The sequence below is a fragment of the Hemicordylus capensis genome, chromosome 1, assembly GCF_027244095.1.
Source record: "Hemicordylus capensis ecotype Gifberg chromosome 1, rHemCap1.1.pri, whole genome shotgun sequence".
Lineage (NCBI taxonomy): Eukaryota > Metazoa > Chordata > Lepidosauria > Squamata > Cordylidae > Hemicordylus > Hemicordylus capensis.
Window position 1 is genome coordinate 62405698 of NC_069657.1, and position 72089 is coordinate 62477786.

A 72089-nucleotide genomic window follows, 5' to 3' on the forward strand; every position below is an offset into this window, starting at 1 on the left:
ATAAAAAAAAAAATGCACCAAAACATTGTGTTTCATTGTTGTCATCATCACTCTTCTACTTGTGTAGGTGGGAGGGGGACCAAACCTCGCTGTTCCACTGACAGAATGTTGTTTTGAACCCTTCCTACTTTACCTGCTTTTATGGCTGGTTGCCACAGATGTAGCTGTGTCTGTTGCTTGTGGATAACAAATGCTTGGAGGAGGGAGGGGAGGGCACATTTGATGCTGTTGTTGGCTCTAGTCTGCTGCATCTGTGATATCACACTTGCTTGCTTGCTGCTGGCTGCTTCTGTTACCCTGCATTGGGAGGTGTGTGTGTGAGGCAGTGCATTTCATTGTTGTTGTTTCACACTGTTGTGTGTAGATCAATTAAATTTCGGTAGGGGTGGTGGGACACCGTGGATGTGTGTGACCTTTGGAAACCTTGTTCTTTGCAAAGCTCTACTGTTCTTGTTGATTTGTGCTGCATCCACCCTATGGGACAATGGGGACAGACAGTGCCCATTTCTGCCTGTGGGTGCCACCTAGGAGTGCCACAGTGGGGCAGGTGGTAGTGCCCCAATGGGTGCCTGCTACCATCCAGGTTTCAGAGTGATTGGGCAAAGGGTTGATGTTTAAAGAATTTAGTTTGTGTGTCTTTGGGGCAGATTTGGGGCAGAAAAGGGGCTTAGGGGGCAGAAGGATGGGTCAGATGGTAATGCCCCAAAGGGTGCCTGCTGCCACCCAGATTCCAAAGGAATTGGGCACAGGGATGATTTTAAAAGAGTTTCTGAAGTTTACGTGTCTTTGGGGCAGATTTGGGGCATAAAAGGGGCTTCGGGGTCAGAAGAGTGGTTCAGGTGTAGTGCCCCAATGGGTGCCTGCTACCACCCAGATTCTAAAGGAACTGGGCAAAGGGTTGATTTTTAAAGAATTCCTGAAGTTTGTGCATCTTTAAGCTTTTTCCCCATAGGGAATAATGGGGATTTCAGAAGCCCCATAACTCCACTTGGGGGGCAACAGGGTGGCCCAGGGTGGCACCACAGTATGGTGGTGTAGTGCCATAGGGTGCCACCCACCCGCAGACCCACAAGCCCATGGGGTAATGGGTTTTGTTGTTTCTTAGGTGTCCTGAGAGTAGATTCTCTGGTAGCAAATGAGAGTGGATTCATTCTTTGTCATCTTATTTGCTCATTTCCCTGGGTGCCTACTACCCACCCCAGTTTTGTGCCCGGTTTGAGTCCCCATTATACCCTATGTAGAACCTTTTAGAACCAGTTCGAACTGGGTTGGAATTTGAACCGAACCAGGGAGATTTTCAAGCAAAACCAAAAACAAACCTACCCACTCTGGTTTGAAGCTGGTTTGAATTTGAACCAAACATGCCAAGCTGGCTTTGTGCACATCCCTAGCTAAAATTGAGTGGGTGGGTTCAAAGAATCCAGACCCCCCAGCTCCTGAGGGCCACCCCAGTGCCACCTCTCCCTATTTTCTTCATTATCTCCCTGATAATGATAAGCACAGGCCCCCTCTCCCCTAGCTACACCCCTGAAATCAAATGATGCTAATGTTGCAACCATGGGCCAAACTTGACAAGATACCAGAGGTACATGGTCAGATATTCTGTTTCTTTACATTTTTGTAAATAATAATTTTTTTAAAAGGCAAAAGATTAGGATTAGAACTACAGTGCAAGGGGAGGCGGATGTAACCTTCCATAGCATTTTGTTGATCAAAATCCTCCTTGCCTGCTGAACCTACTGTTTGTTCCATTAAGGAAACATTATGAGCCTGAATTTTCCCTCATTGGGCAAATAGTAGCTTTGGAAGAGGGGGTTCATCTGGAAAATGACATGGAAAACGGGCTAATACTCCACTCGCAATTCCATGCTCTCAGTTTGAATCATACCCCTCATGGCTGCTTTTTGAAAAACAGCAGTCACAGTCACAGATTTTCAACCTCCTGCTCATTTTGGCCTGTTCTCTTATACGAAGAGCATGGCGTGTGCACAAAATTAGATTAACCAAAAGAAGAGCAAAGACTGAAAGTACAAATACTCAAAAGTTCAAATACCAATATTGAAATACAGGTAGAGGAAGAGATCCGGGCCAATGGTAAAGCCAGAATGCTATGGCAAAACATTTCTCTATATTGAGAAGGTACTAATGAGACCACCTTTATTGCTAGGAGACATCTATTTACTGAAGTACTGCTTAATGAGGTGCTATATTTAGAGCTAAAAGCCATAGGAGTGCAAATTGGAACATGATATGGTATTAAATGCAGATTGCACAAGCTACTAGAGGTACTGACTAGAATGGATTACACAGTCAAGTTGCTCGGCATGCACTCTTCTTTCGATACCAGTCCCATTTGAAATCAGTGAGACAAGCTTCCTAATGAAGGTAGCTGTTTTCAGTGATAGCTTCTCTGACCTGATTTATATACTGTATATCTTTATATGTATGTTGTCTCCAACCTGTAGTGAATTTGGGCTGAAAAAGCAAGAGAAAATGTGGGTACATGGAGGCTAAGTTGTATGTGAGCACATTATATGAGACTGTAGAATAGAGCTGCATACCTTCAGCTCCCATCATCCTCAGCCACAGTGGTCAATAGTCAGCAATTATGGGAATTGTAATCCAGCATCTTCAGGGACTTTTACACACAGCAGGCTTTACTGCACATTTACTGGGAGGCTTTACTGCGAACTCGAAGTTGTCCCCAAAACCCGACACGAATAGTGGATTTTTTTTACCCCCGATATAAATTGGGCTACACTCTACCCGAATTGAACTGCTCCCTGATAATCCCAGGGACTTCAGCATAAATCTGGCCGATATGCGAACGCACCCCCTCCATTCTGGAGGAGATGTGATTAAAAGGACTTTAAATGCCCCGTCTTAAAAACTTTCAGGCAGGCCAAAGTTGTGCAGCCGTGCTGTAGAACATGTTTAATGCTCACATGGCACAGAAGTTAAAGTGGGCATCTAAACATACAATTTCCTTTCTTTCTTTCTTTCTTTCTTTCTTTCTTTCTTTCTTTCTTTACTATCTATCTATCGATCGATCGATCTATTCATCTATCTATCAAATTTTTACACCACCCCAAACTTTTGTCTCTGGGTGGTTAACAATAGTATAAAACAAGTTAAAAACATTTACAAAAACTTAAAACAATTTAACAATTTAAAAATAAACCAGAGATTAAAACCTTAAAAATTTAGGAAGCTGAGAAAGCTTGGGCGAAAAGATGGGTTTACACATGTTTTCTGAAAACTGCCAGAGATGGGGAGGACCGTATCTCAGCAGGGAGCGCATTCCACAATCTAGGGGCAGCTGCCAAGAAGGCCCCTCTATGTGTAGCCACCAAACGAGTTGGCGGTAACTGGAGATGGACCTCCTCAGATGACCTCAATGGGTGGTGGGGCTCGTAGTGAAGAAGATGCTCTTCTTTGGTAAAGAGTAAATGTGTAAGCACCTTAATTCTTCTCTCCAACTGAATGATCTTTCTAAAAATTGTAAAATCCTTATACCAGTGTTGCAGAGTTGCTGAGGCATGAGATAATAGCTGGCTTAAGGTCACCTAGTGAGTTCATACAGCTGAGTTGAGATCCAAATAAAGAACTGCCTACCTCATGGCTCACATGTCAGCCACTAAAATGGCACCAGCTCCCATGCTTAAAGGCTTGCCCATTTGAAAATGCTCTTGCCTCCACTACCTACACAAGCTATTGAAAACCGCCACAAAGGAGAATCCGTCCCATAGATTATTCTCACAGAACACTCATATTGTTAGGATTACAGGGGCGTAACGATAGGGGGGCAGGGGGGGCACGAGCCCTGGGCACCACTCTGGCAGGTCACGTGGGGGGGCGCCAAAAAGTGCCCCCGCCCACCAATCCCCTTTCCCGAAAAAAAAAATTTTTTTACACAGCAGCATTCGAGTCCGCAAAGAGCAGTCCGCTCCGCACAGTCCGTGGTGGCGCCCCCTCTCCCGGACCCCCGGTCCCGGCGCCACCCCCCCATTGCTCGGCTCCAGCGCCCGGCGCGGGCCCCCTAAAGTTTGCAGTGTGCCAGTGCCTGCCTGCTCAGTGCTTAGTGCTTGCTGCTTTGGCGTCTCCGGACCTCTTCGTCTACTCTCGTCTTCTTCGTCACTCTCAGTCACATGATCAGCAGCACTACTCCGAGTCTGCTCACTCCCCGCCCCGCCGCCAGTCGCGCGCATGCGTGTTCTCCTCCCAGCTCGCCTGCACGTGGCGTGGACTTTGTGTGCGTCGGCGATGGCAGGGGAATCGGACTCTGAGCGTTTGTGTTGCCTGGGGGCTGTGAGGCTGGTGGGAGCAGGAGGCAGCGGCGGTGAGCCGCCCCACAAGGCAGCTTGGCGGCGGCGGGCCCTGGCAGAGAGGGAGCAGCTGAAAATGGCGGGGAGCCCAGTGGGCGGGGCAGCAAAAGTGAGAAAAGTAAGGCAGTGGTATGGGGAGGGGGGGGAGGAGGCGGCGGCAAAAGCAGCCCCACGAGGGAGCTCGGCGGAGGGAGGCTCTGGCAGTCGAAAATGGCAGGGAGCCTGGTGGGGAGCAAAAGCGTTGCCAGAGGACGGGGACTGCCTTTTGGTATGAGAAGCACATTGATTTAAAGCACAGCAGAGTGCGGGGGGGGGGGGGGGGAGAACCTTTTCCCGCACAAGCTGCAGTTGGAGTGTGTAATGTATGCGCCTCTCTATCCCACCCCTGCAACAGCAAGAGCGAGCCAGCTTTAAAGGGCAGCTGGGCGGGAGAAGTTCCTGGAGAAGGCTGATTCCATTCCTAAAGATATTGCTTTCGCTTTCTTCTCTGCACAGGAATCTCGCCGTCCACGATCCTTCCCCTAAAGCCCCCGCCACCCCCCACCCTGTATTTTGTATGGTTCTTCTAGAGCTGTGTGTCCCTCAAAAACAACCCCACCCTTTCCCTGCCACCTCCTTTCCCAGGGCTGGGGTTTTTGTTTAATTCAAGCACTTGGATTCCACAAGTCACGGCAGCTCTCCCTCCCTTCTCAGATAGCTACAGGAGATATGTGGGTGGGAAGGAGGCTGAATTGTGCCTATATTGGGGGCAGGAAGGAAAATCTGCAGCGAAAATCAAACCCTGAGCAATCAAGGGATAGCGCCATTTCCTCCCCCAAGAATCGTGCTGCTTGTCTTCCCTTTTGTATGCCTCCCACCTCCTCCTCTTCTTTACCAGCAACTAAAGAGCACTGGCCCCCTCTCCAGGTAGCTCATCAAAAAATGGGGGGGGGGCAAGAGATTGTCCATCGCTGCCTCCCTGGGACGCCACACACGTTCCTTATCCAGATTGCAAAGTCTTGTTAAGCAGCACCGGGAGGGAGTAGTAAGAACATAAGATAGCTTTTTGCAAAGGGGTCTCACCTTCAGACTCTACCCCGTTTATTTATCCTATAATAAAGATAACTTAATTGCCAGAGAGCTGGTCCTTCTTTGAGCAAACTTTAAAAGTTTTTAAAAACACAAGAGAGTGAGAGCAAAATATATAAAAGCAGTGTACTTTTAAGAGAAAAAAGAAAGCCGGAAGTAGCTCGAAAGCGGCAAGAAAAGTCTCTCACACAGTTTAGTGGATCGATGATCGAAGGGAGCTTGGAAGGAGATTATTATGGTATTGTGTTTTTGGGCAAGGTCATGTATATGCTCATTTGGTATCTAGTGCTGTTGGGAGGGAATTAGTGATTGTTGTTTTTCAAGGAACTACCAAATTTAAGGGGAGCTCCTTTACTCTCCTCTAGATAGAACTACTGGTGCGTTGGCAACTTCGTTAGCTTTACATTACCATGCCTGTGGAAAGTGTCCAAAGATTAGGCTGCAATCCTAAACACATTTACTACAGAGTAAGGCTCAGTGGGACTTACTTCTGAGTAAACATGCTTAGGATTGCACTGTGAATGATTTGTGCATTTCCTCCTTTTGTGGGTAGTGGTGCAAGTGCATAACTATTGTGTTGATATTTTTTTGGTAGGATGCTTTACCATGTGTGTGTAAAGATCAAAAAAGTACAAAAGTGGATGTGTGTCAGTGCCAGCAGGTACAAAATGAAGCATTTGCTAAATTCATTTAATGGGATGGTGAGGATGTGTGTTAGCAATTGCTAACTTAAATGTCACACTCCTTGGTAATGCCACAACTTCACAATGAATGTTCACTTGCAATCCTTTTCCTGCTTCTAATCATTCTTCCTATATTAAGCATGTTAGTGTAATTTAGATTAAAAGAGGCTGTGCCTCCTGCCAAAAGATTGTCATTTGGATACTTCTGTTGCACGGAAGGTGCTAATGCACCTCATCATAATCACATTCATTTGCAGTGCACCAAGTATTTTTAATTAATATAAATCCACCTTCCTGTCAGGCTTGCACAAGAGGCTAAACATATTCTTAATATTATTTGTCAAATGGCCCTTTTAATGTGATGGCTGCTGGGGTCCAATATGATCTGCACACATTGGAATCAAACATCCACTATTGTGTGCCAAAATTGCTAATAGGTTCAGATTTCTCAAAGTACAGAATTTCTGAGAACCTTTTAATTTATACAGTCAGAGTTTTGTTCCCCACCCCCTTTCTCTATGTGAAAATAACGCCAAAGGAGAACCCACAGTCAAGAGCTAATTACTCTTAGCGTACTTCCTAGAGTAGTGTGAATGATAGAGCTTCTGCAACTCTGTGTGAGTAAGTGTGTGTGCGTGTGTGTGTAATAGGTCAACAAGGAGTGACTTTAATTTCTTCTGGGCTTCTCTGGTGTCTGTTGTTGTTAAACAAGTGGAAACTGGTATGAATAATATAGTTGATGGGAACAAAAATCAGACAATGAAACAAAACATAGAGAGATTGTCTTTTAAAGAGCTGCCAGGTACATGGGAGTTAAGACTTTTGATCTCTGTTCACTGTGCGGACCATTGTTCCAATTCATGAGCTGAAATGGGCAAGGCAGTCCACATCTCTTAGAGTGAGACAAGATGTCAGTGCTTAAAAAAGGCGGGGGGGGCGCAATTTCAGTGTTTGCCCTGGGCGCCGTTTTCCCTAGTTACGCCTCTGTAGGATTATTCTTATTTTTAGCTCTCATTCTTCTTGTAGTCTATACCATTGCTTCTTGCCCTACCCCCACCAGATAATATGAATGGTCTCTTCCCTTCTTTCTTTTCCAAATTATTTTATGTAGCTTGGAAATGTTACTATGCACATTTCCTCAGTCCTCAGATACTATTTCTTTATACCCAAAGTCATTCTTTTAATGGCCTTTCATTAGATTTTTTGTTCTAGATTCTTCATTATACTCAGAGGCAGCTCCCTAATAGGCAAACTAAGATGACGGCCTCAGACCCTGATTGTGGAACCCTACTTCACCCCACAGGAATCACCCCACTGCCTGCTGCTGGCTCCTGCCACTACCCCATCTCCTTTCCATCCCTCTTCCCTGCTCATTCAATGCCAGTCCTACCTTAACCCCAGGCTGGAGCCTGCTGATGCTAACCCTCTTCTCTCTTCACTTCCTCCTTCCCCTTCCAGAACATGCTCTACTCTACTCACCCCCTGGTGCCACCCCCTTCTCTTTCCCCTTGCCCTTCCCCTCCCACTCTGCTTGCTTCACCCCCTGGTGCCGCCCCCCCCCCCTTCTCTCTTTCTTTCATCAGTGCTTCCTCCCAGGGCACACTCTGCCTGCCCACCACACCCAACTTTTCCCACCTGTCCCTCTGTCCTCAACACTGCTCCTGCAGCAGAGACAGTCAAGAAAACAAGCCTGCCTGTTGCTCATGCCCACCCACCCCACCGCACTACACTTGTCCACTGCCTGCTCCCCTCCTTTCAAGCACCCCACAGAAGGATGGAGCAGTCTCAGTGGCAGAGGGGTAGGTGGACAAAGCTGGATGTGGTGGGGAGGCAGATCACACCCCGAGAGGGGGACCCTGGTGAGGAAGAGGTTGTCGAGGGGGGAGCTCCAGGAGCATTGATTCTTGGCACCTTTTATCCTAGTGACTACTAGAGGCATTAGGATTAGTGACTGTAAGAAAGGGTCTTCCTATTTATTTCACTCTTGCGCTCTCTCTCTCTCTCTCTCGCTCTCTGATCTGGCTTTCTCTGTTTGATATTCTCGGGGCCTCTCTGCTCCACTTTTCTTGCTCTCTGCTCTGCTGCAGACTCCATTAGCCATGTGGCTGCTCTCTCTCTCCCTCTCCCCTCCATAGTATGAAGATAGAAAGTGCAGGCACACGGGCTTTTCTATTGAAGAATCTAACTTCCCCAATAAAGCTTACTTGCTTTTGGAGTTTAAACAGCTGTCTCGAGCTATTCTTTAACAGAGTCAACTTTTACTGCTTGCGCTGGCACTGTTATAATTGGGGTTAGTCAAGCCCCTTCCCTCCAACATAAGAGTGAAGAGGGGGTAGCACCAGGTGATGCAAGCAGAGCACACTCTGAGAGGGGGTTGGAAATCAGAGAAGAGGGATGGCCTGAGGGTCAAGGCAAGCAGAGCTAGGAGCACCCTTGCCGCTACTACCTGGTGTGCCACCACCTTGGCAGCATGGTCCAAAATGTTGAGCACCTACAGTGAGGGGAAATAAGTATTTGATCCCCTGCTGATTTTGTCCGTTTGCCCTCTGACACAGAAATGACCAGGCTATAATTGGAATGGTAGGTTTATTGTAGCTGTGAGAGACAGAATAACAACAAACAAACCCTCAAAAGCCCAGTGCCCAAAAGTCAGCGATGGATTTGCATTGTAGTGAGGGAAATAAGTATTCGATCCCCTATCAACCAGCAAGATTTCAGGCTCCCAGGTGTCTTTTCACTATATGCAGGTAATGAGCTGAGATGAGGAACACCCTCTGTAAGGGAGTGCTCCTAATCCCAGCTTGTTACAGTACCTGTATAAAAGACACCTGTCCATAGAAGCAAGCAATCACTCAGCTTCCATTGTTACTCTTCAAAATCTGAGCTTTTATATGGTGTCCCTCAGGTCTCCATACTGTCTCCAATGTTGTTTAATATCTACATGAAACCGTTGGGAGAGATCATCTGGAGATTTGGTGCTGGGTGTTATCAATATGCTGATGACACCCAAATCTATTTCTCCATGTCAACATCATCAGGAGAAGGCATAACCTCCCTAAATGCCTGCCTCGAGGCAGTAATGGGCTAGATGAGGGATAACCAACTGAGGCTGAATCCAGATAAGATGGAGGTACTTATTGTGTGGGGTCAGAACTCAGGAGACGATTTGGATCAGGTACACAGTATGGGGTTGCTTCTGGATCTGAACCTCTCTCTGGTGTCCCAGGTTGAGGTGGTAGCCAGAGTTGCTTTTTATCAGCTTCGGCTGATTTGCCAGCTGTGTCTGTTTTTTGAGATGAATGGCCTCAAAATGGTAGTACATATGTTGGTAACCTCTAGGCTGGATTACTGCGATGTGCTCTATGTGGGGTTGCCTTTGTACATAGTATGGAAACTACCATTGGTCCAAATTGTACCAGGCAGGTTGGTCTCTGGGTCATCTAGGAGAGACTATATCACTGCTGTGTTGAAAGAACTACACTGGCTGCCTTCATTTCCGGGCAAAATAAAAGGTGTGGTTATTACTTATAAAGCCTTAAACAGCTTAGGCACTGGGTATTTAAGAGAATGGATTCTTCACCATGAGCCCCACAGCCTGTTAAGATCATATGGAGAGGTTTGTCTGTGGTTGCTGCCAACTGATTTGGCGGCTACTCGGAAACTGGCCTTCTCCATTGCTGCCCCTGGACTTTGGAATGCACTCCCTGTTGCAATAAAATCCTCCCCATCTCTCACAACTTTTAAAAAGGTACTGAAGATACATTTATTCACCCAGGCCTTTGATTAGATTAATGTTTTTACATTTTTAGTGGTAGTTTTTAATGTTAAATTTATCTTATTGTTTAATTTATTTAGTTTTTATTTTAGTTGTTTTGTTTTATCTTGCTGTAAACTGTCCTGAGCCATTTTTCGAAGGGCGTAATATCAATCAATCAATCAATCAATCAATCAAGTAAGTAAATAAATAAATAAATAAAATAGATAAATAAGTAAGAATCTACTGGACCAGTTCTATTCACATGCTTGCAAACACTGCAGAGGAGTGGAGATAGGCCACATATTATTCCTTTAATGGGAAGGAAGGATTCAATCCGGACCAAGACAGTTTAGCTGACACTCTTTCTGAATTGCCTTAACAGCTTGCATGCATGGATGTCAGGGAGCTTTAGATAATGAGGCAGATCCAGTAATATCTGCCAGATAATGTGACCAAAAAGAGAGAGAAAAGGTTCGTGCATTGTAATGAAAGGAAATGACATTGCAGTAATTTTTCCAGCTACCTAGCCGGTTTCCCCAAGCCCAAGGAACAGTGTGTGAGCAGCTGGTTTTGTGATTCCACTTTCCCCCTTAGTTTTGCTTTTTGAAAAGCCTAGATTAAACTCATTACAGCAGAGAAACAAACATAGGAAGGCATTGATTGTAGCCCAACTTCAGATATTCACTGTGTTCTGCCTTGATCCCAGCTCAGACAGCACCCCTGGAGTTAGACAGCAAATGATGTCTCTGGCAATAGATAACCAGTAATTACTTTTCCTGAAACCACATTAATGTTCTAAATAATGCAGCAGTTTCTGTGTTAAAGTTTCATGAGGCTGATTGTAATTATTCTTCTGTATGTGACAGTCTGGGCTGCTTTAGTGTATTATCACTTAAAACGAGGCCTACACCAGTTCTAAAAATAGCTTCAGCTGTGCCTAGTCCCTTTTTCTTTTCACTTTTAATTTGGCACAAAAAGGATAGAAATATGGACATTGAATACATTGTAACACTAAATACATAGCCTAGTAAATGCTATTAAAAGTCTGCAAGTCTGCAAACCAGCACAGCTTATTTAATTCAGTTCATCCTCTGCCAACAAAAATATGTGCACCATTTTTTAAAAATAACACAATGTTGTCTAATAATAATAATAATATAATAAATAATATAGCAGCAGCAGTAGTAAAAACAACAGAAATGTTGGAGATACAATAACCAATATGGAGATATTTACTCGATGTGTCTATGTTTAGAACAGGTGCAGAAAATTAATTATAAACAAGTTGTTCTGGTAAGAACTAATCTGCCTACTTTCCTTTCACTATAATCTTAATTGATAATTACCATCCTCACAAGTTAGCCCACTTCAGTCTTAAACGTTCATATTTCCACCATCTTGAATTGGGGTGGATGACATTGTCACAAACTACACCATTGAGGTGTCCCTATGTGTCACTCACTATAACTGTACAAAATTTGGTTCAAATTGGTTAGGCAGTCCACAAGTTAGCTCACTTGTGCCTCAACCATTCACACATTCACCATCTCGAATTGGGGTGGATGACATCATTACATACAATGCCCTTGAGCCATCGCTATGTGTCCCTACAGCTGTAGCAAATTTGGTTCAAATCAGTTCAGCAATTCATAAGTTAGCCCATTTGCACCTCAAATGTTCATGCGTCTGCTATCTTGAATTGGCGTGGATGACGTCATCATAAATCATGCTGTTGAAGTGTCCCTATGAGTCACTCACTAAAGGTAAAGTGTGCTGTTGAGTCGGTTTCAACTCCTGGTGGCCACAGAGCTCTGTGGTTGTCTTTGTTGGAATACAGGAGGGATTTACCATTGCCTCCTCCCGCACAGTGTGAGATTATGCCTTTCAGCATCTTCCTATATCACTGTTGCCTGATATAGGTGTTTCCCGTAGTCTGGGAAACTCACTACAACTGTACTAAATTTGGTTCAAATCGGTTAAACAGTCCACAAGTTAGCCTACTTGAATCTCAAACGTTCACACACCCACCATCTTGAATCGGGGTGGATGACATAATCACAAACTCCACCACTGAGGTGTCCTGATGTGTCCCTACAGCTGTAGCAAATCTGTTCAAATCAGGCAGGCAGTTCACAAATTAGCCCACTTGCACCTCAAACATTTGCACATCTGCAACTTTGAATTGGGGTGGATGGCATCATCACAAACTATGCCATTGAGATGTCCATATGAATCATTCAGTAAAACTGTATCAGATTTGGTTCAAATTGGTTAGACAGTTCAAAAGTTAGCCCACTTGTGCCTCAAAAGTTCACACATTTACCATCTTGAATTGGGGTGGATGACATCATTACCAACTATGCCACTGAGGCATCCCTATCTGTCCCTACAGCTGTAGCAAATATGGTTCAAAATGGTTAAGGTGTTCACTTGCGCCTCAAACGGTCCTGCATCTGCCAGCTTGAATTGGGGTGGATGACATAATCACAAACTATGCCACTGAGGTGTCCCTATGTGTCCCTAAAACTGTACAATTTTGGTTCATATTGGTCCAGACATGGCAAAGGTGACACACAGACACACAGTATGTTGAGTGATCTCATAAGCTTACTTTCCTTAAGTAAGGTAGGCTAAAAATATTGAATAACTGTGTCATTCCATGTGATTCTTGCACTTACTACTCTTGGTGTTACTGTTAAGCAGTATTCAGACTACGTTAGTCATGACTATGGCCAAATTCAGATGTAACACGAAACTGGAGTTAAACGGGGCAGAGCTTAGAACTCCATTATGTCCAAATTTGTGAAACCACGGTTTCGAGCCAAAAACAAAACCACAGTTTGCCTTGCCAAACTCCAATTTGAACCCTTGGTTTGCACAAAGGTTTGCTGCCAAGACCTCTGGTTTGGTGGCTGAAATGTTACATCTGATCCTGGATGCCACCATAACCAGGGTTTTGTGCAGATTTTCAAACCGCAGTCATAGAGACGGCGGTGCAGACCCTCCTGGGAATGCAGCTGCTCCACGGCTGCAGTGCTTCTCACTGGCCCCCTCTCCAAACAGCAGCCCCACCCCTCCTGTCACCTATGCAGCTAGGGAGTTGCCTGGCAACAAGGACACCACCACGTCCAGTCCCAAGCTTGTCAGCATGTGAAGCAACACAGTCACACAGTGGCATCCCCCCTTCCCACTCTGTCCCTTGCTCCCCGCCCCCACCACCTAGCAAGCAGGAGGGAAAGGGGACGGGATGACAGGATGGGCACTAAGTGCTTTGCTCCCCGAAAATGAAGCGACAATTATGTATATTCACAAGCACAAACACTCCAGGTGGCAACATAAGCAGGGCAACATAAGCAATGCCAGGAGGGGAACAGATAGCCGGTGGGGGGAGTGTTCCCGGGGTCAGAGTTAAAAGGCAGCCCCAACCAGGGATTGTCAAGCAGCCAAATTCTATATTTTTCACAGAAAGGTTGGGGAAGTGGGGCCAAGGGCCCCACTTCCAGGCCCTCAATTATATCTATCTGTCTGTCTGTCTGTCTGTCTGTCTGTCTATCTATCTTCATGTTCCTTCCCTTCCCTTTCCTGAGTAACAGGGAGAGCCTCCCCACCCCGAAATCATGCATGTGTGGGACTATTTAGGTGCAGGGCTCTATGGAGGGTGGCAAGAAGTGCTGTCATGGCATTTAAAGGGATGTAAATGCCCTTTCATGCTGAGGGCAGGTGGACAGCTCTGAAACTGCACAATCACACCTGGCACACCCCCTACAAGAGTGTGGCCATTCACAGTTGCTCCACTGACATGCTGACACTTTGCCCACAGTCTGCCTATGGAGCTTGCTGGGATCAGCCTCAGTGGTCAAGCAGAAGGGAGGGACTCCTCTCTCTTGGAACTGGAGATTGGCGGATCATGACTGGAATTATGTCTGCGGTGTGATTTACAGTTCAAAACTGAAACCACAGGTTCGCCAACCTCCAGTTTTGTGTTACATCTGAATTCGTCTATTGTCTCATTGGCGTAATGATATGCTGCCTTCCATCACCTAACACTCTGTGCCAGGGCTACTATGGAGTCCCAAGGCAGCGTCGCTGCTTCCCAGAACAGGTGGTTGTGCTAGCAACATTTTCATTGTGTTCCTCATGATTATGGTCATGCAGCCCTCAGGTACATATTCCAGACAGAGAAAGGGGCTTTTGTGGGGAGGGGAGAGAAGTAAATATCATGTTCCCATCCCTCTCTGCTCATGATGGGCTACAAGCCAAGCATCATGCATAACTCATTTACTGGCTCCTTGCAAGGACAGAGCTCTTGCTCCACTCTCATAAGTCTATGCTATGTATCAGCATGTGAGTTGTTATTTTTCCTCCTTCATTCTCTCTGCGAGTGTAGAGCAAGTCAAAATAAACCAATTTTGCACACCCCTCCAATGTTCGCGCCTGCCTCCAATGACTGATGGTCGAATGGCTGATGGCAACTTGCTCCTTTCTCCAACATTCTAGGACAGAATGAGGCTGCTGAGCCAGCACCAAGTTTCAGTGGGCCCTGAGCAAGGAACTTGCCACAGACCCTTTTCCCCACTACAGTGAGCCCTTGTAGGGGCAGCTCACTGCCTTTCACTGCTTGAGGTGAGGTGCAAAGTAGGGGTGTGCATGGACTGCGGTCCAGGCCATGGCCTGAATTTGGACCGGTCCGTGGTCCAGCAAACAGGTCTGGTTCGGTTCGGCTGAATTGCAAACCAGTCTGGGAGTTTAAGGCAGTGCTGTGATGGTGGCGAGTGGCACCTTTAAAAGTAAAGCTGTGGATCTTTACCTGTGTGACCGCCACCTTCCTGCTGTGGTGGTGCTCCCCAGAGTAGCCTGCACACCACCATGGCACGGCTCCATCATTCACCTGTCATCCGGAGGCCTCTTCAGTCAATAACACATCTTAGGCTGGCCTTAGGTAAGGGAGAAAACAGTCTTATTTATTTAAGAGATATATACCACGGCTTTCAATCATATGACCTTATGTGCTCCTATACCAAAATAAGACACCTGAAAATGTTTTATCCCTGATGAACACTTTTGGTTAAAAAAATATATATACTGGGCAATTTGCAAACATAGATTACTATTTTCAAGCACCAGCTTTGAGGCCTCTCTCTTTCTTCGCTCCATCTGGCCATTGGCAAGCCATTGTTTCCCCAGCCTCAGAACCACAAATTTAATATAGCAATAACTGTTCTTCAGACTTAGTTTACACGATGGTGGTTAGGAGTACTTATATTATATATTCACATATATTAACATGTGAATATGTATTAACAAGGATTACTTGTTAATATATGCTCTGAGCACTTAGGAAAAGTGCTGTATAAATATAGCTATATGTATATTTTAATTTACATTTTGATTTAAGGAAACATGGATAGCTCCTTCTAGCACGATTTTATTAAGTCCTTCTATCCTCCCCCATTTAAATTTTTCATAAATGATGTTTAAACATGGCCTGCACCAGCCTCAATGGGCCTTCAGTAAAGTGCCCTTCATGGGTACCCTTGTACATTAGAACTCCTCTAAGGGTCACAGCCTACCTTTACACTGAGGGTGTAGGGTATTGTTGGCTTTTTTCCTCACTGCCATAGGCAGCAACCAAGTTTTTCATCCATGCCTCCTCTTCTCCTTCTGTGAACTCTTTCACACACATGCCTCCACAGCAAAGGAGAAGCACCAGACTCTATTGCCGCCGCCTCCATCTCCATCACTGTCTCTAACAAAACAAAACTGAACTCTGTTGCCACAGCTTCCTTATCACCTTCTCTTATTTCTCATGCTCCATTGTCACCTCCTCCAGTTTCCCCCCATCTTCAAGTGGGAGCTTTCTCTGAGTGCAGCTACTGATTTGTGGATAGGACATCTGGGCCGAGGCAAAGATGGAGCATCTCGCTTGGCTGAGAGTTCTGATCCATGCATCCGATCCATCACCGTCCATGAAGGTGGGCTGTGGACAGGCACTTCTGAGAACAAGACTGGGCCCTCTGGGGGTCCAGGGCCCTTGGAACTGCCCAGGAGTACAAACCTTTGACCCTGATCCTGTGTACAGAGATAGACTTCTTAAACGATAATATTTGGGAGAGGGACATATTTTGTTAGGGGGGAAAGGCACTGAGCCTCTTCTCACGAGTAGCAAGAAGGGCTAAAGGGTGGGCTGTGGGGAAGGCTGGTTAGACGTACCTTCCCCACAGACAAACAGTTCTTTCTCCTTGGGCAGGCATATCATCCGCTCAGACGAGCACCGGCTCCTGCTGGTAGCTCCGAGGGTCAGGGTGCCAAGACACACCACCCCACCCTCTGGAGCTCCAATAATACATGGTGCGAGCACTCTGATAATGCACCACACGGCTGACACACAACCAGGGAAACGAGGTTAAGGGAGAGTTCGCTCCCTTAACCTCATTTTTAAGGGTGGCTAGTTAGGCGGGTTTGCCGCCATGGTGCCATTGAGAACAGGCCGATCCCAGCACTTCACACACGTGTGCAAAATCAGGCTGGGCTCCCTTAGCCTGGTTTTGCACATGCATATGAATAGCCTAATTGTTTTGCAGCTACTTCCATCACAAATAAAAAGTTATCTTATGTAGATTTAACGAAGTGTTTATTCAGAAACAATGCCATTCTCTCCTTCTCCTTTCTCTCCCTTTTCCTTTCTGGCTTTACCGCCCCCTCCCCACACACACTCTTTACAGGATCCCCACTGGGACAAACTTCTAAACAACATAACAAAAAAGATTACTGGATAGCATACAACAGGCACCTCCCTATATAATGTTCCATAAATAAACTTGGGAGTATTCCTGGGAGTATACTCCAGCTTGGGCGTATTCCTGGACCCAGGCCTCACCCTGGTATCTCAGGTGGAGGCCATGGACAGGAGTGCTTTCTATCAGCTTTGGCTGATTCAACATTCTTCAAAGAGGATGACCTCAAAACAGTGGTGCATCAGCTGGTAACCTCCCGGCTCGACTACTGCAACGCGCTCTATGTGGGGCTGCCTTTGTACATAGTCCAGAAACTTCAGTTAGTTCAGAATGTGGCAGGCAGGTTGGTCTCTGGGGCAACCCGGAGAGACCATATTATGGCTGTTTTGAAACAGCTACACTGGCTGCCGATATGTTTCTGGGCAAAATATAAAGTGCTGGTCATTACCTTTAAAGCTCTGAATGGCTTAGGTCTGAGTTATCTAAGAGAGCGCCTTCTTTTACAAGATCCCCACCGCACGTTAAGATCATCCAAAGAGGTCCGTCTCCAGTTGCCACCGGTTCGTCTGGTGGCAACGCAGAGGCGGGCCTTCTCTGTAGCTGCTCCTGGACTATGGAATGCACTCCCAGAGGAAATTCGTAATTTGAGATCATTGCTGTCCTTCAGGAGAGCCCTTAAAACCTACCTATTTGGCTTGGCCTTCCAGGGTTTTAAATGATTAACTGTTTTAAATTGTTGCCCTGATTTTCAGGGCTTTTAGCTGTTTTATTGGTTTTATTGTATTTTAATAGTTTGATTTTAATTGTTAATTTGTTTTAATTGTTTTTATCATGCTGTGAACCACCCTGAGCCATTTTGGAAGGGTGGTATATAAATCTAATAAATAATTAATAAATAGTAATAAATAAATAAAGCTAGTAACCACGTTATTTCAATGGAAATGCATTTCACTGATGAAAATAGAGCCATGCCTGTGAACAATTCAGGGACATAGCCAAGCAACCTGTAGGGGTGATGTGCAAGCATGCCACAAATGGAAAGCAGGTAATAAATTGCATGCAGAGCCAATTATTCCAGATTACCAAAGCAGATGAGCAAAGCTCATATCCTTCAACATTTCACAAGTGGAAATAGGCACATCACTAGCTTTATTGTAATGATAACCATATAAATCTATTCTTATGCCAGTTTCTACTCCCACCCCCCCGCCCCAGATCACACTCAGACTGTCTAACTTCCTGTCCTGGGAAACCCATGTGGGTTCTTTCCCTGTCTTTCTTCGGGGATTTGGAAGCTCCCTTTGTTTCAGCAGGGTTTGGCTAGCTGGATATTTAATCTGGTTATTTATTCTATTTTTATCTGATTCCTTATATTTTATATTTTGTGGTTTTTGCTTTGATTATCTATTGTCTTCTGTTTTTGTCATTTCATGGGAGGTTGTTTTTGTTTGGTTGTTTATTGTCATTTAAATACATTAAATAAAATTGTATTTTATTATTGTTGTTGCTGTTATTGCTATTATTATTAATTGTTGTTATTAATTGTTATTATTCACTGTAGTGGTTGTAAGCTCTGTTGGGCACCCTTGCATTCATCCAGAAAGGCAGGGAGGCTATTCACATGACTGTGCAAAACTGGGCTAATGGAGCCCAGCCTGGTTTTGCACGCTCATGTGAACCATCACGATTGCACCCAATCCCAGTGGCTGCACAGCGGCAAACCTGCCTAACCAGCCACCTAGTTAAAGGAGGCTAAGGGCTCGAGCACTCCCTTAACCTTATTTTTTTTTAAATCATGTCTCAGCCGTGGCTGCTTGCAGCCACAGCTGGCACACTTGTGGGGAAGGGAGAATCCCGGTAATGCACCGTTCACTCGCACTGTGCATTATTGGGACTCCTGGGGGTGGGGCAATGTGCGGCAGTGCATCCTGGCACCCCAACCCCCAGAGCTGCTGGGAGAGCCACAAGCAAGTCACCGCTCATCTGGGCAGGTGATCCACCTGGCCAGGAACAGACAGATCTTCTGCAGGGAGGCAAGCAAAACCCGGTCTCTCCACAGACAGCCCACAATCTCTTCTCACTGATTGTGAGAAGAGCTCTAGAATGTAAATGTTTTTATTAGGAGCCCCTGGTGGCGCAGTGGTAAAACTGCCGCCCTGTAAGTTCGATCCTGACCAGGGGCTCAAGGTTGACTCAGCCTTCCATCCTTCCGCGGTCGGTAAAATGAGTACCCAGAATGTTGGGGGAAATATGCTAAATCATTGTAAACCGCTTAGAGAGCTCCGGCTATAAAGCGGTATATAAATGTAAGTGCTATTGCTATTGCTAAAAACATAATAGCATAATTGTTTGATTTTCATTTAATAATTTTGAAAGTTATTTTGACGTAGCTTTATAACTATACAGCCTCAAAAATGCCACCTTCTCCCTTGTAAATTTAATTTTCTGAATGCAGTGGAATTGGCACAAAAGTTCAAGTAGTCTTTATTTGGGGGTTTGAGATTTTCAACTTTTCTTTTATTCTCCTTTGCCTTGGATATGACTCATTCTCTTTAAATCATTGGCATAGAAAATCTATTTCTAGCACACCTGACGCTTTATTAGGGAAGTGTTAGATGGTAAAGCAAAGCTTCTAAAAAATAAATTGAAAAGTACATTTTAGTGATTTTTGTCCAGGTGAAGACTGGATGTTTTGCTATGACTGTGACATGTTTTCCCTAAATTGATTGTATTTTCAGAAGAGATTTCATTTATTGCAATTGTGGTGGAGCAAATGCTAAGTAAGTGTGTGTGTGCAAGTGTGTGTGTGTGTGTGTGTGGGAGGGAGGGAGGGAGGGGGATGTTATACATACACTGGCAATTGTAAGTATCTTATCTAATCCTATTTTAAGCCTGCTTTTGGATCAGAACCATAAAGCTAGGCTATTGCAGAACTGAAAATACATCAGAAGTACAGGAAGGATGAGCAAACCTGAAAACAAAGAAAAAGCACTAGAGCAGAATGTCGGAGATAAAGCATAAGATGGTACAGAAAACTCCCCCAACCAGCTTAGTTAAGGCTTCGATCTATCTATCTATCTAGCACCTATGTGCATCTCTAAGCAGAAGAAATTCTTACACATTCTTCGGTTCTTAAAGAAAACTGAAAGTATTAACCTTGTATAAAATGAAAACAGCAGTAAAAGGGAGGAATCCTTGTGTACTTGATTGGCAGCTATAGATGCCTGAGGAAGATTACGGACCACCTAAACAGCAGCAAAAATCAATAGAAATCAAATAGATTCTTTCACACATACCAGTAAAAATAACTAGTTGAAGCCCAAGGCTATGAGCATAGGAGAACTGATTATTAACAATGGAGGATTTGCGATGCCTAATTTTTAAATAATGAGGCCTACTGGAGCTCAGTTCTGCCTAAAGGTCATACTCTACCCTATAAACTTTTAATCTTCTGCCTAAAAATGTATAGTTTTGCTGGGATTGGTGCTCATGCTCAGTACCAGTCTCCTCTAAATTCCTCACAACTTGGAACTATAAGGTATTAGAAACGAGTTCTGAAGGTAAATTGTGGTGAGTTCCAGCTCACATTAATGGTAGCAGTAGAAGAAGGGCTACGTCTGCCATCACTCACAGTGTTGAAATGCAGCTTGGCTTTGAAATATTATGATGGGTTCATATTTATACTTTCCCATTGACTTTATTCAGCTTTTCTGTTAATTTTGGCTTCCACCCTTTCGTGAGCTTTGGATTTCCACAAAAAAACTACCAGAGGAAGGTGAGAAACCTATTGTAGAGATGCAAAGAGAAATGGAATTGTATCCTCACTTGGGGAAAACTGAAATTATACAGACTTTTGCAAGCTGTGACCTAGGTCTAATATTATGCAGAATTGATATCCACACAGGTTGTTCAGGTATCTCCTCAATTTTGAGCATCACTGAGTGAGAAAACAACAACACTTTCACAGACATTGTGACAGGTTTGTTGCAATAACGACTGCAATAATATTTATGAAAATGTTCTGCTGCCACTCACCAATGAGTCTGTGCATCATGTGTTACTTTAAAATTAGTCAGAGCCCCTGGTTGCCATGATGTGATAACAATATGGAGTACATTCCAGGGTTACTGCAACATTTTCTGGATTGTCCCCCTGAATCTTCTTTTGAGAGGCTCTAGTGAGGTACTATTTAGCTCTGATGGCTAAACAGTTGCAAAACCTGTGCTCACTGACCCACATACTAATCCCCGATCTGAGACAGAGGCATACTCACTGCTTCTGAGCCACTCTGCAGGCCACCAATGCTACTTTCAAAGGGAGCAGCAGTGGAAGTGTGATGACATACTCCTCAGAAGCCATGGAGCAGCCCCACTGTCAGAAGTATCACTGGAAGGCTTCAGAGTTGCTCAGAAGCAGCGAGCGCACATCTCTGGGGAGGAAAGCTGGCCTTGTGGTAGCAAGCATGAATTGCCCCTTTGCTAAGGAGAGTTTTCCTTGGTTTGTATATGGATGGGTGACCAAATGTGAGTGCTTTAAGATATTCCCATTGGAGGATGGGGCTGTAGCTCACTGTTAATCTACTTGCTGGCAGAAGGTCCCAGGATCAATCCATGGCATCTCAAAGTACAGCTGTGGGAAAGTCCTGCCTGAAACCATGTAAACCTGCTGCCAGTCTGTGTAGACCAGGGCTGCTCAGCTTAGGCCCCCCCAGCTGCTTTTGAACTACAATTCCCATAATTCCCAGCCACTGTGGCCAATAGCTAGGGGTTATGGGACTTGTAGGCCAACATCTGCAGGAGGGCCGAAGTTGAGCAGCCCTGGTGTAGACAGTACTGAGCTAGATGGACCAATGACCTGTCAAGACTTCATATGTCCCAAAAGGTCTTACATATGTCCCAAAAGGTCTTACAGTCTACACACACACACCACACTGTGCTGGGCTGTATAGTGAAAGTTGCTCTGCCCCGTAAGTCCATTCTGTAATGGATTCGTGGAATTGACCCATTTACTTCATGTATTAATGTTGACAGTTTCTTGCAAAGGTATGTTCTCTTTGCCAGGGCTGCTCAACTTCGGCCCTCCTGCAGATGTTGGCCTACAACTCCCATCATCCCTGGCTTTTGGCCACTGTGGCTGGGGATTCTGGGAGTTGTAGTCCAAAAACAGCTTGGGGGCCTAAGTTGAGCAGGCCTGTCTTAGACCCATTTGTCAATCCGTTCACTCTGGGGGGGGAGGGGGGACTGTTCAGACAAACATGGGCATGAAAAACTAATTCAACAAATTTGCTTTTTAGAGCTGTATGGACTGTGGGGGTTCCAGTGGGGGTGTTATAATCCACTTTAGTACCTGCATTTTGAGGATAATTTATCTTGTAGAAGTTTCTTAGGCTTTATTGAACTTCTACACATGCTGCCACCAGGAAAAATAACCTATAAAGCCTCCATAATACTTCAGATTCATTTCAGTCTCTCACTGTGTTGATAAATGTAGCTTTGCTTAGCATGAGTAGGGGAGTGACGGAATTCACACAGAACAGAGGTTCAAAACAAACCAACAAAGTTGTTTTCTGCAGATGTTTCTGAGGTACTGTTTAGCTCTTCAAGGCTGTAGGGTATTGTACTTGTTAGTGTTACAAGGTTACACTTTACTTTGTTGCAAAGGTACTCATTAAGCTTTAAATGAAAGTCCAAACCAGGCACTTTCTCAGAAACCCAGTCCTTATTTCAGGCTGTCTTATTCTTTGAGTCAAATAACATCTCCTGTTTGAGACTGTTCCTAACCAGACCCAAATCCCCAACTAACTCTCAACTGACTTTTCTGTCCACACCAACTCCCAGCAGCGGAAGTTAAATGAGTTCTTTGCATCTGTCTTCATGGCAAAGGATACTGAGCATATACCTATTCCTGAACCAGGCTTATCAGGGATGGCTAAAGAATTGAGTCAGATAGAAGTGACAAGAGATGATGCTCTAAATTGTCTGGAAAAACTGAAAACTAGCAAATCACCAGGGCCAGATGGCATCTACCCAAGCGTCCTCAAAGAACTCAAATGTGAAATTGCCAACCTCCTTGCTAAAATATACAACTTATCCCTGCAATCAGGCTCTGTACAGGAGGACTAGAAAGTAGCAAATGTAACACCCATTTTCAAAAAGGGATCCAGGGGCGATCCAGGAATCCAGGCCGGTTAGCTTAACGTTCATTCCAGGCAAATTGATGGAAAGCATCCTCAAGGATAAAACTGTAAAGCACATAGAAGAACAAGCCCTGCTGGGAGAGAACCAGCATGGCTTCTGCAAAGGGAAATCATGCATCACAAACCTTTTGGAGTTCTTTGAGAGTGTCAACAAGTGTGTGGATCAAGGTGATCCAAGGTACACCCGGACTTCCAAAAAGCTTTTGACAAAGTTCCTCAGCAAAGACTCCTGAGGAAATTTAGAAGTCATGGGATAAGGGGACAAGTACATGTGTGGATTGCTAACTGGTTGAAGGACAGAAAACCGAGGGTAGGTATAAATGGAGAGTTTTCACAATTGAGAGAAGTAAGAAGTGGGGTCCCCCAGGGATCTATACTGGGACTGGTGCTTTTTAATTTATTCATAAATGATCTAGAAGTAGGGGTAAGCAGTAAAGTGTCCAGATTTGCAGATGATACCAAACTCTTTCGGGTAGTGAAATCCAAAATGGATTGTGAGGAGCTCCAAAAGGATCTCCCCAAACTGGGGGAGTGGGCAAAAATGGCAAATGCGGCTCAATGTTGGCAAGTGTAAAGTGATGCCCATTGGGATGGAAAACCCCAACTTCCAACTATATGCTGATGAGATCTGAGCTGTTGGTTTGGGGATGTGCAAACATATATGAATTTTAACCGGTTTGGTTCAAACTCAAACCAAACATGACATTGAACTGGCAATACCGGGCTGAGTTCGAACCAAACAGAGCCTGGTTCTATTCAAACTGGTTTGAACTAGTTAGATCCTCCAAAACTGGGTTGTGTGGTAAGCACCCATGGGTGCCAACTACTACCCCAACCCCAAAGCAATCAGACGCTCCTATAATAAGTAATGATTTTTTAACTTTTAAAAAATTATTTTTCTCAGAGTATAATGGGGACCCAAACCAGCCCATTATTTCCTATGTGGAGTACCTAGGGGCACAAAAATGGAGTTGGTGGTAGGTACCCAGGGGTGCCTGCCACCCACTGAATGCCAAAGCAATCGGACACTCTTGTAATTATTACTGGTTTTCTGAAAATATTTTCAATTTTTGCATTATTCCCATAGGGAATAATGGGAATTTGAGGGTGCCCCATTCCCCACCTTTAGGGGGTGCCAGGGCACCCCAAAGTGGGTCTGTGACCATGGCAGGTATGGCCTCAACTCCCCCTGCCAGGCAGCCCCAGGTTTTTAGGATTTTTTTTAAAAAATAATAATAATAATTTTTTAAAATAATATTTTCCTTTAATTGCAATGCATAGCAGTCTCTCCCCATTCATATGTAGAACCACCCAGCCCGGTTTTGTGCCCCTAGGTACTCTACATAGGGAATAATGGGCTGTTTCGAGTCCCCATTATACTCTATTTAGAACCTTTTAGAGCCAGTTTGAATTTGAACCTGTTTGAGACAGTTTGAAGGTTCTAAAGGCCATTTTAGGTCCTATCCTCCATTTTGTGTCACTTGTTTTGCCTGATTGGACAGATGAGTCTGGGTCTCTGGTAGGCTCTGGAGTGGTGCCAGTCCTTGAGAACTGCCACCCTTATTGGCCAGGAGGGAGGGCAAAGGTGGGGGCTCCCAAAGGAGGGAGTATCAAATCCTCTTTAAAGCCAAGCCTCTGGCCTAGAAAAATCACTGTGGTTGTAGTCTTCCTTGGCTTCCTTCTAGCCGGTTGGTGGTGAGAATCTGCTTGGCAGACCTGGCTGTATATTTGCAAAATGCATGCCCAAAGAGAAGAACAGAGTGGGGAAAGGTTTGCATGTGTGACTTTAAGTTATCCTCCTTCACTGTTTTTGCCTTGCCCCACTTTCTTTGCAGTTTGTGTGATGCCCAGTTGGTTTTACTGCCTTGTGCTGCTGTCTTGATAGGTCTCTTGTTGGTTTGTGTGGCTATTGTATAGTCTATGCTGCTTGATTTGGTACCCTTGGCTTTGCAGTTGTGCATGGACAGCAGCAGTAAGTCAGTTTCTGTGGTGATTTTTTTGTTCTTAGCTGGATGTCTTTTTAGTTGTGTCACTGTGTGTTGGTAGTATGGCCTGTCAGGGGCACAAACCTGGGGTAGGTGGTAGGCATCCATGGGTGCCCACCAGCCACTGAACCCCCAAGCAATGGGCACTCCTGTGATTTTATGTGATTTCTCCCATAGGGAACAATGGGGGTTTGAGGTGGCCCATCTGGCCCATTTCTTCACTTTGAGGAGGTGCCTAGGCACCTCAAAGTGGGTCTGATGGCACAGCAGGTTGTGCCAGAACTGACCCCGGGCAGCCCTTAAGATGAGCTTTTCATAATATTATATACAAACCAGAGAATCCACTCTGAGACTGTGAAGAGAGGCCAGAACAACAAAAACAACAAAAACCCTGTAAAAAACTTGGGGCTGCCTGGGGGGAGTTCTGGCACAACCTGCTGTTCCCCAGACCCAATTTGGGGTGCCAAGGCACCCTCCAAAGGGGGGGATGGGGCATCCTCAAATCCCCATTATTCCCTATAGGAGAAATGCAAAAACTGAAGAAGAAAAAAACCATTCAAAAATTCATTAATAACCACAGGAGTGTCTGATTGTTTTGGGGTTTGGTAGGAGGTAGGCACCCCTGGGTGCCTACTGCCCACCCTGGTTTTGTGCCCTTAGGTGCTCCATATAGGGGATAATGGGCCAGTTCAAGTTCCCATTATACCTTGTATAGAACCTTTTAGAACTGGTTCAAATTTGAATCTAACCGGGGGGGGCGGGCGTGTTGAACAAAACCAAACCTACCCACTCTGGCTTGTATTCGCACAAAACAAGCCACACCATTTTTGTGCACATCCCTACTGTCAGTGACTGACGAGGAGAGGGATCTTGGGGTTGTGGTGGACAGCTCATTGAAAGTGTTGACTCAATGTGAGGCAGCTGTGAAAAAGGCCAATTACATGCTAAGGATAATGAGGAAGGAGGTTGAAAATAAAACTGCTAATATTATTATGCCCTTATACAAAACTATGGTGAGGCCACACTTGGAGTACTGAGTACAATTCTGGTCACAACATTCAAAGAAAAGGGACACTGTAGAACTGGAAAGGGTACAGAAAAGGGCAACCAAGATGATCAGGGGCCTAGAGCACCTTTCTTATTAGGCAAGGCTACAACACCTGGGACTTTTTAGTTTAGAAAAAAGACAACTGCGGGGAGATATGATAGAGGTCTATAAAATCATGCATGGAGAGAAATTCTTCTCCCTCTCACATGACACTAGAACCAGGGGTCATCCCATGAAATTGATTGCCACGAAATTTAAGATCAGCAAACAGAAGTCCTTTTGAATGCTGAACTAGATGAGCCTTGGGCCTGAACCAGCAGGGCTGTTCTTATGTTCTTATTAGTTTGATTGACCGCTCAACAAGGTTCAAAACACATTTGCATAAAAGTACAGAGCAGTACTGCCCCTCCAATGCTAGTTATCACAAGCTGTGTTTTAACTGGACTGTATTATCATCTTTCTTTCTTTTTTCAACTTATTTGGCATACATTTTCAAGCTGCTGTTCCTTAGTCATTTCTGAATGGAGTTGCACCAACTCTGAACAATTTGTGGCACTCTTCATCTAGCCACCCCATGCCAAATTTCAAATGGGTTGAACAAACGGCTTACATGGTATGGCCAAAAGAATGTTCAGCATTTAACAGGACAGGACATTGTTTTTACTCTAACTATATTGGTGCTTCCACACCTGTTTAATAAGTGCTATAGCAATATAGCACAAATACAATATATCAACCATGCACAAAAAATGTTAAATTTTAAAAAAAACATTTTTCAACTTCTTTGGGGTAGAAAGATCTTCACCAAATTTGGAGAGATGGTGGCACTTTTCACCTCATGCCAAATTTCAAGCATATAGGCAAATGGTTTATTCAGTCTTATCACAAACAGCTGCCTCCTCCATAATTGGCTGGGCAGGTAGCTGTCATTCTATCAGATTTATCAAGTCCCACCTCTGCTGTGTGTTCCTATTTGTGCCCTGACTGAATCGCCTATTAAAATAAAGACTTCAAAGACTAATATCTCTAGAAATAATAAACTTTTTTTTCATACAAAAAAGCACATATCTGCCTAAAGAGCCAATTTCTGAACAAAGTTAAAGGGACATAGAAAAAAGGAAGATACAAAGGTTACACACCTATTAAATCTGCATACTCAGTCAATTTCAGACTACTGTATCTCTGATTTCTCAGTGCACCTGCACCAGTTTAGATGGTGTTGCTTGTCATCTAGTTATTCTGTCCCAAATTTCAGACAGATTTGATAGACGGTTTGGATTTTAGAAATAACAGAGTGTTCAGCCTTATAATGATAGCTCTTGGTTTTTACTCTGCACCTTAACTATACAGGCACTCCTGCACTTGTCTAATGGAGATACTTATGAAAGTACAGCTTTAACATATCAAGAACTACATATTTTCTGAAGAATGAAACTTAAATAGGATTTTAAAGAATCTTCTGGCACTGAACAAATACACACTTCTTATAAGTATGACTCCATCTCCTATCCCCTTTCTTTGTCACATTTTGAATATGTAGCAAACAGCATTCCTGAAAATAGGAGCATTAGTTTGTTCGCTCCTTGACATTTCTGCAAACACAAGTAGCCATTTTGTGGCCATTGTGAGATAATCATCTCTCCAAATGGTGCTGATTAATGGAATGCAAGCTTTTTATACAGCCATCAGGGTGCTAATAACCACAGGGAGTCACTGGCAGCATTTTAATATTCCTTGCTGAATCCTATAGAGAGATAGCTAGAAAACACACACACGTATGTCAGATTAAATATATGTTTAGATGGCAGTTTAAGCTGATAGTTTGACATAGCATATATATGTGGCTCACTGAATGAGGTCTGACAAATGCAGAATTCCAATGTTGGGAGGCCTAGTGGAATATATTTTGTCACTGAGCTGGTCCAATAAGAGAGTGGCTGAAAGAGATCTAGTTTTTCCAGGAAATTTCTATGCTGCATTGTACACACATCTACTTATGCCTGGAACTTTGAAACCATTGTGGCTCATTGCTTAATCTAAACACTGGACTGTTTCAATTTTTAAAAGCCAGTACTTGGGTTTGTAATATATTTACATATTCAAGACACTTTATTTTTAATATAAATTAAAAATTTACATTAGGTAATTTAATGTAATTACCTTGCACAAGGTTGAATGTGTCCTCTTTAATAGTTACATTATTTTAAATAATTACCCATTTAAATTACACTATCTAACCAAGATGTGAATAATAAGGATTCTTCTGTGTTTCTTTTATATGATCATTAAAAATAATTTTATGCCATTTACTCAGTCTCAGTTTCTGCTGCAATAGTAATACATATAAATAATCATGCTGAAATGTCCTTTTTCTTCTTTAAATGGTGACAGACCTTTTACTATAGTGATATAATCAAACCCAGCTCTGAACAAGGTCATAACAATGAGACAACTAAGAGAGGGCTGTGATAGCCTGGAAAAAAAAGAGATTATGTCTCACACTGTGCTCATTAATTCTAGTCAAGAACCTGATAATTCCACTTAATACTCTGAAACAGGGTGTTCTTCTCAATAGAATTGCGAACCTGGGTGTTGAAATTAATAGCAAAGGTGTTGCCATGGATTTTCACTGTACTTTGGCTAACTGGTTTTCATTTAATTCAAGCATCTTGTCAATTGTCCCCATTTGAAATTTGCTACAGTATCTCATCATGGTTTGATTCCATGCTGCCTTACATTCACATGTGTCCATGGTATCCATTGCTTGCTACAATCAGTGGGAAGCACCTCATTTAAATAACATGTTGTATTCTCATACATAAGCACCCCAATTCTGTGACCCACAGAGAGAGGCAGGCTTTTGTTCATACAGTAGGTCCCCTTCTGGATTGGGAACCACACACAAATATTGATTTCTGTGGAACCTATGCTTCCTGGGGCTTGTTCTCTCCATCCAGCCCCTCAAGCAATATATGCAGATTAGCTTCTGCATTCAGGTGTATGTGCAGTGCTGAGCAAATAAAAATATTTTATCCCATTCTTCTTTCAAGCAGGGGCGTAGCTATAATTGAGCGAAAGGGTTCAAAGAACACGGGCCCCCAGCTCCTGAGGCCCTCCAGCTCCATCCCTCCCTAATTTCTTCATTATCTCCCTCACTCTGGGGGCCACCAGAGAGAGGGATGAACACGGGCCCCCTCTCCCCTAGCTACGCCCCTGCAAAGTATACCTGGAGGCTATTCACATGGTCCACCAAAATCGGGCTAGGGGAGCTTAGCCTGATTTTGGTGGACCGTGAGAACCACCGGGCTCGCAGGCGAGCCCAGTGTCCTCCATGCGGTTAACCCACCAAACTACCGCTCCCTTACACCGGGTTTGAGGAGCGAGCACTCTGCAAACCCATTTTTTTTATCGTTAGTTGCTGTGGTGCGGCTCTGCAGCACGGCAACTCATGAGGAGAGCCCGACCAGGAGGCTTAAAAGCAGCCTTCTGGCTCGGGGGTCTCTCCAGCATGCCCTGCGCGCTCACACAGGGTATGCTGGAGATTCTGGGGGCCACGTGGCCCCAGATGTAACAGAGCCAGCAATCATGTGGGTGGCCGGTTCGGCCACCCAGAGCAGACTGACTGCTTGTCTGCGGGGAGAGCGGGCTTCACTGCTCTCCCCACAAACCCCATCCAGGCTCTTCTTACTAATCGTGAGAAGAACCTCATGGTCTTCCCCATTACAACCACCCTGTAAAGTAGGTGAAGTTAAGAGAGAGTAACTGGCCCAAAGTCTCCCAGTGAACCACTCTGTGAATTATGCTACAGACCTTCACAGTAAGTTCTAAGAATTACTTATACCAAGTTCCCCTGGTACATCAACATGCTTTCTTCAGTGTTCGCAAAGAGGGCGATTTACACAACTGTGGGAGCTTCTTTCAATTTGTATATACATTTATTTTCTTGCAAGGTCTGAACGTGTGCATGGCATAATCATGGCAGATGTGTGTGAGAGCTGCAGATTGCCAACTTGCATACTATGAGCTGTGTGCGAAAATCAACACAACTTACCATGTGTAGGCCAGCAATGTATATTCAGTGTGGCAAATTCATATAATCAGTTTGCCAAGCATTCAGCACTTGCAGAAAAAGCACAAAACATGATTGTGTGAATTGGACTCAAATCTGTTTAAGTGTACAGTTGATCTTTCAGAAATACAACACTCCTGCAATTGTACTGCATTCTGGTTTATCCAGAGTGGGCTAGGACCAAGAGGACCCATTGAAAGCAGCACTGAGATATGAAGAAGATGCTAGTCTATACAACTGAATTAGTGAGTGGGCTTATGCTCTTATAAGTGTACATAAGAGCAGGCACAATCCATTTATTCAAACTGTAAAACTGGAGGCAAGTTAAAGCAATGGTTCAGTTTCCCTACATAGTACAATCTCATTCATTTAGATGGTGTGGGAAAAAGAAATGGGTGGCCTGAGTATATCAATGACACTTCAGAGCTATCTAAGTGATACTTTCATGAACATGGCCAACTCAGTGAATCAGATGGATTAATAACAAAAGGAAATCATATTGTTATGCCGCGAACAATAAGGTTTACCAACATTATTCACCAAGGCCATCAGGGCTTAACCAAATGCCATGAGCATGCCAAGCAGACAGTATAGTGGTCCGGTATCAGAAATGACATAAAGACTAAGATCTCATCTTGTGATTATTGCAGAAGGAACAGATCAACTCAACGAAAAGAACCTTTAATTACCACACTCTTGCCTACTAGACCTTGGAAGAGACTTGCATGTGTGACCTGTGCGAATTTCAAAGCCAACACTACTTGGTGGTCATAGACTATGTTTCCAGAGATACATTCCTTGTCCAGTACCGCATGTCATAGCGTCATTACACAACTGAAGAATCCCTTTGCTCATTTTGGCATCCCAGAATAACTCATAACAGGCAATGCACCTCAGTTTACAGCTGTGGAATTCAATCTCTTTTACATGTCATTTCACTTTAGCCATGTTACTTCAAGTCCTCACGACCCTTGGGCAAATGGGAAAGCAAAGAGGGCAGTACAGACTGCTAAGAAAATTTTGCACCAGGATGAGCCACATCTTGCTCTCCTGAGCTACAGATCCACACCATTGATAGCTACTGGATATAGCCCAGCAGAACTGTTAATGGGCAGACATATCAGAACATGGGTTCCAACCTTAGAGAAAAATCTGGCTCCAAAGTGACCCGATCTGCACAAAGTTTTATCTTCAGATTGCAAAGCCAAGGACAGCTATGGCTGTTTCTACAATAGGCGACATTCAGTACAATCACTACCAAACTTAGAGCCTGGAAACAGATTCTATATAAAACATGATGGAGAAAGGTCACAGCAGAGTCCTGCTACAGTGGTAGGGAGGAGAGAAACACCCAGATCATATTCGGTCAAGATGGATAGAGGAACATTCAACAGAAATCGCAGACATATCCTTGTCACGCCTGAGAATGTACAACCTTCAGATGAGGAAACAGCACCTGCAACCCCTAGTTCCTCTCTAGAGACTGTGTTGGGGCCAGCCACCAAAAATGACAATGATACCAGTACTCAGCTAACTACTTGTTCTGGTTGAATAATCTAGAAACCCTTGAGGTTTTGAGATGAGTGAACAGACCTAAAAATTGCCAATTGTTTAGATGTGCTGTTTTAATAAAAACTAGCTGACCTGGCGTAGAGCATCTGCACCCCTAATTCTCCCTGTCTCTCCCACCCATCCCTTCAGCCATTCCCCCCCCCCCCGACTTCAGCCCCAGTTTGTTCTCTCCGCCCGGCTGGCCTGGCCACCACTTCTTCTCGCCGGCCACTCACCTTCCTCTCCCCTTCCCCTCACTTATGAAATCTTGCGAGAGCTGCCACGCATGGGATTAGCAACAGGTATGCCTTAGAGAAATAGAGATCATTGTGGGTTTAAGAAAGGGAGGAAGATGTGTGGAAATGTTGTTGTAATATGTCCAGCCAGTAGGTGGCACTAGCTTTTGCTAGTGGTGATCTTAATTGGGAGCAGAGTCCCTTCCTTCTGGTAAAAGAGTCTTCGCCTATAATGGCTGCCTTCCCCTGAGCTCTCATGACAGATGCATTTCAAGAGATCACTTTTATTACATCAGGTAAAGTCTGAAATTGTGGCATTTAAAAATTAAAACTATTGCTTGTCTGGTCATTGATATTAACATGGTTGTGACACTTTAAGATTAATGAACACTATATGCTTTCCATTGGCACCAGAAGATTAAAAGAATGGTATGGTATTATAAATGTTTCTATTTTGTTGGTTTGTAAGTATGAGGATCGGTTTAATGTGAGTGATGGGGAATTTGGAAAAGAATGAAAAAATATTCGTCAAGGAACTATAATCATTTATTCCTCTACTTCAAAAAGCTTTTTCAATGTGTTCTCAATTTCTTCTTTTACACAAAGCATAAGCTATAGTCCAATTTCAAATGGCTCATCATATTAATACCTCCTGAACTACCTTTTAGATCTGTTTGTTTCTACTTTGCTTTTATACTGATTCTGTGTATAGGTCTTGGTGGTGTTTTAAATTATATAAGCCCCTCTGAGAGTCTTTGGACTGAAGAGTGAGCTATTAAAACTTTGTAATGAATAGGTAAGACATATCAAAATACAAAGCAAAATGTAGTTATTGAGCTAATCATGAACATACTGGTACAAAGAGAGAAGAGGCTCTACTAAAAAAAAATATTCCAGACATGCAAATCGGGTGGAAAGGTTGGGAAAGTGATTGGTGAAAAATACTGGTGATGTCACAAAGCACCCAGTTCTGACTGCAAAGCCTGATGCATTGGCATGTCTCTTGCACTAGATCCCATGGCTGAAGGTGAAAAAAGAAAGTTGCTCTGAAGGACCAATCAGTGCAAAATGTGAATACCACATCAGAAAGGTAGTATATGAGGTTAACTATAGTATTCCTGGCATGAGCAAGTGGAAAACAGACCGTAAAGCACCAGGCAACAAAGCAAAGCAGTCAGGACAAGTACGCAAGTCAGATCCATCTGTGCCATTTCCTGGTAATTCAATTAGTACTGTACTAGAGATGCCCATGCCCCCCACCATCCTTTTTAGAGCCCTGTTCATTTTAGGGCTCCATTTATTTTCATCTTGGGCCCATACAGTGATATATTTTCATAACCCTATTCATTTTCAGGGGTCAGAGGGGAAAAGACAAATTCTTTCTAGTATGTTTTAATTAAAATCAGCATACATCTTATAGTCAAAATACCATATACTAATTATAGCATACAGTTTGTTGTAGGGGAGAATTTGAATCAACCCCTTGCAGGGAAACCCATTTTGATAAGAACAAGTGCTCAACGAGGAGATCTGGAGACAATTGTTTAAGGGCTAAAACTAGTAAAGGTTTATTTAAAGATAGAAAGCCTGCACCCCGTACTAGCTACCTTATGGGGAAGGAAGAAGAACAAAGTGGGAGTGTCCTAAGAATATCAGTCTCCCAATCAGAAGACACTTAGAACAGAGATACCATATTTACCCGAATACAAGACTATGCTGAATTCAAGACAAGCCCTTTAAAAATGGAGGTTAAATGCAGATTATACCCTTATTTTCTCAAAAGGAAGAAGACTCTGCATTTAAGATGACCCTCTACTCTTGGATTCATACAGTACAAGCAGGGGCGTAACTAGGTTGGAGTGGGCCCTGAGACAAGATTCTTAAATGGGCCCCCCCGCCGAGAAATGTTTTATTATTATTAATAATAATAATAATAATAATAATAATAATAATAATAATTCGATTTCTATATCACCCTTCCAAAATGGCTCAGGGCGGTTTACAAAGAGAAAAGGGTGCCTCTTTGCCCAGTAAGCAGGGGGCTTTTATTCTCACATTTCTGTCCTCATTCAAAACATACAAAAAACAGATGTACAACATTGAGCAAATGAGAAGAGAAGAATTATATGGGAGTAAAACCTTTTTTTAAAGGAGTCAGGAAGCGCATCTTTGGAGGCTCAAATGGATACCTTTCAGGCACAACTATTTCCAAGTCAAAAATTCCTTTTTCATATGGTGTATTTGCAAAACCAAGGATTTGAGCTTGAAGTTCATCTAAGCGACTTCCAGTCTGCCAGCAAGTAATACTCGGTGGTGGCTCTGTGGACAGCAGATGCAGCTCCCTTTTCAATCGTGAAGCTCTCTGCATTGTGCTCCGTTTTTGAAGTAGAGCTCTAAGAGCGGAGCCGAATGTGCTCAGGGGCGTAGCAAGGTTGGAGTGGGCCCTGAGAAGAGATTTTAAAATCCCCCCCCCCAAATCCAGGGCCTCCACACACCCCAGGCTTCCAAAGATCTAAGTCTGATATTTCAAAATAAGTATGCTGCCAAGAAATACATTTCACTGAATACACACACACACACTTCACAATATATAGTGATATACATTGAATACTATATATTTGTGCTACTTCTAATGCCTAGAACACACTAGAAACACTAATTATTAAAATGGGCCCCTTGCTGCAGATTAGCAAAGGAGACTTTCAACCATGCAGGGTGAGCCTATGTCTGTTTTCTCAGAATTCTGAACAAATTCAGTAAAGTTTGATTCCAGGAGGTTTTTCACAAGAGGCTTTTAAAGCCCTTTAACACACATCTCCTCTGGAATGGAGGTGCTGCATTCCCATGTTGGCCATATTGACCCTAAGGGGAAAAAATATGAAAGCACAACACGTGTCACAGTTCTCACTCATGTCTCAGTTCTCACTCAGACCTGGGTTGCAAAACAACTTGAACATAAGTGTATTAATCAATTAATTAATTAATTAATTAATACATAAATAAATTTGTTCCAGAAGTTTTTGTAATTTCCTGCCATGAAACAAGCCACTTATAGGGCTTTTTAGAGGGTTTTTTAAGCCAGCAAATTTCCCAATCAGTTTTAAATTAAATATTCAGAGACTTTTCAGTCTCCCCCCCCCCCATCAAAGCCCTATGGCAAGCAGATCCCTACCTGTAGGGGGTGGGGGTAACCACATAAAGGAATTCATATTCTACCTGGCAAAGGCTGAGCTGTCTGGCCTGGGAAGAGGGTCTGCAGCAGAAAACTGTAGTGGCCACTCTGACTGCCAGCCTTCTTCCTGGGGCTTGCCAGCCTACTCGAATTCAGGCTTCACTGAGGCCTACACGGAGGCCTCCCTGGAAGCCCCGCCCACCCACCAATCAGCTGAGAGGCGGGGAGAAAAGCAGCTTGCCTGCTGCTTTGATTGCCGACCAGGACGACAAGCAGGAGAGAGGGCAAACAGCGCAAGTGGCTGAAGGGTCTTGGGGCTGGGCAGGGGGCAATGGGGAGTCATGTGAGGTGTCTCTGGGGGGCCCCTCAAGGCAGTGGGGCCCCGAGACGACTGCCTCCCCCTGCCTAATGGTAGTTACGCCCCTGAGTACAAGAAATGAGAGAGAACAAGGGGCAGTCCTATACTGTCTACCTCTAATCCTAATATCCCTAGTGGATCCTATTGGTGTTGAGAGTCAATGCCTGTGGAGTCACATCTCCAGTATATGCTGATTTACACTCTTACTTGTAACTGTAGCTCTCTGCAGGAGCTCCAATGCGCATCCACCATCTAGCAGGCACCATATTTAATACATGTTCTGACCTGAAACATAGTGCCATTGCAAGGCAGTGTGGCGGCGGGGGGGAATAAGCATGTGGCCATATAGCAGCCATTTTTTAATGGTGGTGGCCTTTTTTTTTAATCCCACTGTCCTGCAACATTGCTGCACTCCAGGGCAACATTGATATTAAAGATAGCACCTGCCAGGGGTGTAGCTATAATTGAGTGGATGGGTTCAAAGAACCTGGGGGCCCCAGCTCCTGAGGGCCCCAGCCAGCTACAACCCTCCCTATTTTCTTTGTTATCTTCCTCACTCAGAGGGGCCTCCAAGGAGAAGGGCAAACACAGGCTCCCTCTCCCCTAGCTACATCCCTGGCACCTGCCAAGAATTGGCTGTGCATTTGGAGCTCCTGAAAAGAGCTGCAAATACAAGCAAGAGCTTGCTTGCTTGCTTGCTTGCTTGCTTGCTTGCTTGCTTGCTTGCTTGCTTTCAGAACCAAACACAAATGTCAACAAAGGGGGATTTTGAAAATCCCCCCACCCCACATTCATTCTATTCATTCCCCAGGGAATCCTTTTCAGAATGAATGGAACCTGATGAAGATGAGGCCCAAACATAGAGGGTTCCCTTTGTTCCAAAAATGAAAGCATACCCCTAGTCACCACCATTGCCATAGGCTTCCTCTACTTTCAACAGTATTTTGTTTACAAAGTATTTTGTTAATACTTTTGCTTCCTTGAATACACAGGATGATGCACAGATGAGGGATTCACATTTAACAAATGGAGGAGGACGACAGTGCTAGAATGTTGGCTGAGCAACCCCAGGCTATCCACGATCAGCAGACGGCAACATCTCAAGAAGGACATACTCATTCCTCAAGCAGTCAGAGAACACCAAACACAAACCCAGCCATGGATGCCTCATTGCTGCCCCAGGTCCCCACAGGCGAAAATCCCATGGGTGAGAGAGCAAGATGGTCTGCAAGAGGGGAGCCAGCAATACATCTTTCCCAATCCACTCAAGATTCAACACATGCAACTTGCCAATATATTGTTGCCCTCCTTGCACAGATAACTGAACATCGTAAGTAACAGATGTTTTAAGTATGTACAGCCCCTTGTCCGCTACCATTTTGATGATTTTCAGTCTGATTTCATTTGCAAACACACATCACATAGCTTTTTAAAAAGTTAGAACATTTTTCCATTAGGCCATGTTCTCAGGCCTTGCACATTCAAAGTTAAAGAGCTAACTATGTTGGGGTTTGTGATTATTTAGCAAAGTGCCAAAGAAGCTACCACTCCAATTACAAAGTGCAGAGTTTAGTTGTTGCAGCTATTTAAGGAACACGCATGGAGATCACTGTAGAGTCTAAACTAAATTGATGTATTGGTGAAGTACATTTGAGATAGGAGAGACCTATCCTATGAGCTACACAATGGAGCTCTTCTCATGATCAGTGAGAAGAGCTCCTCTGAGGTCTACAGGGAGAGAGGGTTTGCCCAAACCTCCCTGCAGATGATCACTCACCCTTCGCTGAGCATCCTTAGCCCCATTTTGCATGCTTGTGTGAATAGCCTCAATGAATAGGTAGGGGGGAGAAAGAGATGTTTCAATTTTCTGTCTAGGAGGAAAGGAAGAGGACTGAGTCGCTACAGGAAGTACCTTAGAAGTCAAAGCAGGGATCATAGAGGCAAGCAGGGACGAGTAAGGAGACCCTCACTAACTGCCTCTACTCCCAGTGCCCCTCATGGTCATTAGGATAGTTGGTGCAAAAGGTCAATGTACTGGATCTCCATCTCCAACAAACTACAATCCACGAGCTGGGCAGGCTCCCACAGAGCATGACATAAGAACCTGTGCTTTACCATCAATCACAGTCCTGCCACAGCGGTTAGCTAGGATTAAACTACAATTGGCAACTATTATTAGATCGTTGTTGCTCTTGTAGATTAACCCTAGCTAACCCCTAGGGCAGGACTATGATCGGTGCTAAAGCATGGGTTTCCACATCACACTCTGAGAAAGCTCGCCACTTGTAGTTGACCCTTTATTAACTATGATGGCACGGGTCGTGAAAACATGGCCTAATTATATTTATGGTCGATAGGTTTCCCTTGATGTGTTTCAATGTACACAATGTACAATGTTGCTTCCCATTCACTTTTATCTGAAACATATCATGGGGTTATATATATACTAACTAATCTCAGACGGGAATTACACCGGATAACTAGAGAAAGAGTATTGAACAAACTGGCCCTTGCATGCAAGGCTGGCCCAAGGTACTGTAGTACCTGAAGTGATGCATCAAATGCCACCTTGCCTCATGACCCTGGTGGGGGCCAGTTCCCTTTCAAAGCTGACCTTTGCAAACTTTGAAATTGGTTCAGGGGCGGGGAGAAGGGGAGGTTGTTGGCAGCCTCATGCTTCTTGAAAGCTTTGCAAGGAGTGTGTGGAGAGGTGCTCTTTGCAGAACAAGCAAGCTTAGATTGGTCCCAAAGGGCTGCTCTGATGGCAGCAGCAGCAGAGACATCTTGCCACCCTGCTGGCACCACATTAGCTTGCTGCCTGAGGCAACCGCCTCACCTAGCCTCATGAAAAGCCTGCCCTTGCTTATTTATTTAACATATTTTTATACCGCCCAAACTCGCGTCTCTGCGCAGTTTACAACAGTAAGGTTAAACAAACATTAGTTAAAATAGAATAAATGACAGAAAAGTTAAAACTAAAACAAAATAAATGCTTGCATTGACTATCTACGGTTGCCCAGCTAGCCTTTGTACTTTATGGCGTGCACCTGCGAAAGAGATGTGGAATACAACAGGATGCTTCTTTCTCCTCTATGTTTTTTGCATGCACTTGCCTACAGGTGAAACTCGGAAAATTAGAATATCGTGCAAAAGTCCATTAATTTCAGTAATGCAAATTAAAAGGTGAAACTGATATATGAGACAGACGCATTACATGCAAAGCGAGATAAGTCAAGCCTTAATTTGTTATAATTGTGATGATCATGGCGTACAGCTCATGAAAACCCCAAATCCACAATCCCAGAAAACTAGAATATTACATGGAACCAAGAAGACAAGGATTAAAGAATAGAACAATATCGGACCTCTGAAAAGTATAAGCATGCATATGTATTCAGTACTTGGTTTGGGCCCCTTTTGCAGCAATTACTGCCTCAATGTGGCGTGGCATGGATGCTATCAGCCTGTGGCACTGATGAGGTATTATGGAAGACCAGGATGCTTCATTAGCGGCCTTCAGCAATTCTGCATTGTTTGGTCTCATGTCTCTCATCCTTCTCTTGGCAATGCCCCATAGATTCTCTGTGGGGTCAGTCAGGTGAGTTTGCTGGCCAATCAAGCACAGTACACTGTATACTTTTCAGAGGTCCGATATTGTTCTATTCTTCAATCCTTGTCTTCTTGGTTCCATGTAATATTCTAATTTTCTGGGATTGTGGATTTGGGGTTTTCATGAGCTGTACGCCATGATCATCACAATTATAACAAATTAAGGCTTGACTTATCTCGCTTTGCATGTAATGCGTCTGTCTCATATATCAGTTTCACCTTTTAATTTGCATTACTGAAATTAATGGACTTTTGCACGATATTCTAATTTTCCGAGTTTCACCTGTATATTATGAAATCACTGACTGACTGGAGAAACATAACTTCTTGTGCTCTGTGCTCCTACAGAAGATGGCATCTTGAGGGAACTTCGGGCAATGCGAAGAGAGATGCGTTTTATGCAAGGTGAACAACGCCGAACCAATGCCAGAGTGGTCTCTCTGGCACATAATATGGAAGCACTCAAGGAACACTGGCAATAGAGCTGAACTCATTGGTCCTTCCAATAGATACACTGTAGGTTAGTCATTCCCTCTCTCCATGGATGTTGTTCATCCATGTTTATTAAACTGTTTATCACATAAACCACAGTGCTCTGTTTTGGCAGGACACTCATAAGCCAGAAATGGGCATGTTGTGTTACTGTTATTCTATCAGCCTGTGAATGCTGCCCTGCTAGACTGAAAAAATGTCTAGTTAGGAGTAAACTGCTTGAAGTCAGAAGTGCACCATTCTTTCAGCTGATTTCATAGTTTTATGCTAAACACAGGGTGTGGCCAGTGAGGGTGGTGCTGGGGAGGGGGCAGCGAGAGGTACATGACTCTTCCCTCTTCCCCATACACCATGATCCCATTGAGAGTAAAGTGCCATTAATCATCCACCAATATTAACATCACACAATCTACAGCTGATTAACTGAAGCAACAGCTAGCCATTTATAAATTATGTAGCATTCCACATAAGAGTGGTGACTGAAGTGTATCAAGGGGAATGCATAAAGGGGTGTCTTGAGAAATTAGCTTTCTCTTTAGTGGCAGTTTGCCAGTCCGGAAGGAGAATGTGGAATACAAGTGAATCAAGTGCGACAACAAGATATTTATCTCAGAAGGAGAACCTGGTGGATCAAAGGCCCTAGGCTGCCGTTCTTTATAGGAAGATGTCCTACTGGAATCAGTTGAAATTCGTTTTGACCAAACATGCATAGGATTGGGCAGAATAAGCTTGGCCCTACAGCCAAGAGGCACATTTTTAAAGTGGTGATTCTCGTTATTGAGCAGGGGGAGAGGAACTGGCCCTACCCATCCCCAGTATGGCATCCCTCCAGTGGCTGATGCTGGTATCTATCTATCTATCAAATTTGTATACCGCCCCAAACTTTCATCTCTGGGCAGTTTACAATAACATAAAACCAGTTAAAAACATATACAAAAACTTAAAAACACTTTAACAATTTAAAAATAACCAGAGATTAAAACCCAAAAATATTAAGAAGCTGTGAAAGCTTGGGCGAAAAGATGGGTTTTCAGGTGTTTTCTGAAAATTGCCAGAGGAGGATCGTATCTCAGCAGGGAGCGCATTCCACAATCTCAGGGCAGTGACCGAGAAGGCCCGTCTCTGTGTAGCCACCAAACGAGTTGGCGGTAACTGGAGACGGACCTCCTCAGATGACCTCAATGGGCTGTGGGGCTTGTAATGAAGAAGACGCTCTCTTAAATACCCAGGGCCTAAGCCGTTTAGGGCTTTGTAAGTTATAACTAGCACTTTGTATTTTGTCCGGAAACCTACTGGCAGCCAGTGTAACTCCATCAGTAAAGGAGTAACATGATCTCTCCGAGATGACCCAGAGACCAACCTGGCTGCCGCGTTATGAACCAACTGAAGTTTCCAGACTACGTACAAAAGCAGCCTCACATAGAGTGCATTACAAAAGTCAGGTCTGGAGGTTACCAACAGATGTTGGTAACTGCCCAGAGACGTAACCGCCCAGAGACGTAAGTTTTGGGCGGTATAAAAATGTTTTAATAAATAAATAAATAAATAAATAAATAAATAAATAAAATGTACCACTGTTTCGAGGTCGTTGATCTCGAGAAACAGGTGCAGCTGGCGTATCAGTCGGAGCTGATAGAAAGCAGCCTAACCACCACCTCAACCTGAGAAACCAGGGAGAGGTGTGAATCCGGAAGTACTCCCAGACTGCAAACCTGTTCCTTTTGGGGAAGTGTGACCCCATCTCGAACAGGCATATCAAAATCGTCTCTAGAGTTCTGACCCCGCACAATAAGTACTTCCATCTTATCTGGATTCAGCTTCAGTTTATTCTCCCTCATCCAGCTCATTACTGCTTCTAGTCAGGCATTTAGGTAGGATATGCCATTTCCTGAAGAAGTTGACATGGAGAAGTAGATCTGGATGTCGTCAGCATACTGGTAACACCAAGCTCCAAATCCCCTGATGATCTCTCTCAGAGGTTTCATGTAGATGATAAAAAGCATTGGAGAAAGTATGGAGCCTTGAGGGACACCATACTTAAGCTCAGATTTTGAAGAGCAACAGTCTCCAATTGACACCATCTGGAATCTATCAGAGAGGTAGGAGCAGAACCATTGTAAAACAGTGCCTCCCACCCCCAACACCCTCAGACGTTCCAGAAGGATACTGTGGTCGATAGTATCGAAAACCGCCGAGACATCCAAAAGGACCAACAGAGTCACACTTCCTCTGTCAATTGCCAATTGGAGATCATCCATCAGGCCGACCAAGGCAGTCTCCACCTCATAGCCCGCCCCAAAACCAGTTTGAAATGGGTCTAGATAATCAGTTTCCTCCAAGACCGCCTGCAGCTGAGAGGCCACCACCTTCTCAATTACCTTGCCCAGCCATGGGAGATTGGAAACAGGCCTATAATTGCTCAACTCTGCAGGATCTAATGCAGGCTTCTTTAGAAGAGGTCTAATGATTGCTTCCTTAAGACAAGGAGGCATCCTTATGATTTCCACCAGGCTGTCTACAACAACCTCCCTACTAGATCAAACAAGCCATGTTGGACAAGGGTCAAGAGAACAGTGGTAGGCCTCACTGCTCCAAGCAGCTTGTCCACATCCTCAGGAGTCACAGACTGAAACTGATCCAGTCGAATCACTTAAGAGGAGTTGTTGGGCACCTCCAGCTCAGATATCAGGTCAGCCCAAATCAGAGAGATTTTATCTGCGAAAAACTCTTTAAACACATCACAGCAGGTAACTGATGACTCCAAATTCTGGTTCAAGGGAGAGGGGCAGATACTAGTACCCTCACAACCCTGAACAACTCTGCTGGATGTCAACTCACAGAGGCAATATGGGCAGAAAATAACCGCCTCTTTGCTATACGTATTGCCTGAGCATAGATCTTTAGATGTGCTCTATGTTGCAATCTGTCAGATTCGAGTCGAGTCTTTCTCCACCTGCACTCCAGTCGTCTACCTTGCCACTTCAACTCCCGTAGATCTTCTGTATACCAAGGGGCCAAATTTGAAGCAGGTCGGAGGGGACGCTTGGGAGAAATCGTGTCTACTGCCCTAGTGAGCAAGTTCCAATTCTCAACCAGGGCATCAACAGGATCACTGGCAAAGCCAACACTGAATCCCTCCAAGGCTTCTTGGAATCTTACTGGATCCAATAACTTCTTCGGGCAGACCATTCTAATGGGCCCTTCGCCCCTGCGGAGGTGGGAAGTGGTTGTAAGTCCAACCTTAACCAGATAGTGGTCCATCCATGACAATGGGGAAACCACAGGAGTCCCCACCCACAGAACACCACCCTGATCAAAGTAAAATACCAAATAAAGTGTGTGACCAGCAACAAAAGTGTCGGTCTAGAGACCACTTGGGATAGGCCCATAGTTGTCATGGCCGCTATGAACTCCTGAGCTACCCCGGACAGATTGGTCCTGAAATGAACATTGAAGTCCCCCAGCACCAGAAGTCAGGGAGACTCCAATGTAAGTTCCGCGACCAAGTCTATGAGCTCATTAAGTGATTCCACGGGCAGCGGGGCGATCGGTACACCAACAGAAGTCCCAATCTATCCCTGGTCCCCAAACTCACACACATTCAATATGGTCCAACACCCTAAGAGGGACCCTGGTGCGGGAGACGTTATCCTTATAGACCACAGCCATTCCACCTCCCCGTCCACGTCCCCTCACCTGCTCCTCTACAGAATATCCTGGAGGGAGAAGCTGGGACCAAACTGGACCACTAGCCTCCCCCAACCAAGTCTCGATAATATATACCAGGTCAGCCCCTTCATCCATGATCAAATCATGGATGAATTCAGATTTATTTTGGCCCGACCTTGCATTACAGAGGAGCAGGGAAAGGCTATGTGGGTTGTTGGCAATGCTCCCCGAGGTCAAAGAGCTGGCAGGACAGCCGGAAGGGGAGACAGCTATTAAATTTCTGACTACCCTTCCCCTGGAACGGCCTGCTGACCTGCCAACTTTACTTCTTCTATTCGCCACCACCACCGGGATAGCTACCCCATAGTCAACGAAGGCACCCTCTGTTTCTTTTTTAGATTGTGAACCCTTTGAGGACAGGGAGCAATTATTTATTTATTTATTTATTTATTTATTTATTTATTTATTTATTTATTTATTTAAATGTAAACTGCTTTGGGAACTTTTGTTGAAAAGCGGTATATAAATATTCATCAAATTCATTTTTATATATAGCTATGATAGATGGACTCATAGGCTCCAGCTGTCCCTGGCTGCCAAGGTCAATCATTATTTATTGGAATCTGTTTCTGGTTAGTAACCATCCCCATTCTGTCCCTATTTTTATCGCTTGAGTGATTGCAAGCACACATGGCCATTTTAATTTCTTGTTGGGTTCGATGGATAACTAAGCTAGTACAAGATCTAGAGGGCCACTGCATGTTTTTGCAGTCTGGCCGGGAAACTCTGCGCACCAGCCCTGTGGGGGAGGACACAGAAATCAAGATGTCCCAAGCAGGGGGGAAAGAGGAAGTAGCCCAGGCAAACAATGATCTAGGACAGAGGTCAGAACTAGATGTCAGTTCCAAAGCAACCACCCAGAATCCAGAACTCTTGAAACTCCAAATGGAACTCTGAAAGATCAGTCTAGACAGACAGCAAGCTCTGGAACTTTTACAAAACTGGAGTTGTAAGCCCAAAGGGCCGCGAGAGAGCTGCAAGTAAAAAAGCTGGAGAGGGCTGAGAGAGAGAGAGAAAGAGAGAGATGGAATTCAAAACGTTGGAGGGGATACGGGGGGGGGCAGGCAGGCAGCTTCAGATAAAAAGGATGGAACTCGCCCAAGGGGCTGAAATGGCCCAGATAAATAAACAGCATACAGAACCCGCTACCTCAGCCAACTCTGCTACTTCAACTACTCCAGGGGAAAAACTCAAATTCCGAGAGCTCAAGGAAGGTAAAGATCTGGACATGTTATTACTGACAAAAGTGCCCTCCCAATTTGCTGTTTGCCCCACAAGGGAAGCTGCTATTGGTGCTAATGGAAACTTCCTCTCCAAGACTAATAGCAAATGTTTGTGGACAGTTTTTTTCAGGATTGTGGTGAAGGGGAAGAGGGTTAAAAAGTCCTTCCATGCACATCGTGGTCCCAGTTCTGACTGAGGGTCCTGTGGGCATTATTTATGTTTGGAAAAAAGGAGGGCCAAACTATGCATTTAGCTAATAATTAATGGCATAGTTTACATAATTCGGCCCCATGCATAATTCGGTCCCATCTCATTGTCCTACATATGCCTCCTTTCATGAATTTTTCCCTTCACCAAGCAGGGTCTGTCTTAGTTTACATTTTGAATGGAAGACTACATGTGTAACCACTGCAAGTTATTCCCCTTAGGGGATGGGGTTGCTCTGAGAAGAGCACCTGCATGCTTGCCTGCAGAAGGTTCCAAGTTCCATCCCTGGCATCTCCAAGTTATGGCTGAGAGAGACACCTGCCTGCAGACTTGGAGAAGTTGTTGCCAGTCCATATAGTAATGTTGTGCACAAAATGAATTTTGCATTTTGTTTCAAGCTTGAAATGAAATGCTAATGGTTGAAATGTTTTCTTGAAACAGTGGTCGACCCAGCTGTTTTGATAAAACCAAACTCGAAATGTGCCATGAGTGTTTTTGCCATAGGGAACGATGGGGAAACTTGAAACACTCTATTGTTTCCCATGAGTAGCTCCTAGGGACACCAAAATGGGTTAGGTGGTAGGGCATGATGGATGCACCTACCACCCAACCCACAAAAGAATTGGGTAGGCAGACAATTTTAACATTTTTAATCTTTCCCCTAAACTCCATATGAACAAGCTGCACACAGAGTGCATACACACAAGTTTTGCATTACAATTTGCAATGCATTTTGCAACCCTGGCCTAAAACAACACTGAAGAAGTGCACAGTAAAAGAGAATCTGTCCCTCCAAACACAGAACACACATTTCAAACACAATCCAAAAAAGGCCAAAAGATAATCACTGACCCAGAGTCCACTGCCATCCACAGTTCTTGCACTGCGGTAACATCACTGGCACAAGTAATCACACACAATTATGACTCCTTACTTCCTAGCATTGCAACAGCTGCCACAGCAGCACCCTCAGCTGCAAGTATAGCCATAAGCTCAACTAGAGCAACTTCAGCCACATTTTGACTGAGTACACCTTGCAATGCAGATTGCAGAGCAAACCAGAGCAATGAATGAAGCACAAGTTAGTCTCAAGGCCAGATATCGAGCTCATCACAGCAATCACCAAGAAATATCACACACACACACACACACACACACACACACACACACAGAGCTGCCACTATCCATTTCTCACCACAACACTATCTCACAACCAAAGCAAACCACAACTAAAGGAAAACAGGCACCCAAATTCTGCCTTTGTCAGTCTGAGATCCAACAAAACCAGATAGTTATAGCAACAATAGCATGGCATATTATATTCGATACTGAAAAAACCACAACATCAAACCTTCTTTCCTTCCATTCTGATTTATCCTCTTCAAGAGAGGCACATTATAAGTGCTTTTTCAGCCTCCAAATCTCTACACATTTTGAAACTCCTTGCTTTTGGGTCCCCACTCCCTCCTACTTCCCCCCAGCCAATGGGGCACAGTGACCCATGACAACACTTGATTTGTATAATAACAAGCCAGCCAAGAAGCATGGAAATCACAAGCCAATCAGAATCCAGTGCCAGAAAACCAACCAGCAAGGGAAAAACTGGTCTCCAAAATGGCACTCATGATGTCAAAAAGTTTCAACTCAAAACAGCTTGGTTTCGAGCTTGAAACAGTTTCGAGCTTGAAACAGGCCCTTTATTTAAAGGGTGTTTTTTGTTTGTTTGTTTGTTTGTTTGTTTGTTTGTCTGTCACAATACTCAGAACAGCCCATTTTGAGTCAAAATGTTTCTATGTCAAAACGTTTTGCACATCCCTATTGTGTCAACAATATTGATCTAGATGGACCAATGGTCTGACTCAGTCTAAGGTAGCTTTCTATGTTCTCATCAGCAAGCATACCAAAGCGGCAAGGTTCATTGCGATAATGGACATAATTATGTTATATCTTTTAGATGCACATAGTTAACTTTGGAAGGGAAAAGTAGATCTCTTGGGATTAAAGTCTTAAGCATCCCTCAGATTTCTGCAGTTTAGAAAACACTGGGCTAAATAGAAATTATTTTTATTACTTAATTTCCATCTCTCAACTGATTGTGGGTTCCGCATTCTGGAGGTTACTGCTTCTTATTTTGGAGTCCAGGGTTTGAGGGGTATGGTGCCAAATAAAGAACCCTGGACTCTTGGCCCTTGGACTATTTATTCCACTAATCCCAATGAAGAAAAATGGCATTGAATCTTCAGAAATAACATCTAGGGTGAGTGCATACAACCCCAGACAAAAACCAACCTTCCTCAGGCAAAGTGGGCTTTGAAGATAACCTTGCAGTACAGAGCAGGTAGATTAAGCTAAAATCAATACCATCAAATCTGCTTAAAATTCTGGCAATGAAAAATTGCTTCTTATCATTTTATCACGCAGGTTTTAATGGTTTCCTATAAAATCAATAGAACAGAGGAACATTTTCTTATTCATTTGCCCATTCTGTCTAAATGTCTTTACTGGGAATTGGAAAATAATTTTCATGGATATCTTCCATTAAGCCCACAAGGAGAAATTTATATCACCGTTAACTGTGTGGAAATGTCTCGCTGCTAACTTTATTCTATCTACCTTGCACCATGAAGTTGAGAGAAACATATTCTAGATGTCTAGTTCTGTTTTCATGTGTGATAACTTCAGCTGAGTACAAAACCTTCAGAATGAGTGCTCTTAATTGCTGTTTGGAATTGGTGATGGGCTGGATAAAAGTGAACAAGCTGAAATTAAATCTTGCAAGGCAGAGGTGCTTCAGGTCAGGAGGCCCGATGGGTTATAATAATTGAGTTAATTCCCACTGTTAGATGTGGTTGCAGTGTCCTTCAAAGAGCAGGTTTGTAGCTTGGAAGTGCTCCTGGACCAGATCTTGCTTCTAGATGCCCAGGTGCCTGTTGGGGCCGGGGCTGCTTTTACGAATACAAATACGACGAAAGTCGTATTTCCCCCACCACCATTCCCAAAATGGATAACATAGATATAAATAAATAAATAGGCTCCCTGTCTCCAAAGGGCTCACAATCTAAAAAAGAAACCTGACAGACACTAGCAACACCCACTGCAGGGATGCTGTGCTGGGGATGGATAGGACCAGTTGCTCTCCCCCTTCTAAATCAAGAGAATCACAACTTTTAGAAGGTGCCTCTCTGCTCAGTTAGCAGGGGATTCTGCCAAGCTTTGGCTGATGAGCCAGCTGCACCCATTTCTGAGTCACTAGGGTTGTCCAAGCCTTGACAAGCCTCATGTCTTGACTGCTTCATAGGGCTCCTCTTGAAGACCCTTCAGTTGGTACACAATGCAGCAACTCTTGACAAGCTAAAGACATTTTGTCCACATCACACTGCTACCAGTTTATTTCTGGGTGTAATTCAAGGTGCCTGTTTTGACCTTTAAAGACTTTTACCACTTTGGGTGAAATAACCTGAAGAACCACCTCTTCCTGTTTGAAACGGCCTGCTCTATAAGCTCTTTTAGAGATGCTATCTTGAGCGTCCCATTATCTTCTGGATCTCAGTTGGCATGAAATCATGAGCAAGTCTCTTCCATGGTACTCCCCCTCTGGAACCCCCGATATCTAATTTAGGGTGGAACCTTTCCAGACAATATTTAAATAGAATGAGATGTTTCTGTTTCAACTGGCCTTCCCAATACAATTTGGTGATTTTTATTAGTTTTTCCTCTCTGTTCCCTCCCCGCCCCCCGGTGAGGTTTTATATTTTTTTAATTGCTGCTGCTATTTTTGTATTGCATTTATTATTATTATTTCTTGTTTACACAGTCAGACAGGTGTTATTGACTGGTTTGTTTTATCCAGACATCGAGTCCTTCCCAAGGACCTGGGATGGCTGAATTTTATCATCAATACTGTTGGTTATTATAGATATCGTCGCAAAATATAGGCTGTTCCCAGTAAAGCTGCTTTTTGTAATTGGCTGATGGTGGTTTCTGTGGCCCCTATGGTGTTGAGGTGCTCTTCAAGGTCTTTTGGGACTGTACCCAGGGCGCCAATTACCACTGGGACTATTTTGGTCTTCTTCTGCCACAGCCTTTCAATTTCAATTTGTAGATCTTTGTATTTGGTGATTTTTTCTATTTCTTTTTCTTCTATTCTGCTATCCCCTGGTATTGCTATATCGGTTATTTTGACTTGTTTTTCTTTCTTCTCGACTACAGTTATATCTGGTGTATTGTGTGGCAGATGTTTGTCTGTTTGTAGTTGGAAGTCCCATAATATTTTTACATCTTCATTTTCTTCAACTTTTTCAATTTTATGGTCCCACCAGTGTTTGGCTACAGGTAGCTTGTATTTTTTGCAGATGTTCCAGTGTATCATCCCTGCTACCTTGCCATGCCTTTGTTTGTAGTCAGTCTGTGCGATCTTTTTACAACAGCTGATTAGGTGGTCCACTGTTTCATCTGCTTCTTTACAAAGGCAGCACTTGCTGTTTGTGGTGGATTTTTCAACTTTTGCTGTTATTGCATTTGTTCTTAGTGCCTGTTCTTGTGCAGCCAGTATTAAACCCTCTGTTTCTTTCTTCAGGTTGCCATTCTTAAGCCATTGCCAGGTCTTGGTGATGTCTGATTTTCCACTTATATTGTGCAAATATTGACCATGCAGGGGCTTATTTCTCCATTTTTCTGCTCGGTTCTTGACTTATTCTTTCTTGTAGGCCTGCTTTGTTTCATTGGTGTTGAATAGTTTCTCGTTCTTGACAATTTTGAGTGCATCTTCTTCACTGTCCTTTATATATTCTTCAAGGCCTCTTTTCTCCTCCTCTGCTGTTTGATGGACTTGCAACATTCCTCTTCTACCTGAGCTGCGAGGGAGGTAGAGCCTATCTACATCACTGCGGGGGTGCAGAGCATGATTGATGGTCATGATTTTCCTGGTCTTACAATCTAGCATCTCTAGCTCTGCCTGGGTCCAGTCTATTATTCCTGCAGTGTATCTGATAACAGGTATAGCCCAGGTGTTTATGGCTTGTATTGTGTTCCCGCCATTGAGTTTGGACTTGAGGATTTTTCTAACTCTCCTGATGTATTCACTTCCAATTTTTCTTTTAACTTCAGTGTGTGCAATGTTATCAGCCTGGAGAATGCCCAAGTATTTGTAAGGTTCTTTCTCTTCCAGGTTCTTGATGTTGCTTCCATTGGGCAGTTCTATTCCTTCTGTTATTCTTATTTTCCCTCTTTTCATTATTAATGCAGCACACTTGTCTAGTCCAAACTCCATTGCTATATCGCTACTGAATATACGGACAGTGTTTAGCAGTGATTCGATTTCTGACTGGGACTTTCCATACAACTTCAGATTGTCCATGTACAGCAGATGGTTGATTTTACTGGATGTTTTAGATGTTTGGTATCCGAGGCCTGTTTTGTTTAGTATTTGTGAAAGTGGGGTCATGGCGATTACAAACAATAGAGGGGATAGTGAGTCCCCTTGGAAAATACCTCTTCTAATGCTAACCTGTCCAAGTGCCTTGCCATTGATTGTTAACTGTGTACTCCACATGCTCATTGCTTTTTTAATAAATATCTGAATGTTTTTGCTGACACCAGTTGTTTCTAAACATTTTAGTATCCATGTGTGAGGCAATGAATCGAAGGCTTTCTTTTCGTCAATCCATGCAACACTTAGATTTGTTTTTCTTCTCTTGCAGTTTTCTAAAATCATTTTGTCAATCAGCAGCTGGTCTTTTGTGCCTCTGGTGTTCGGGCAATTTCCTTTCTGTTCAACTGGAAGCTGTTTGTTAGTTAATAAGTGTTGCGTGACTTCATCTGCTATTATTCCAGTTAATAATTTGAACATGGTTGGCAGGCAGGTTATCGGTCTATAATTACTTGGAACTGCACCTTTTGCTGGGTCTTTCATGATGAGATGGGTTTTCCCAGTTGTTAGCCATTGTTCAATATCACCGCCTTTCATAATGTGATTGAACTGTTTTGATAGTTGTTTATGAAGGCTTGTTAGGTGTTTAAGCCAAAAGCCATGCAGTTCATCGTCGCCTGGCGCAGTCCAATTTTTAATTTTCTTTGCTCTTTCACTTATTAATTCTCGTGTTATTATTAGATCTTTCATTTGTTGGTTACATTTTTTGACCTCTTTCATCCAGCCTGCTTTTTTATTATAATCTATTGGATTGTCCCATAATTCCCGCCAGAATTGCACTGTTTCTTCTTTATTTGGTGTTTCTAGGTTTCTTGCAGTTTCTCCTTCTATGCTTTGGTAGAAACGTCTCTGATTCGACTGGAATTGGAGATTCTGCCTGTGTTGTGTAGTTCTGGCTTCATATCTGCTAATCTTCTTTGACACTGCTGTTATTTGCTGCTTTATTATTTCCAGGACTTCTCTAATTTTCCTTGAATCTAGGTGGTATTTTTGGATCAAATACTGTTTGGTGTTTTCATTCTTCAGCTTCTTGTCTTTCATATCTTTCAATTTACTAGCATCTGATCTAAGCCTGGAGGTTTTATTTTCTAATCTAATCTTCCATTTAGGTGATGTACTGCTTTCTTTTTTTACAGGTCCACTGATCTTATATCTGAGCTCTTGTGGTGTTGTTTTTGTTGCTGCACTCTACATTAGTTGGTTTGTTTCTTGCAAATTATTGGTTGTTGTTTCTGCAAGTGCAGCATTGACATCTTTTAATGCCTGAGCAAGTTGTTTTTTGGCAACTGTTTTTAGAGCTGGAAGTCGAACCCTGGTGGTTGTTTGGTTCATGTGCTCAGTTATTTTTTGCTTTAGTTCTTGTTGCTTTTCTGTTAAACGGCATTTGGGTTTTTGAGGTGAAGGCAAAGGGGAGGTTGCCTGGTTTTGGTTTTGAAACAGTTCAGCAACAGTGGCATCCTCGATTTCCAACACCTCCTCCACCTGCGCCTGAGCAACTTCTTCAGTTGGTGATAATTCTTCTTCCATATCTTGAGCCTGTGTTGCTCTTTGCAGTTCTCCCAGCTCAACTCCTGTGAATACTTTATTTCTTATTATGAATCTCCTCTGGTCTGCTAGCCTTTGTTCTGTTATTTCTGTGTCTGGATGCTTCTCTTTCCAAATTTGGTACATTCTTTTTAAATAACCTCTTCTAGTTGGACTAGACTTGTAATAGCAGATCATTATTTCCTTGTTGGCATTTTTTGTATATTTTTTTCGGTTAAGCGATGTTTCTTCCAGTAACTTTGCTGTCTCCAGCCCTGGTTGCTCAACTGAAGATCCTGAGTCCTGTTGCCCACTTGTCACCAGATGTCCAGGGACTATAGCATCTGGCGCGGTCCTTGTTGACCCGGGCGACGACCGATCCGGTATAGATTTATTAAAGTTATGTCTCACCATATTGTTGATGGGAGTGAGGCACTACCTTGGCGTGGTTGTGGGGCTTGTGTGCTCTGATGAAAGTGAGAGCTATGCCAGAGGTCCAACCATACTGGACAGGTCTCACCAGAGGAGCCAGACAAAGAGTGCCTCTCCCATCAACAATATGGTGAGACATAACTAATAAATCTATACCGGATCGGTCGTCGCCCGGGTCAACAAGGACCGCGCCAGATGCTATAGTCCCTGGACATCTGGTGGCAAGTGGGCAACAGGACTCAGGATCTTCAGTTGAGCAACCAGGGCTGGAGACAGCAAAGTTACTGGAAGAAACGTCGCTTACATATTATTATTATTATTATTATTATTATTATTATTATTATTAGGGAGGGGGGTTGTTAGTCACCTGGAAAGGAAGGGTTAAAAAAAAGAGAGAATGCATAGTATCAAACCATTCTAAATTCATAGTAACTTTACATTCTCCCCTTATGAGATACAGATGGAAAGCAAGAAGAAAGGTGGCAGGCCTCTGCATGTACTCACCATTTTGGATTGATGTGATCATGTTGTGAATCTTTATGTTCTCCATTATGGCTGCTAGGAATTTGTAGCAGGAGACGCAATACAACACTGTGAAAGTATCAAGCAGGACCAGAGCCAGGGGTTGGAGTCAGTGGGCTGGGCTGCTTCCAAGGACCCAGAGCTCTCAGAAGGGCCCACTATCAACCCCTGAGACCACCTCTCTGCCTAAAGCCCTTGTGCAGTAGTAGAAGAAGGGTGACTCTCAGCTGAGAGTATTGCTCCATCATTGTCTCCCCTCAATTTCTATCAGGGGCGTAACTATAATGGGGCAAGGGGAGACAGTTGTCTGGGGGCCCACTACCATGGGGCACCCCCAAGAGGCAAGTCACATGACTGACTCCCCCAGCCGTGCACCCGCCCAGGCTTCCTTCAGTTGTATTCATCCTCAGAAATTGATGTGAGTGTTAAGACCTGGAGCTACCAGAACAGCATGTCTTTCTCTAGGACCATTAAATGACTTGCATCATCCACAATTTACAAAACCTTTTTGAAAATAATTTAGGATGATGTTCTATTGTGGCACATAGTTTATATATAATAAATTTTACTCTGCCTTTTTTTACAACTATTCAGCCTCATTTAAGATTTCTTTACTTCATGAGCTGAGCTTCAGTGGGAGCGGGGGGCACATTTTAAAATCTTGTCTCTGGGCCCACTCCAACCTTGCTACACCCCTGATTTCCATATAGGAACATAGAAAGCTACCATATACTGAGTCAGTCCATTGGTCCATCTAGCTCAGTTTTGTCTACACAGACTGGAAGTGGCTTCTCCAAGGTTGCAGGCAGGAATCACTCTCAGCCTTTTCTTGGAGATGCCAGGGAGGGAACTTGGAACCTTCTGCTCTTCCCAGAGCGGCTCCATCCCTTAAGGGGAATAGCTTATAGTGCTCACACATGTAGTCTCCCATTCATATGCAACTGGGGCAGACCCTGCTTAGCACAGGAGACAATTCATGCATGCTACCACAAGACCAGCTCTCCTGCCTGGTCTTGTGGTAGCAAGGTATATCGACACCAGGTAAATGCCTCCATTAAAATATATTGAGTGGTAGGCCCCTTTTTCGTTAAAAGTTGTAAGATTTAATGGATCTAGAGTGTACTTTATATTACATTATATTTCCATCTCTATATTATCATTTTATTATCCCTTAAATTTAGAAGCCACTGAGCTTTAAAATGATGGATATTCACTCTGGGGTTTGTCCCCTTAATAACTGTGTTTTGACTCATTTGTATTTTGAGTTGTTCCAGCAGTTTTGCCATGCCCCAATGGGCAAAATATTTTAGCATTCTGATGCAGTAAAAATGCTAATTAGAAAACACTGTAGCTATAAATCAGACTAGTTTTACTGAGCTGTGTGTTTAAATAAAGGCTGGGAAGTTCATACATTGGGATCTGTGTGCAGAACTTTCTTTTCGGTATTTCTGTGCTCAATAGGTTGCTGAGAAGCAGGGGATACAGCATATTGAGTCAGGTGAGAACAGATGTCATGTCTGTAGGGGGAGTGATGAAGTGTTTGTAGTCCAGATGTTCCTTGTGGAATTTAAAGATTTAAAAACTGTATTCCTCTTATAGATTTATCTAGCTCATTAAAACAACACAGAAAGGTTTGTTTCATTTGACTTTAAAATTTAAAAAATGCACTACAAAGAACTATCACAGTGCTCATATAAATATTTCATGGACAAGGAAAGTGGGATAAATACATCCAATGCTCTTCCCCTTGGCTAGCAATATTTCACTGGGACTACTGAAAAATCATTTGCTTAAATATTTTCTTTATTTGGGCATAAAGAAATCAGGGTGCAGTATGGCCACAGTTTAACATGTTTTAGCCTTATTCATCTTTGGGGGAGAAATTTAAGAAAGTACTTGGCATTCTCCTTCAAATCAAAGTACTTTAAAAGTGCTTTATTTTGTGTGGATCATGCCCACAGTCATGAGTATATAGATTTCAATCTACAAATAAACATATAAATAAATATATATATATTGCAGCAAAATGTCATTTTTAAAAAACTGTTGTCAAAGACATGCATAAGTACAGAGTGTGAGCATGGTCCATTCACAAAAGGGGAGGGTGATTTCCCCTTCTCTTTGTAGTCCCTGGAAAGCTGTTCTGGAGACATGAAGACCCTCCAGAACAGGGTGGCAGGTAGCAGAGGGGGTTAGAGCAGGAAGAGGTGTAGGGATGATTCCAAGGAGTAGCAAGGCGTAGCAGGTGCTCCCTCAAAAATATTCCCACTCCACATTTCACGCCCCCATCCTCCAGACTGTAACTTTACAACAAAGTAGGCCCATTCACACAGGGGTAGTTAGGGTGGAGGAAGGCATGGTGCAGACAGATAAGAAGAACCTCCATTGTGTTTTGCAGGCCCTGCACCCAGTGGCGCACCTAGGTCCAAAATAAACCCAGACCTGAAGGGCTTCGGAGGGCCCTCCCCCACAAGGACGCCCCTGAAGGTTTCTTTAAAAAAATAAAATAAATACCTGCCATAGCTGCTCCTGCCTCTGGAGGGCCTCCAGATGTTCGGAGGGGGGCTCCCCAGAGCCCCGTGGCTGCGGGATGGGGCATGGCTGCAGTGAGGGTGGGGGCAAGGAGAAATTCCCCCCTTTTACATTAAAAAAATGTCGCTGCACAGCAGCTGCAGTACTTGCAGGGAGGGGGGGCACGAGGCGAGAGCATCCCCCTTTTACCAGGACAGGGGGCAGCAAGCTCCTTCCAGATCCCCTCCCTCCTTCCAAGTGACTGCACAAGCCTCTCTGCTGTGGAGCCCATTTCTGGCCTTTCTCCATGTGGAGGAAGCAGAGAGGTGAGAGGTGTGTTCAGTCACTTGGAAGGAGGAAGGGGAGTGGAAGGAGCTTGCTGCCCCTCATCCTGGTAAAAGGGGGAGCTCTCGCCTCCTTGCCCCCCACCCCCCTGAAGCTGCCAACCAATGCCACATCCTATCCTATTCTTCCTGGGTCAAGTAGAATCTTTAGGTACAGGGCAACTCTCCCCTCCTTGCCCCCCACCCTCCCCGCAAGTACTGCGACCACTGTGTAGCTGTGTTTGTTTGTTTTATTGTAAAAGGGGGACTTTCTCCTTGCCCTCCACCATTGCTGCAACCAAGACCCATCCAGCAGTGGGGGGGGGCCCTCTGGGGCAGCTCCCCCAGAATATTTGGAGGCCCCCTGGAGGCAGGAGGCCAGGGACCATATCTCCAAGGTCCATGGCTAAAAGCCTCTGCCTGCACCCAGACAATTGAAGCAGCTACTGGCTCCATAGTTCAAACTGGGAGCTGGGACCTCCAACTATCCAACAATGCATTGTACTCACAGTAGAGAGGTAGCCCTCATCGCACAAGTAGATCTCCTGCACTTGGCCCCTCTAGCCTCAGAACTCTCTGATAAAAATGGCAGCCGGCTACCAGGAGCTGCTTAGAATGGCGTGAGCACCCTCTAGTTAAGACCTGGGTACAAAGGTTGAGCTCCATGCATTTGCAGGGGATGGGTCCGCAGGATTCCTGTGGCTTCACACAAGAAGTCTGAATACCTGTATTTACTGCCTCCTACAAAAATGCTGGTCATGAGAACAGCCCCAGTGTCAGATAAGTCAAAGTATATTATGATCTTATAGTTTATTTAAGAAATTTGAGAAATTATTTTCAAATGCCTCCATTGTTTAAAGAAGCTTCATATATTCTACCCCTGAACAAGCTGGTATGGAGGAGAGCTAGTAGCACGCATGACTTGTCCCCTTAGCTAAGCAGGGTCCACCCTGGTTGCATATGAATGGGAGACTAGAAGTGTGAGCACTGTAAGATATTCCCCTCAGGGGATGGAGCCGCCACTCTGGGAAGAGTAGAAGGTTCCAAGTTCCCTCCCTGGCATCATCTCCAAGATAGGGCTGAGAGAGATTCCTGCCTGCAGCCTTGGAGAAGCCGCTGCCAGTCTGTGAAGACAATACTGAGCTAGATAGACCAATGATCTGACTTCCAAGTTCTGGCTTCAGGTTCCAAGTTCTGACTTCTGGTTCCAAGTTCCCTCCCTGGCATCATCTCCAAGATAGGGCTGAGAGAGATTCCTGCCTGCAACCTTGGAGAAGCCGCTGCCAGTCTGTGAAGACAATACTGAGCTAGATAGACCAATGATCTGACTCGGCATATGGCGGCTTCCTATGTTCCTAAGCAGCAGAAGCCAACACAGTCAAATAGGTAGGAGATTACTCCAGCCTCCCAGGAGCCAGGCCAACCTCTTATCTCCCTGCTTGGCCAGGAACTGGACTGGGTGACACAATGCATGCAGAGAGTCACAGGGTCATTTCCCCTGCAGATTCCAGTTGGCCTGGCACTGACCTCTCTCCCCACCCCAGTCTTTCTGGACTCATGGTCTTGGACAGGAAGGAAATTAGCCAGAAAAGCAGACTGGAAGGTTTGGCCTAATGCAAAAGGATAGTATTACTAATTTCCCTGTGAAATTAGGAAAGGGGTGTTTTTTAATTACTCATGTTTTAAATGATCTCATTAAGTTGTTATTTAACCATCATAGTACAAATAATTAAGTGTCCTTCTCCCTGCTCCATAACAATCGGAAGAATATAAGAACAGTCCTGCAGGATCCTGTTTCACACAGTGGCCCACCAGATGCCTCTGAGAAGCCCACAGGCAAGATGTGATGCGCTCTCTCCTGCTGTTGCTCCCCTGCAACTGGTATTGTGAGGCATCTTGCCTCTGAGGTTGGAGGTGGCCTATAGCCACCAGACTAATAGCTATTGATACACCTGTCCTTCAAGAATTTGTCTAAGCCCCTTTTAAAGCATCCAAGCTAATGGCCATCACCATATCCCATGGCAGAGAATTCCATAGATTATTTATGTGCTGTGTGAAAATAGAATTCCTTTTGTTGGTCCTAAATTTCCTGGCCATCAGTATCATGGGCTGAGCCCTGGTTCTGAGAGGGGATGGGATTTTTCTCTGTCCACTCTCTCTTCCATGCATAATTTAATACACTTCAATCATGTCTCCCCTTATTTGCCGCTTTTCCAAACTGAAAAGCCACAGATGCTGTAGCCTTGCCTAATAAGGAAGGTGCTCCAGGCCCTTGATCATCTTCGTTGCCCCCTTCTGCACCTTTCCCAGTTCTACAATGTCCTTCTTAAGCTATGGTGACCAGAACTGTCAGATGTGGCCGCACCACAGATTTGTATAAGGGCATGATAATATTCACATTTTTATTTTCAATCCCCTTCCTAATGATTCCTAGCATGAAATTTGCCTTTTTCACAGCTGCTGCACATTGAGTCAACACTTTCAATGAGCTGTCCACCACAACCCCAAGATCTCTCTCCTGGTCAGTTTCTATAGAACTATTCATGGTGATATAATTGGAGTTAAAAGTGAACCAGTATATATTAAGAATATCTTCAATGTGTCAGTTTCTTTAAAAAAATCTAATAAATGAGCAAACTGTCAATTTATTTTTGGCTTATGGGATGTGGTGTATCAAAAAGTGGCATTGAATCGTGCATGAAAATCCATATGCTTTAAATCCAGGCATTATCTATGAGAAATTACTCAGTTCATCTAAGGACACTTTAACAGAATTGTAATACAGAGTTTTCTGGTTCCAGTTTCCTTGTTCAATAGGAGAAACCACAGAGACTGTCAAGGTTGTTATGAACCTATCCTTGACAACAGCTTATGAAAAACTATCCTTTGGCCACTAGGTGGCAGAGCAGTTTTCATACATGTTTATATAACATGTCACTACACAGCAATTCATCCCCCACCCCCCACCAATTAACGCATGCTAAGTCTTATATCTATATCTCTGTGAAAGATGAAAAGAAGATCAGTTAAAAACATTTTGTTAGTTATTTTGACTTCCACCTTCCTCAGTAACACACCAGCTGAATGCTGAGGATGGTAGAATTCTCAGGAGAGGACTTGCAGAAAAATGTCTTTAAAAATATTAAAGTGGTATGTGTTTGTTTTTTCCAGTTTCAGGCCATGGGGTGTTAGGGGGTTAAGCAGGGGTAGGCCTCTCATAAGGTGAGACTACGTGGGTGTCTCAGGTGGCGTATATTCATTCATCCATTCATTCTGTTTCTATACCACCTTATCTGTCAGCTCTGCACGGTTGACAACTGTTGCAGAGAAATTACCCTCTATAAGTAACTGAACAAGAAGCAACTTTAACTGAGAGACAAGAATTTGATACATAGGCTAAGAAAAAAATAAATAAACTAACAATTATGCAGAGAGAAGGAGAACCTCTCAGTTTGAATTCAAGCCAACAAGTGAGGAGCAGACAAACAAGCTGTGACTCTACCCCCAAGCCAGTACATAGACAATAATGAGCTAGATGGACCAATGGTCTGACTTGGTATAAGGCAGCTTCCTATAGATACATTAAAACAGAGAAGCATGCCCTGTATAAAGAACTGAGACAATGTCTGTGGCAAATGCAAACATTCCCCTTCTCATTGTTTTGTTTTTTAAAGCATGAGTCCCAGTGCCTCTCGCAAGTTCTGAACTTGTCCTCTGTCTAGAGGCTTTGTAAGAATCTCTACCACCATTTCCTCTGAGGCACAATACTTTAGCTGGATCAAATCTTTGTCTTACAAGTCTCTCACAAAGTGGTACTTAGTGTCAATATGTTTGCTCTTTTGTGCAGTTTTGTCACTTTGTTAGAGGAGAATGAAGCTCTGGTTATTCTTAGACATGGTAATTAGTGTTGGTTCAGTTATCTCTCAAAATCCAGTAAGAGTCTATGCAACCATACTACTTCTTGACAAGCCTCTGCTACTGACATATTCTGCCTCAGTTGAAGAGAGAGTGAAAATGGACTGTTTCTTGCTCATCCGTGAAATCACTCCTCCTCCATAAAAGAAAACATTCCCACTGGTTGATTTTCTAACCTCCCTCCATATCCTCAGCCCAGTTGGCATCCATATAACCTACCAGGCTAGTTTCTTTACTGGCAGGTAGCAGTAACTATAAATCTGCCATGCCTGTTAGATATTGTCCAAGCCTTTTAACTGCGGTCCAGTCTCTTTTTCTTCATGAGTTCACTCTTCTGTACAATATCCCGACCACTGCTGCAAAGTCTAGTCATGGAAAAATTTATATATATAGCAACTTTTCCATTCCCATTCTATATTTGTTATTATTTTCCAATGGTTCACTGTGTTATTTTTCTTTCAGAAAATCCATTTCCACTTAAAATAAACTAAAACCAACCAAAAAACTAAAACAGTAAACAGTTAAAACAATTAAAAACTCTAGAAGGCCAGACCAAAAAAGTAAGTCTTAAGGGCTCTCTTGAAGGCCAGTAATGTAGTTAAGCCTCAGATTTCTATGGGGAGCATGTTACACAGCATCTGCAGAGAAGACCCAAACCCAAGCTGGCACCAGATAAACCGTGGCCGCTGGAGGCAGACTTCTCCAGATGACCTTAATATGCAGTGGGAATCATGCAGAAGAAGGCATGCTCTAAGGCAGTGTTTCTCAACCACCGGTCCCTGGACCGCTGCCGGTCCCCGAAGGGTTGAGTGCCGGTCCCTGACTGGGAGTCAAACCCCCCCCCCCTGAAATCAAGGCACTCACTTCCTCAATTTTGCACATGGCACGGAAGAGGAAGAGTATCACGGAGGCATGGGACCCTTCTTGTGCCTTGCCTCCACGTGCTGCTGAGATCTTCCTATAGCTATCTTATTCCCTATCTTTACAGCTTCAAACTGTATGCGATGCGGGGGCATGGAGGAAAAAGTATGGCAGTGGGCGCCACTTGAAGGGCTGCTGGTTCTTGCATGCTCATTGTTTGCAGCCAAAGGTTGGTTGATTGAAACCCAGCTGCCTGTTGTGGTCGAGGCGCCTTGAGAGGGAACACTGTTTCCCTCTTGCATCAGTGGGGCTTGCTTGTATGTTGTTTTCATTGGCCCCATGTAGCTTTTGAATTTTTCCAATGGCCCAGCATACCCTCTCCATTGAGTAATCACAAGCACCTCCACTCCAGACATACTGGAGACAAATTTGTTCACCCAGGCTTTTAGATTCAGGGGTTCTCAACCTTGGGTACCCAGACGTTGGTGGACTTCTACTCCCATAATCCCGAGCCATAATGGCCAAATGCCATTGTTGTTGGGGGTTATGGGAGTTTAACTGAGGGACCCAAGGTTAAGAACCCCTAATATTCAATGTTTGCAAAAGATTCCAAATTTAATTATTTTAATGCTTATATTATTTTCATTCTAAACTGCCCAGAGATGCAAGTTTTGGGCAGTATAGAAGTCTGATAGATAGACAGACAGACAGACAGATAGACAGACTTGAAACCCCTTTACTAACTGCTGGTCCGGGAAACTGCGCATGAAGAATGTAGCGGTCCTTGAAACTCTGCACGAAGAATTTAGCGGTCCTTGACTCCAAAAAGTTTGAGAAACACTGCTCTAAGGTAACCCAGATCTAAGCTGTTCAGGGCTTCAAAAAGTAATGACCAACACTTCGTATTTTGCCCAGAAACGTATTGGCAGACAGCGTACGTACAGGCATAATGTGGTCTCTCCAGGTTGCCCTGGAGACCAACTGGCTGCCCGCATTTTGAACTAACTGAAGTTTCTGGACTACGTACAAATTCAGTATTACATAGAGCACACTGCAGTAGTTGAGCCTGGAAGTTAACAGCTGGTGCACCACTGTTTTGAGCTCATTCTCTTCAAGGAGTGGATGCAGCTGCCGAATCAGCCAAAGCTGGTGAAAAGCGCTCCTAGCCATAGCCTCCACCTGAGATACCAGGGTAAGGCCAGGGGCCAAGAGCACCCCCAAACAGGGTGTCTGTTCTTTCTGGGGGGGGGTTACATTCCCATCCATGGGGGCCATGATGGCTCACCTGCCCCTCTCTGCTGCCTGCCAACATCAGAGCTGTTTGTCAAGCAGTGGCACAGCCTCTTCTCCACAAAGAGCCTCCCCAATATGGTCCTCTGCTACCTCCTCCACCACCACCACCATCTCCACTTTCTAGCCTCACAGACACCTTCCTTTTTCCTTGCTGAATGAAAAGAAGGAAACATAAGAGGGAATTATGAAAGGGCAATAGAGTATAGGTGGCACTCTACAGAGCATCCAGTACTCTATTGCCCTTTCCATAGAGGCAGTAGATACTTTATAGAGCACTTCCTGTACTCTACTGCCCTTACATCATGTTCTTTTTTACTTCCTTCTCCTTTTTTCAGCAGTGCCCAAGAGTGTGAGGCAGCAGCAGCAAGTGTCACTGCCACAGAGGATGAGAAGGGGGCATAGGAGGAGGTGGGTGTGCGTGTTTGTGTCCATTTGCACATGCATCTAGACCAGGCTGCTCAACTTCAGCCCTCCTGCAGATGTTGACCTACAATTCCCATAATCCCTGGCTATTGGCCACTGTGGCTGGGGATTATGGGAGTTGTAGTCCAAAAACAGCTGGTGGGGGCTAAGTTGAGCAGCCTGACCTAGATACATCTACTGTCCTTTCCACAGAGTACAGGAGATGTCCTTACATCATTTCCTTTTCTGCTTTCTTCTCCATTAAACACTAGGTTATGAATGGTGCTTGAGGGAGATAGGAGGGTGCACACCAAGCCATGAGGCAGCAGCAACAACAACAAGTGTCACTGCTACAGGCAGAGGACAAGAAGGGAGCAGAGGAGGAGGTGGGTGTGGGTGTTCTTGCACACACCTAGGGAAGTGGCAGCAGCTGTTACAGCCACTGCAAACAAGCAAAAAGTGGGGGGGGGGAGGTGGTATTCAGGAATGGGGACACGGCATTTGGTATTTTGCCTCAGGCATGCTGAGCTCTTGGGCTGCTACTGTTGTTAAGTTTATAGATCCAGGAGTTGGACTTTCCCCCTTGTTCTTCTAATATCCTTAGACTGGACTTCCATCCTAGCCAGCCACCATTAAACAGAAAGCTCTAGTGGCAGGAGGCACCTTCTGCTAATGCCATCCAGGCCCCCAAGACAAGCTTCCCCCGTTGAAAATTTTGGCTCCTTCGAGCATTCTTTGAAGCCCCAAACCACCCTCCTTGAGGGGCTCTGATGTTTGCATTGCGATGTTTGCTTACTGGAGGAGACCTGATTTATTTGTAAGATGAGCAGCTTTCTCCTCTCCCGTCTGTAATGCACACTCCTAGAAGAGGTTCTGTGGAATCAGCTCAGCACTTCATAATAGCTAGTTCTGCTTCCTTGTGCTGCTCAGTACTCTTCCTTTTTATTCATGAATGAGCCCCAAGTATTCATTTGCTCAGCCGGGACAGGTTGATAAGAGAAACAAGAAATTTCAAGTAGTCTGGCCAGGTTTGACTGGGGAGAACGAGGTGGGGGACTGGGGGAAAGGATGGTAAAAGACTCCTAAGTTTTGGCATTTGTGGGATCTCCTTCCACCTTGCCAGTTCAGGAAGTGCATGAACCAAGGTTCTGTGCCATGGGGAAATGCTGAGTAGGATCTTTTTAAAAAGAGAAGAGCATGTCCTGCTGTGATGGCACTGCCTCCAAGAACCTGCTCACACAGTACCAGCATGCAAGTGGTCTGTACCAGCACGCAAGTGGTCTCTGCACATGTGCTGGCACCATTTGCGTGGTTAGCATGGTATTGCCCATGCACGGACTGATGCCATGTGCATGCTGGTGCTGCGCGTGGGTTCTTGGGGGCAGTGCTGTAAGGACCTGCTCTCCTCTTTTTTCAAGAACCCACTTGCCACTCTTCTCCCTGTGGTTCAATGCTGAACCCATGCACAAACCTCGGTTCATGCACATCCCCTACTACCAGTAACATAATCCACTAGCCACCACTTCTAGTGAGCCAGCATCAACCTATTTCCCATAATCCATCTGTAGCATTAGATTGTTTCCCAGGCCACTTCAAAATAATCTATCCATTCCTGTTGCCTTGGAATGCCCCATATTGCTTCAGGTTCATCAACACCAGTGTTAGGCCTTACAATATTCACACAGAGATAAGCTAGCTTTCCATTTGTGTAAAGGGTCAACAAATATAGCACAGGTTGGGCCATATTTCAGAAGCAATCTGCTGACGTGTGTGTGTGTCTGTTCATGCAGTTCCTCTTGCTGAGGAAAATAAAAGTGACATCTAGCAAATTAAAATCAAACTGATTTAAACAATACTTTAAATGTTAAAGAGCGTATTAAATATTTCATGCTTAGAGCGGCACAGTATGCGAAAAATATGTATAACATATTTTTCATGCTCCCAGCTATTTAGTATAGAAAACCAAAAGGCTTCATCTATTATGTGTTAAATTTAAAAGCATAGCCAAGCAACAAATATAGTTCTTGATTAATATTTAATAGTAAGGGCCATTGGTGCAGCATTCGAACAAGAAAATACATGACTTTATTTGGCAAATTGCTTGTTCAATTGACTTTAGAAGATATTTTTCTCTCTAATCATACCATTTAGGTCTTTTCAGCCACAGGACAAAAAAAAAAAAAAAGCATTGTTCTGGCCCAGGTAGTTTACAAACAAACTCCCCAACTCAGCCAGAAAATACAGTAGAAAAGAAAGTTTTCATATTTTTAAAATGTATGTATAGCCAGCACAAATGTGCACCTCCCTTTTCCAGTAGTTTGATAAAAGGTGAGGGAAGTATTTGCTGGGGGAAGAGGGAACATGTTGCTGAGGCAACCAGGCTGACACTCCCTCATCCTAATTCAGTCACGCATAGTTGACTGTTTGGAGCAGAATGCTGTCAGGAGCGCACATTTAAAATGTGCATCCCCATATACATTTTACCCTAACTAGTCTTGCATAACTATGCATGACTAAAGCTGGATTGTAGTGGAAGTGCTCTGCTCACAGGCAAGAAGATTGCCAGCATAACATGGCAAGGCGGGGGCCCACTCCAGACATAATAACATACCATGATTTGTTGTTATGAACATGAGATGGCATGAGCCTCAGATTCATGCACTCCCTCCCCTTGGTGCACAAGGGGAGGAGAAGCTTCTATTCCTCATTTTTAAAAAATGATATCCTGGCTTGTTAAGTAACTATGGTTTGAACAAGCCACTGGCTGACATTCTGACAAACAAAGCACCAGTGCTATGTGAGAAGTGCTGGTGCTGCTGCTGAATGCCAGACTAATGCAGCACTGAAACTTGTGAGAAGAGGGATTTCAGTTACCTCTGCTTCCCCTGGAAGCCCTAAATGCCACCTGAAAATATCTCCCAGAGGGCACACAAACTTCCAAGTTAGTAAAACCCGTAAGCAGCACTGGCACTTTGTTAGTCAGGACGTCAGCCACTGTTTCCTGAGTATGGATAACATGGGAACTGCAGTTTGTACCAAAAGGTAAAAGGAAGTTTTCAATTTCCTCTCCTTGTGCATAAAGGAGATGGGAAATGTGTGGGCCTAAGACCGAAACCTGTAACAATGAATCAACAACCCAGCCAGGGAGTATCAACCCAATAGTCTGGGCAATAAAAACCCCTCCTCCACACCATTCAGAAAGAGGGCAATGGGAAGCTGTTGTTTGCCTTCAGTGACATAGGCCGCATTTACATGTAGCACAAAATCAGAATTGAGGGGGGCTCCGGTTTCAAAATCTGTATGTCCAAACATGGGCAACTGTAATTCCAACTGAAAATAGACCCGCAGTTTCCCTTCCCAGACTCCGATTCATACCTTTGGTTTGTAGTGAGTTTCGCTTCCTAGACCTCCAGTTTAGCGGTGCCAGTGTTACGTCTGAACGTGGCACTGCAGTCTGGCTATTCCACAATTGGAGCTGAGAGAGGAAGCTCCTCCCTCTCTCTGGCTGCTTTTGGCTGCCAGGTCTGTCCTTCAGTCATGAAGGAAGCCCAGGCAGCCAGTTTCCCCTCCTCTTTACAGTCTCACAGACTGCAGAGGGTGAGCTCTCCATTACGTCTGAATTCAGATGGGAGAGCAGGGAGAGGAGAAGGAGCGGGACCACAGGTCCACTGGACCATGGTTCCATGTTATGTGCAAATGCATACATAGTCATGTAGCCAAATCTTATTGGCCATGTCGTCCTGTGACAACAATATGTTCACTTCATGATCTCTGATTAACTGTTGTCATGCAGTGAAGTTGTCATGCAGTTGTCATGCATTTCAATGTGTGTGGGGTGGGGGTGGGGGTGGGGAGATAACACAGGAGCAGCAGCAACTGGAGAAATAAGGCCAGCAAAGAAGCACCAAAAAGTGCAAAAGAATGGAAAATAGGGGGGGGGGGTTCATAGTCTGTCCCTTCATACCCCCAAGAGCGATTTTCTCATAAAAATCAAGTCTCACAAAAATTCAGAGCAGCACTAAATTAATATAGGATGAAAAGGCCCTTATTAAATATCTGTTCTCTGAATCAAAGCCTATGGCAAACTTTGAGACATCAGCTGTTGTCATAACACATCATAGATCTTTTTTAGAACGTCTTTTTATGAATTTTCCTCTTTTTCAGATTGGTTCTTTGCCAATATCACAGCAGAGCACATGGTGACAGTTTAATATCCACAGATAGACGGGAAATTAAGGATAATACCAAGGAGAGACTAAGGGCTGGTTCAGGCCAGTTTCTGTTGCTCTTAAATTGTATCTCCACTGCACTAAAGATGATAATGATCTGATTTATCTTTTATGTAATCTGACACTTTTATGAATAGCTTGTTTAGAAAGGAATAGGATTTTGAGAGATTCTGCAGTCTGAGTCTAACCAATTTTATTTTGCCCTGGATTCCACCCCACCTAAGTATAATACACGCAGCCCCATACAGAGCTAGATACAAACAGACGCAAAGACATCCCCACATTCAATTGCTTTTGGGAAATTAGTGTGACTCCAGTTCACCATACAGACTTTCAAAGCCACAGTTTTATATTCCTTATTAAATCGATAAGTGAGCTCAGAAGTTTCATTCCTATACTGTAACTGAGAAGCTAAAGAAAAGTAAAATTGACCCCATTCAATTTTAGATCTTGTAGCAAAGCAAATAAATGAGATTTACACATAAAGCTGAAGGGCAATATGAGGGATATCAGAAATAAGTATAGGATTAGCTTTCTAAAATGTTTTAGAACATACAACCTGGTCCACATTCAACTCTGGATTTAACGTAAGTTGCCAACATTGGCGTGTTTGTGTGAACCGACACCAAGGTGAGAATCTCAGATTTATCTTGGGCCATAAACCATCTTGGTGTGGGTTCACACAAATCATGCTAATGATGGTAACTCACATTATACCTAGATTCAAACAATTGTGTGAATCAGGCCTCTCATTTGTGCATAAATGCAATCAAATTTAAATATGCAATGGGAGTTCTGTATAGCTAAAATGCATTCTTTCTGAATTGTACAAGGCAAAGGTGAGTTGCATAAATTATTGAATGTCTGGACCTCCTAGCATAATTCTCTGGACTGGGGACATCTTGTCATTTTGTTGTTTATATAGAAATTCATGTGCATGTAATAAGAAGGGAACTGCTGGATCTGTGTTCCTTTGACATGTTAATATTTGTTTGTTACTTGACTCAGGGACACATTGGAAAGGGAATCTACCTGAGGTCAACACATTTGGTTATAGTCATATTTATTGTCTCACAGTTATAGTCTCACTTCGCTTTGAATCTATTTGCCCTACTTGCCATGGGGTGCATTTGTTTTGGAGCTCAAATCAAATATTTATTTACTTAACATATTTGTATACCACCAACTACTGATGTCTGTAGGCAATAGAGGTAGAACAAATAGGACCTGTTTGTTCCAAGTTCCATTTGTTCCAGAACAAAAAGGCATGAATGGGCGTAGGTGAGATTCATCTTCAGAACCCTGCTCATCATCCATTTATCTGCAGATTTTTGAAGATACTTTCAGAGCACTATGGGTAAAAGAAAAGGCCACCTCCATGAAAAAATGCTGACACCATTCATTCATTCATTCATTCATTCGATTTCTATACCTCCCTCCCAAAAATGTCTCAGGGTGGTTTACACAGAGAGCAGTGTAGCAGCTGTCTTTTTACCCACACTACCCTGGGATGTCACTGTGTCCTGGGGAAGTTATGGGTATTCAAGATGAAGGCACTGAAGCTCGTGCTACCTCTAACACAGGCAGCTAATTGAAAAGATTTTTTCAAATTTTAAAATGTGGAAACAAATGGGGGAAACAAATGAGAGCCCTATAAACGTCTCCCAGAATTAAAAGCACTGGGCTTAAATGGGCCCAAAATGAATCAAATATGATAAATGAATAGACCTCTGAAATTATGATATTATTATCATCTTTATTTTCATGATTATTATTGGCTCCCATACTGTGGAGTAAGCCTCTGATACAAGAGACAGGGAGTGCTTGCTGCTTCCAAGTCACTCCACAGCCTGCTCACACTGCTTCTGATGGCAGGGCTGCTCCCTACCAAGAAATACATCATTGTATCCCTGATGCTACTCTCGTTAAGAATAGTGGAAATAGAATCAGAACTTAAGCATAGTGACACACCCCTTAGTAACCACAGAGCAGTTGGGCTGCAAAGTGGCTTGGAAGCCATGAGCACGTCCCCACTCTTGGATCGGCAACTCACTGTGCAGCATGATGACCGTTATTATTGTTTTGCAAGCACACCCCACCCCTGCTTGCCAGGCAAACTGGAGTTTTGATTATCAGTGTAATTATCCCCCTTCTGTTTCCTGCAGGCCTGCTCAACCTAGGACTCCCTCCAGATGTTTTTGGACTACAACTCTCATAATCCCTAGCCACAGTGGCCAATAGCCAGGGATTATGAGAGTTGTATGCCAACATCTTCAGGAGGGCCAAGGTTGAGCAGCCCTTTCTCCTGGCGGCTTCTGAAGGCAAGTATAATAAACATTATGGCCCATTACAGAGTATTCTCTGTGTGGCTGCTAGACCCTGCTTGAGCTATTAGCTCCCATCTGTTTTCTGCCTCTAAGCCTTAGCCCTATCGGTTAACTTGATCTCCTGTGCTTTTAGACGGGATATTACTTTTGTTCACCAAAGAATCTGACTTTGCCCAGTCCTCAAAACTCATAGCTAGCAGGGGGTCTGCACCTTCTACGAAGTACTAGAAGGTCTTTGTTGGTCTCCGATGGGGCCCTGTGAAGAATAGGAAGAGATATAAATTGTAAAGCAGTCTGCATGCTTTGAGTGATATACTCAAAGAGGCTTGGATCTATCCTCCCCATGTGCAAGATGAAGACACCGGCTTGCACCCCTTGGACACTGGAAATTGCCATTTTGAAGGGTCTCCTAATATCTGGAAGGGGCCTTTTGGAGCGTTCTGGGGCTGATACTGGAAAGGAGGAATGGAAAAGCCTCTGTGCATGAGCAGAAGCCCTCAAAGTTGTAATAACTAAAGGGAATAACCCTATGTGGTTTAAAAGTTGTGCAGATTTAGCTTTATGTCTTTTACATAAAGTGTGAACGTGAGATATTTAAGCATATACATTAGTGGCAGCAATAATAATTTCAGCTATGTAAAGTACTATTAAGATATTTATCTTCATCTTCTTAAGATTTATGAATACTTTAGTGAAAATTGATGCCATGATATATATCAAATTATATTATATCATGTCCTGCCTAACAGTTTAATCATAGTTCTGAACTGTTGCAAAGTTTTGGGTTCTTTATAAATTTGTCATGATACTACATTATATCTAGCACCTGTCTTATCCCATAAAATCTGCATTATATTTCAAAATAATTTTGCAGTATTGATCAATTGCACTGCAAATTATTAAAGATGTGGGCTTATCTCCTATGGTCTCAGCTTCCCTTGATGCTCTTCATATATATATGGCCTGTCCTCCAACTCTGTGGCATCTCACCACCCTAGAATGTATGGCATAACCATAGGGATGGGGGGGGTGCATTTAAGGTGTGAACACAGCAACTGACTGAAGCCTTCAGGATTAGAGTAGTGCTGATATCATTGCCTTGTCCCAGACTTGGATGCCTTTAAAGACCTCACTCTAAAGATTATTTTGGACAGAATTCCAGATGGTCTGCAGTCCATTCTGAAATGAATCTACAGTGGAAGTACTCTCCGAATCTAGAGAGTATGGCAAAGGTTGCCAGTAATAGCCAAACAATACAGTAGCCAAGACATTCATTCATTATCAGTTTTGTATATATAGCCAACCTGCACAAGAACTAACACAAATAAGATGTTGCTTCAATTAGACCAATGCTTACAGTACCTCTTACTGTTTTTACATATCAGTATCCGTGAACATGGTAAATTAATCTCATTGGTCAAAAGTAAAACACAAATCTTAACAATGGATATACCATTTTAAACATCTGTATAATCAAAACATAAATGTTAGACACATTACTTACTCTGATATTATTCAGATATGATGATTTTGAGGACTGGTCTGAGGATACATGATACATCTTGCTGAAACTAAGAAGGTCAGGGCCTGGTCAGTGCCTGGATGGGTGATAAGAACATAAGAACAGTTCTGCTGGATCAGTCCCAAGACCTATCTAGTCCAGCATCCTGTTTAACACAGTGGCCCACCAGATGTCTCCGGGGGAGCCCACAGGCAAGAGGTATGTTCATGCCCTCTCTCCTGCTGTTGCTCCCCTGCAACTGGGATTTAGAGGCATCATGCCTCTGAGGCTGGAGGTGGCCCACAGCCACCAGACTAGTAGCCATTGATAGATCTGTCCTCCATGAATTTATCTAGGCCTCTTTTAAAGCCATCCAAGCTAGTGGCCATCACCACAATCCATGACAAAGAATTCCATAGATTAATTATGCATTGTGTGAAAAAGTACTTCTTCTTGTCAATCCTAAATTTCCCAACCTTCAGTTTCATGAGGTGACCCCTGGTTCTAGTATTGTGTGAGAGGGAGAAAAATTTCTCTCTGTCCCCCATCTCCACTCCATGCATAATTTTATACACCTCAATCATGTCTCCCCTTAGTTACCTCTTTTCCAGACTAAAAATCCCCAGATGCTGTAGCCTAGCCTCATAAGGAAGGTGCTCCAGGTCCCTGATCATCTTGGTTGCCCTCTTCTGCATCTTTTCCAGTTCTACAATATCTTTCTTAAGATATGGTGACCAAAGCAGTATGCAGTACTGCAGATGTGGCCACCCCATAGAATTGTATAAGGGCATTATAATATTAGCATTTTTATTTTCAATCTCCTACCTAATGATTCCTAGCATGGAATTAGCCTGTTTCACAGCTGCTGTGCACTGAGTCTACACTTTCAATGCACTGTCCACCAGGATCCCAAGATCCCAAGATATAAGTGATGCATATCACTTATATAAGTGTTCTTGCTTACATTATACTGCATTTGCCATTTTGCCATTTTGTCACCCATTCCCCCAGTTTGGAGATATCATTTTGCAGTTCCTCACAATCTGTTTTGGATTTCACTACCCTAAATAGTTTAGTGTCATCTGCAAATTTGACCACTTTGCTACTTACCCCGACTTCTAGATCATTTATAAATAAGTTAAAGAGCATGGATCCCAGAATAGATCCCTGGGGGACCCCACTTCCTACCTACCTCCATTGTGAAAACTGTCCATATATTCTTACTTACTCTCTGAAGCTATTCAGACAAGCAGAAAATAGGGTTACCTTCTGAAAGTAGATAGAACCCTATTTTTACCTCATAGCAAACAGACGGGTACATGCTGCAGATCCGGCAGGGAGTGTGAGCAACAGACGATTAACATTTTAAGGTTCACCAGCCACAAGTAGCATTGTTGGTCCTCCAACCCCGCCCATGGCAACAGCAGCTCCGTGAGTGGACAGAGCAAGCACATGACTCAAGGAGACCACTCAGAGGGCTCCAAGCTGCAGTCCAGCTTTGCTGCTCCCTGATTGGTAGCCTCAGTTAACCCTTTCCTGGCAACTGCAGCACTGTCAAAGGCACTGAACTCCGTCCCCATGCCCAAAACTCCCTCCTCACAACAAGGCAGGAGAAAGAAGAGAGCAGTTGCAGCTGCAGCTGCCAGCAAAGGAACAGCCAACATGAACACACACAAACCCCAACACACACCCCAGATCCAGGAGGAGCACAGCAGATGCCCCCTGGAGCAGTTGCCAGATGCCGGTGAGAGCAGCTGCCAGATGCCCCACAACTAGCCCAGGCACTAAGCTGGTGACAAGGACGATGAGATGTGCCTCCTACCACCCCTGTCCAGTTGCTCCCCTGATTACAGTGGACGGGTAGACAAGCAGGCAATGGGGAGTGTGAACCTGCCCTCCTTGCCACATGTGCCACCACCCCCTTCACTCTTGCTGTGGCAGCCTCCATCGCCCCATCCCACCGTACAACAGCATGGTTTGGGAAGGCAGAAGGGGGAACCTGCCCCGCCCCTCACCCTCCCCGCAGCTGTGGCCTCCGTGGCACCCCCATCCCACTGTATAGTGTGTGTAGAAGGTAAGAACCCCCCTTGCCCCCCCCACTGCCGCCGTAGCCAAGTGGTGACTCTGCCTTCCCATCAATCTGCCACTGCCACTCCCTGCCAGCCTCCCAAATAACAGGGAAGTCAATCTGCAACCCATTTTGGTCCTCTGCGCATGCACAGAGGCCACTCACATTATCAGGCGAGTGGATGTAGGAGCTGCTCTGCCCGCCTCTGAGCCCCATTCGGCCACCGCAAGTGCCCCCGCCACCGTTGTCATTGCCGCCATGAGGCTGAAACACTGTGCAAGTACCCCAGTGACCATGTGCGCACCGCCCC

The 72089-nt window shown here is 44.0% G+C and overlaps 2 long non-coding RNA genes across 3 annotated transcripts; both read right to left on the reverse strand.

Moving 5' to 3' along the window:
• Window positions 1–8648: 8648 nt before the first annotated feature.
• Window positions 8649–34967, reverse strand: LOC128340573 (uncharacterized). Of its 2 annotated transcripts, none has more exons than XR_008313807.1 (3): window positions 34869–34967; window positions 14641–14767; window positions 8649–10579 (listed from the first exon to the last, which is right to left on the reverse strand). It is a non-coding gene; the product is annotated as an uncharacterized LOC128340573 (long non-coding RNA). The 2 variants fall into 2 exon arrangements; XR_008313806.1 differs by lacking the exon at window positions 34869–34967 and adding an exon at window positions 15404–15578.
• Window positions 34968–65603: 30636 nt separating this feature from the next.
• Window positions 65604–71138, reverse strand: LOC128340572 (uncharacterized). Its single transcript, XR_008313805.1, has 4 exons — window positions 71009–71138; window positions 69715–69808; window positions 68422–68466; window positions 65604–67234 (listed from the first exon to the last, which is right to left on the reverse strand). It is a non-coding gene; the product is annotated as an uncharacterized LOC128340572 (long non-coding RNA).
• Window positions 71139–72089: the final 951 nt, after the last annotated feature.